Consider the following 72,089-nt stretch of genomic DNA (forward strand, 5'->3'; position numbering starts at 1 on the left):
CATCCTTTTCACTTGCGGGGACGAACAGTAATTTAGTCACATTTGTGGCAAAGGGAACGCAGTATGCTTTGCTCCAATCAAGCATCTTTCTTATGGTGTTTTCCAGCTGAAGCAAAGCTGGCGTCAGCTTGTAATGGAATCAAGCAAATAAAAAAAATAAATAAAAAAAACATCAAATTGGGTTTCGGCATGTAAAGGCAAGCCGGACCATCAGCACATAGCCACAAAAATCTACCAGTACCGCTGGGAGGACTGAAGGAAAAAGTCAAAATAAATAAAAGCTGCAATGATGGCTGGGGTTTGGAATATGAAGGAATGAGGACAAGATGACTAGAAAAAAAAACAACTTTGGAAATACAGTCCCAAATAAATGAATTGCATGGTAATTACTAGGCTACAAAGGCTGTTATAAACATACTGAAATGTAGAAGAACCTCTTTGGGGCGCCTAACCAAAATCAACAAATGTAATAAATAAATGTGAAGAACTTCTCAAAAGTTCAAAGAACCTCCACATTATTTAGAGGCTCAATACCAGCGGCCCTTCAGGCCCACAGCACTCTGAGTGGTCTTTCTTCCCCACCTTCATCCTTCTTTTAGTCATGAGAGAGGTGCAGCAGGAGATACCATCACATCATGTCTGAGTGCCACTTGTTGCACAAGTGAAAGAACCCTCATGATAAACTCATGCAATCCCATTGATGTGAGAAACAAGAATCTCCACCCTCAAATTCACACACACATATGGGCGAGAAAATAACCACGGATTCTGCAGCAGGTCACCCTGAAGATGACAATGGCCAATCACTGCCACTTGTGCAGATAGTCCTTATCAGCGCGCTTTCCAAAGATACAACTGAAGCCATACAAACACTACGCTCGCGTGGCATGCCTGTCCTACAAACATTAAATCTTTTTGCGACCTTGAGGGGAAAGCGTGCAAGCATCAGAAAGGCCTATCCGTTCCATCGGTTTTCATATCTGGATGTTTATTAGGAGTGATGTTCCATGATAAACCGGAGAAAGGGAGAGAAACACTTCACAGTATGTAATTAACTCTCCTACACTTGTTCCCTCCACTGTTTACCAGCATCAATATTCCGACACAAGAAGGGGCATGTCTACATGACAGAAGTGTCCAGAAATATATCAAGAGGAAGGGTGTGAATGATACAAGACTCCAGCTTCAACCAAACAAGCACCAGTGTTTTTTCTTTGATTGCAATGTAGTTTTATTGCTTGTTGCTTCTTGCCTTTAACTTAACAGCAGACAAAAGTGACATCACCTGTTCTTCTTTGAGAATTGGCTCAATTCATCCAGAATTCCTACAGTCCACATCCTACAATATTAACCACCAAACAGGCCTTTTTATGCTGCTGCAGCTCCAGTCAAACAGCAGTTGAAGAGTTGGGAAATTTTGCTACAGTCCATAGGGGAACTAAGACAGATTGTTTGGTCTGGTTTTAAAACTGTTGAGAGGTAGGACTGTTGTCATGGTCTGCCACGTTCATGTTCATGGTCATAAACATGTATTTCACAAGGTCCCAGTGCGTCGTTATTAGTAACGACTGTCAAATAATGCAAACCGACAGTGCTGGGATCAGAGCTGAAAGCATGGTAGGTACATGATCTCTAACAAGGTTCTTGGTTCATAGGTTTGACGCTCATCTCGTTCAAGAGCCTGAAACAGAATTGTAGGGGATAATATAAACGTCTTGAGGAGCAGAGCCCTTCGTTTTCTAGAGCTAAAATGTGCCAATTTGTAATTTGGTGGACTTGACTTCATATCAGCACTGATCCTTCAAAGCCATGAGGCCTTTAGAGGTAAGAGAAGGTTTACATCAAGTGGAAAAATTGCCATCTGATCCTGCCTTCAATGTTTGAGAACTTCTACTTGCAGAAGTTCTTATACACATGTAACAATACCACATCACAGGTTGGTCACATAGATGTACATGGTTTTTACTGCCAAAAAAAAAAAAAAAAAAAAAAAGGTTTGGTATTGCCTATGGCTTAAACTACCACTGCAACTACATTACCTACAAACTGTTGCTTGCTAAAGAGAAATAAGTGGCTAATTTATTTATATATAAAAGTCTATTTCAAATACAAAACCCAGACATGTGCTAAGGTCCTATCAATGCTGTAATGCTGTAACTTTTTTTTTTCCTTTTTAGCTTAATTTACTTACACAGGTCAGGAAGACAGACAAAATGTGTCCTTAAAAACAAATACTGAATAAAGATGAACTAAACCTACAAACAAATAACCAAATCTACTAAACCAAATAAAAGAAAAACAACAAGTCAAAAATAAAGGAGTATAGAGGGTGTGGTCAGGAGTGAGACGTTATTGTTGCTACTTTATTTCTAAAGGTTTGTTCAGTGTGCACGTTCTGGGTGCAGGGACTCTTCCCCCTCCTGGAGGACTGGAGCTGCAGTGCTGGTCTTTAGCCTTCACGCACTTTTGCAGCCAGAGCATCACAAGTCTTCTTGGCATCTCCTAAAAGCATGGCCGTGTTGGGTTTGTAGAAAATTGGGTTGTCCACTGCGGCATAGCCCACACCCAACGATCTCTTCATCACGATGACCTGGGGGGGGGGACCACACAATCATTATTCTGGTATCAAACCTGACAGAAGAAGAGTTCTGCATTAAAGGGTTTCTCTTTCATGATCCTTTTTTGAAGTTTTCACACTATTTAAAAAATAAATTAAATGAATTAAAAGTCACCAAAAGCACAAAAAACCCACGCAACCCTCTGTATTGCACCTGCACACAGTGTGGTAGATTATATTTGTACAATAGAGAGAGAGAAAGGGCTCATGCTTCCAGCTTCTAATGGTTATTTAAGTATCTGCCATTTACAAAATTAAGAGTCATTAGTGTCTCAAGCGCAAGACTCAGGCCGAGCACTTCCTGGGAAAACGAGTAAGAGCAGTGCCGTGATTGGGAGCATCTGTTTGGGAAGCAGGAACCCTTTAGTAATTGAATAAGTAAAACCAGAGAGGAGAGTCCTCGCCGCTGGTCTTGCTTTGGTGTTATTCAATACACTGAAAGATAGTTGGAACAAAATGACCCTCATCCAGAGACCCCAAATCAGCAGGCGGACCCTTTTAATATCATCGTCGATCCTGAAGAAGGCCTGCGGATGATCACTGGCAGCCAGGTGAACGAGGGAAAAGGGGGGTGGGGGGGTTCAGAGAGAGGGGAGAGAGGCACACCCAGCCCGCACCTCCTCACTGTCATGCACCCACTCGAGCATGGCCTGACATCCCTCAGGACGGGCCCGCAGCTTTGGCTTTGATACATTATTCATAGGGCAGCTGGTTCCGTTTGGGACTGAGGTTACATGTGAAGGCCCCTCTAACCTGGGAGCAATCAGAGCTCGGGGACGCAGCATCAGAGTCTTGGCCTGCAAGCCAACGGGATGGCTTGATATCCAGCAATGCTATCGTGTCATCAGGAGCGTCACTACAGAGTTAGTTTAACTGACTAATCAAGGCCTGGAAGGGGCCACAACACAAATACTCTTTGTGAGGCAAATGTGGAAGGGTTTGGCTTCATAGCTCATGTTTGCAAACACTCTTTAGCTCTTTTGTCTGCTTTGGTCATTACACTCTTCTCTGTTGAGGTAAACACACAACGAACAGAAGCTGTATGATGAATGCAGAAAAAAAGGCGGTGGTGAATGAGTTGGACGGGGGTGGGGGCATCCACATCGCCATACACCTCCGTGATTTTCCCCAGACCCAGGCTGTGCACTGCAGGCCACTCATGCATTGAGACACAGCAGCCCATATTTAGGGAAAGTTCCAGTCGGATGCGTCGAAATGTCATCATTCCTGAGAGATTGAGTCACAGCTAATAGAAGCAGCGTGGGATGCATTTGCAAGGCTACACCTGGACCAAAGGGGGTGGGGGGAGGGCTCCTCTCATGCTGGGTGGGAAGCTGAAAGATGGTCTGCATTACACCACACCAGATCCCTGTGAGCCAACCCGGCATGACTTATCCCAGCGGGAGTACAGAGGTACACCTCGTATCTGACTTTAATCCCAGTGAGTAAAAGAGTGTTCCAGCATAAAGCCCATGTTTAATATGCTATTTGTCATGTTATGTAATATTCTTTAGCACAGTACATCTCCAACTGAGCCTACAGTTTTTTGGTTTCTTTTTAGAATGCACAGTTTTATAGTTCTGCATTTATCCATTATTGTTCTCCAAGTACCGCATCCAGCATCCATTAAGCAAGCTAAATGTGCATTTCATAGTTTCCCCACACATTTTTGCAATAAACTACAGGAAAGGATGTTAAAACATCAGATAAAAATAGTGTGTGGTAATATTTGGTGTAATTTTTAAGGTTACAGAATGTTACGCTGATCTTCCATTCACTGAACTGCCTTTATTTAAGCAATTCTATTGTATGGTCATTCTCATTAAGCAACAACTCAAGCTGATGCTAAACTTTGAATTATCAATGCTACCTTAAATGGTGCAGAAGATCATGCTCCCTCTGATTGGCTGCTTAATTTCTGTGTCCACACAATCTTCCTATCTAGCAAAACATCTGATATTGCTCCGTTTTAAATCACAGCATCTGTGTTTAGTGTACCTAGGGTTTGGGACGCTAGGTCAAATATCCAGCATTCACCTTTCGCTTTGTTTTACTTTTCATTTGTAACACTGCAGTAACTACTTAAAATGGTGAAAATGGAATTAATGTTAAATATGCTGGATAATAAAATTAAATGTTGGCAGTCTTTTACCCTTATAATTAGAATGCTGCTGCTTGTGTATGGCTGGCATCGTTCCTAGATTGTGTGTATGTGGCGAAATCAAACAAGCTTTGATCAGAGTGATTTTATTGTGAGGTGGAAAGCAGATGGTAAAGAAAACTGCTATTGTCGCTTTATTTAACGCAAAGCAGATAGCATCTAATGTTATTTCACCAATAGATAAAAGCATCCATTTGCACTCCCAATGTATCTTTACCCTTTTAGCAAGTAGCTCATCTAAGGAGTCCAAGTTTAAAGACAAGATTTTCGCTTCCTAACAGTAGCTTATGTAGCTTCTTTCAGCATTAGTCCACTGGCATTGGTGGAAAAAAGGAAGAGGAGGGGGGAAGAAGGGGGGGAGCAGCCCACCCCAAACATTCACCCCAAAGTAGTCATAGCTGCTCAAAACTAACTACCATCAAGCGTCAGAGCCAGAGCTTGGGTTTTCCTAGAATTTCAAAACAGGAAATCTCTAGAAGCTACTGAATCACTGCTGTGTGAGGGGAGCAGTTATGTCTGATTCATCCGATGTAGATCACTAGTGTAGATTACTTTTTCTCCATTTTGTCTAGAGCGCCTCAGAGTCAGAACACCGTTCCACTCACCTGTTTGGACTTCCAGACCTCCAGCACTGGCATTCCAGCAATGATTGAGTTGGGGTCCTCCTGAGCGGCAGAGTTTACTGTATCGTTGGCTCCGATGACCAAAACCAGGTCAGTCTCTGAAAACAGCCAGAAACACAGGTTGAAACGAAAGAAAAACAAACTGAGGTTAAAGTGTTTAAACATGGTTACGGACTCAAGGGAAAGGGACTATGACAACAATTCAGCAGCGGGACCACGAGTTCCAAACCATACCGGGGAAATCATCGTTGATCTCCTCCATCTCCAAAACAACATCGTACGGCACGCCAGCCTCGGCCAACAGTACGTTCAGCTGCCCAGGCATGCGTCCAGCCACAGGGTGGATGCCAAACCTACACACACACACACACACACAAACAAGTCATATTTACATCTGTCAAAAATTTTGTACATACAGGGATTTCAAAGAGACCAAACCAGGCACCTCCATACAGTAGAGGTGGAGAAGGCTTTGAACGTGCCAGAGTAGAACAACTGATGAGGTGAGGGTCAGGCTGTTTGGCAAAGGTCAAGAGAGAAGAGGAAGTAAGCTGTGAGCTATCTTTTTAATGCTAGCGGTAGTAAAAGCCTGAGCAGAGGGGAAATGGCTATAGGAAGACGAACAGGCCCCTGAGGCTGCAAAGTGCCTTTATGACCTGACCTCACTGTAAAAAGGCCTAGATCACAGCCAACAGGCCCAGGGCACGTGCGCACGCACACGCACACAGGAAGTGGCAGCCCTAGATTTGTCTCCGCTCAGAACACTTACTGGAAGAGTGGCCTTGTTAGAAAAATGACCATCATTAAATCATTAGAGCCTGGATCACCTGTCCTCTCTGATCAGAGTCTTAAACCAAAAATGTAGGTCGTTTCCACTTTGGAAAACAGGTTCTTAAGTTCTTCCCGCTTGCAAAAACATTCAGGTCTTACCTGAAACACACAGGACAAACACAAAAAAACTACAAGCTATCCTTCATCGGTGTGTCATCAAATCACTATTTGTCAGTTCCTCTCAGTAAATTGAGCCATCACCTGAGGTAAGAGAGAGACAAGGCTGCCCAGTAATCACCTAAAAAGCAGACAGCCATTTAAACACACATCAAAAGTCTCAGACTTGGGATTTGTCAATCAGCATCCATGGTGTGGAAGGCTTACATAAGCTGCAGCTGCAGCAAGAGCATGCCGACAGACGGCACAGCGTCCAAGACCTGCTCTCCTGCCCGCCAAGCCAGCCTGACCTTCTGCTTTCCCCATTACCGCTGCTCCACACACACACACACACACACACACACACACACACACACACACACACACACACACACACACACACACACACACTTTAAAACATTCAGCTGCTTTTTACTATGACAGCTTACAGCCCATTGAAGACTTATGCTGCCTTTCTGGCTCAAGTTAAAACTGATCTCCAAACCAAGTTTCACACAACCCAGCAGCTAAAGCGCACCCACAGGTCACACTACGGACTCTGAATGTGGATCTGCAGGGCTGTTTACACCTGGAATCAGTGTGCATTTTTGGTGAGCGGATCACGTTCAGATTTCACTTGACTACGTGAAAAAACAGGTGTAAACTCGTCCGGGATACACTGCGATTACGGATGACGATCAGATCACTCAAAGCACATTCAGAGCTGGTCACAAATGCCTACTGACCGAATCTGAAATAAGTGTTAACGGGCAGCGTTTTTCTGTGTCCACAAAAGTGGAAATCTGCCTGCGGGAAAAAGTTAACACAAGTAATTATTTCTGTACAGAACTTCTAATGCCCTGAAACCACTGCACCCAATAGTCACGTCAAAAAGGCCATCCTGAATTGAACCAGACAGACAGACTCTGAGCAATACCCACAGACGCAGAACAAGCATTCACGCACTACCCACAGCCCTCTCATCAGAACAACACCCCCAGCCAATTAGCTACGAGAGAGTGAGAGGAGGAGGGAGGGGCCAGGGGACAAGAACGCTACCTAATCTGTCCACTCTCCGGCCACCCATCTCCCCCTCTAATCAACTGCAAATGCCCTAATTGGCAGCAGCTGTCGGGCTCCCAGATCAAACGAAGGAAAGAAAATTGCACAAGCTTCCGGCCTGCCTTGCTCGCCCTCTCTAGCTCTCCTCCTCTGTGGGCCCCGCAATGCCGACAGAGCCCGAGCCAGACGAACCGAGCGCTGCCGAGAGCCCGCGCCGCACCAGGTGGAATAACTAAGGAAGGAACGGATGGTTCAATTGAGTCGTTTAACCACGCTACAAATTGCATTTAGTGGAAAGAGAAACTTCACTCCAGTCACCGCAGCGACCCATGGGAGAATCAGCGAGAACGCTAATCTGGCATAGGAACGAAACAAGGCCCTCGAGGTGCACAGATGACCCCAATCAATACGCTCACAGCAAGACAACCGTGCACTTTCAAGCCTGAAGAAAGTTTCAAAAAGCAAAACATGGTCGCTGATCAATCCTGACCATAAAGGTGCATGCCAGCTGACCAGCACTTCACCCACCACATGCATAACAGGGGCTGGCAACAGACTCTGACATCCTGGAACTGATTAGAGAGAGAGAGAGAGAGAGAGAGTGCGTGTGCGTGTATACGTCTGTGTATGTGCACGCGCGCGCGAGTAAGCGAGTGTCTTTCCATGGTGCAGTGTGCTGTGGGGTCCTTTAAGAAAGGACACAGAGTAGACCATAATTAGTCTTTTCGCCATAATTAGTGTGGTGAGACCAGTGAGAACAACCAGTATCTGGTGGGATGACGAGAACAAAAGGGACAAGAGAGTGAGAGTGAAAGTGAGGGAGAAACACACACTCACTCTCTTTGGGCAGCACCATAACCATATGCAGCACATGACCATTATTGTAACGATAATGCAAAACTAACGAACTCAAACAGCCTCAACTAATTTACAGAAATGAGGACATCCACCAACATGTCGTCCACAAAACATTTAAACAGAACTAGTGAGGTGACCATGCTGGCATGAATTAGAGCTTGGGCCCAAAACCCTGGTTGAATGTAGTCTGACCCAAACAACAGCTTATTGTTTCATATTAAAATTTGATAAACTCAGAGTGATCCAATCTTCAGTTAAAGAGTTTTGTAAAATTGGCATACCATGAGCCTCAAAGGAACCAGTTTCTCTCTCCAACATCTGCTTCATCGAAAACAAACTAGCTTCAGTTTGGTAGTCAGCTGAGGGGAAGTACCAGTCTTTTTTATTTGACCGGTAAGACTTGAGAAAGCCAAACCCAGTTAAGAGTTTGAGGCCAAGGCTAAAACCTAACCTAGCTACAACCTTTTCTCACATTTGAAATTCTAAGGTGGTGGGCAGATAAACATGTCGCTTTAACAAACAAGTGCATTTAGCAGCTACAAGAACAACGGCTTTAAGAGGCTTCCCTACCAGTGGTTAAAAAAGGCTGGTTCACACCTACAGCAAATAGGAGGCCGAAGTGACGTAACTGCAGACAAAACAGCCGCGTGCTAGGGAGCGTTCTCCACTCGAAAACTGAAACATCATGGTCAGCCCGTGTGCTAATGCCCATGTGACTATTCAGGCGCTCATGTGCCGCGCAAGTGCTGCTGTAGTATGACATCTAAGCTCCAGTGTACAAACCACCTTTTTTCTACTAATTTCACATGATCTCATACTTTTTTGTTTTTGTAAAACTAGCTTTAAACAGAGCCGACTGGACTGGAGCCAAAACAGACTGAACTCAGAGCAGTTAAGCAGTGGTGATGAGGAAAAGCACTTGTTATTTAAACTGAAGTGTTTTGAAGACCTGAAATTAACATAATTTACATAAACTTAGCATTTCACAAATGTAGCATATGATGCATCCATATAAAATATTGATGTTCATGCATTTTCATTGACGACACCATTGACTATGATGGCTACTCGTGGCAGCCCTAATCAGAACCAGTTAGATAAATTAATGAGAATATAATAACAATAATAATAATAATAAAGAGAAATTAGCTCTACATCAGGCCAGACCAGGTATGGACAAATAGTTTAGAGTCGATGTGACAGAATTCCCGAGCCCAAGCCCCCAGGTCCTCTTCACCCCCTGCAACCAGGGGGGAGGCAGTGGGGCTGCAGGATTGTACAGTTTGCACCTGTTACACTGCTGCTCCACTGTTCCAGTACAGAGCATCCCCAAAACCACCAGAATACAAGACAAACCTGGACAGAATGTTGATATTCTAACAGTAAAACCGGGAAGTGCTACAGCCATGCTGTCGGGAAACAGGAAGATAAAGTGTAGGGCTGCTGATCACCTAGGTGACCTACTCATAGTGAGATGTTCAAGCTGTAATCTACAAACACAGACACACTCTAGACCCCCCTGTGAGAACCAGGAACAGAAGCAGTAACGGGAAAAAACAAAAAACCCACACATCAACAGCTCAAAGAGTTGTTTAGAGGACGTTACACTGTGTACATGTGTGTGTGTGTGTGTGTGTGTGTGTGGGGGGGGGGGGGTTGATGGTATACCTGATTTTCTTGCCCTGCTCAGTAAGTGATTTGACCAGGTCAGCAATGGGATACTGTGCCTTAGCAGCACACAGACCATAACCTGCAAAAGAGAACACATCATATAATGTGCCATGAGGGGGTAAATATTATATATATCAAATCATATCAATCATTAAATAATACACACGCGCACACACACACACACACACACACACACACACACACACACACACAGGACAAATTTCCATAATGAGTGCGTGTATATATATATATATATATATATATATATATATATTGGGCAAATTTCCATAATGAGTAGTGATCATGCATTTTCACAATTATTATTATTATTATTATTATTATTACTACTACTACTACTACTACTACTACTACTACAACAACTACTACTACTATTATTAGTAGCTTCTTTCTATTAGTAGTCCCTATTACTTATTTTATCACTATAATTATGAGCATTAGTAGTAGTAGTCGTCAGATTTTACCATCCTGTCTGTATTTACACACAACTTTACCCACATAGACTGGCAACTCCGTACCAAAATATCTGCTTTGTCCAAGAACTGTTTTCTTTTATTCCCCTTAACAGGATCAGTAGGAATTCACTGATCGCATACAATAGGATTCCTTCTCTAGAATAAAGTCACGTAAGAAAACTGAACGGATAATTGAAAGCTTCAACTACAGCTGACAGGATCTGATAAACCTTTCGCAACATCCGACAGAGCGTCTACTTTAAAACACACAGCACGCTGCAGTGGGCATGTCAAAAACTCACGCCTCAATACTCCTAATGATTTTCTACCTTTTCCCCCCCTCCATTTCTTTTTACATAAGCATTCGTCTTAAGAAAAACAATCTTGCCCAGAAAAGTCCAGTGTCAAACAAAAAAGGGCTTAAATGTTTTCGCAGCCGTCAATCACACAAAGTGACTGTGACGGCACCAATTATAAGAAACGTTAAAATCAAAACAATGTTGTGGAACCCACAGAAAACAAGAGTAGAGTGGTCAGGGAGAACCCATTTGCCAAGCTCTGGCTGGTGTGCGTATTTCGAGACCAGAGACACTTGCAGCTGTCCCGACTCTGAATGCACAACAGCAGGCTGAGCAGGCAGCATGGAGAGGGCTGGACGCCTTAGAGTTTGCTGGACAGGCATTTGTTTTTTTTTGTTTTTTTTTAAAGTGCCGTCTCTGTTGTGCTTGGCCTCGCAGGCTTGTTTATTCTGGACAGCAGCGTTTATCATCTCAACTCATTTCTTTTCATATTCCCGTGTTTAATTGCTCAGATTCTCCACCATTGCGGTGCCTCCAATGGCTTGATCTCCCCGACCTGCTGTCGGATCATAAAATGCGACTGTAAAACAGTCTGTTGCAGAGAACAAAGTGATCCAAGGGCCACGACCATCACTGGAGGCCATTCCGGAGGCCTCGGAGGTTTCCAGACATCATTTAGAGGAACTGGCCATTCAGGCAGAAAAACAGTGAGTCACCTGGAGAGCTTTTTGAGGACGAACAACTCCAAATAACTAGACATCCTAATCGTCCCAAACTATAATCAAAAGGTTAAACACAGCGAAAGTGTGTCAAAGCAGTCAAAGTGGTTGTTTGTCTGTGTCTGTGTGTGTGACGCACACACCAAGAGAGCCACAGACAGATAAACCGGACCTCTCAAAGGCTTGAGCTTGCACAACCACATGCCTCCGCCGCGCTTCTTCTAAGGGCCGAGGCAGAATGCAAGGACACATATTGCACAACTACACATCCAGAGCCTCCATAAATCCTATATAAAAACAAAACCCCAGCTTCTAAGACCACCTTGGAATAGGGCAGAGTAAAGGCCTTGCTTTGGGGGAGCTCATCCTGAGCAGGAAAGAGGTTTAAAATTGCAAGTGATGTAATGGGGGTCAGCCAAGGTTAGTTAAACAGACAGAACATGATGGAATGTTTGAAAACTGTTGACAGCACACTTCGGTCCTGGTTAGGTTTGAGCTGGAGACCCCCCCCCCTCTCTCCCTCCCACATAGTGGCCTGGAACAATGTCTGAAGTTACCTGGAACAATAATGATGTTCTGGGCCTCCTTGATCATCTCAATGCTCTGGTCCACGTTGACCTCAGTATGGGTGCCCGTGATCTCCATGGGTTTGCCTGTGCCGGTGGAGGAGGTGCCGTAGCCCCCGAGGATGACGTTGGCCAGGGAGCGGTTCATGGCCTACACGGGAGCACAGAGCCACACACACACACACACACACACACACACACACACACACACACACACACACACACACACACACACACACACACACACACAGTCAACTGCCAAGCGACAGAGTCCCCCCCCCCCCCCCCCCTCACAAAGAGCTTTTCAGAGCAGTTAGAGTGCCTCTTAGTGGAACTTGGTAGGAGCAACACACATTTAACGTAGCGGATGCTTTCCTGCAAACTACATAGCATACCCAACCATACTTCCAAAAGTATCCACACATGCATTCTAATTGTTTTACTGGTCTGTAACACAGTGAAATAACGTTCTCCGATCTCCATTGGGATGGGTTAGAACCAGAATTAATCTGGGAACATCAGAACCTGGGGTCGGTCTCACAAAACAGCTCTGTTTAACAGCTCTGCAGGCCTGACTTGACTTCATGATCCAGAACCCTAAACTTAACCTGTCCCAGAGGAGGTAAGGCATGCAGCATATGTGGTCATGTTAATATAGCCTGGCAAAGAGATCCACCATAAAGTTGTGGGACATAACATTTGAGATTAGTTGAGCTTATCCAGGATTTTAACAATGAAATATTGGTTAATGAGACCCATCTCTCTCGCTCTCTCTCTCTCGCTCTTAAGCCAGACACTTATTTATGGAATCATCAATAAAATATATACTAAAAATCTGTATAATTTTTTGTAATGTAAAATACATATGATACATAAATATGATTCCCAGAAGATATTGTTACAGAATTGGGGGGGGGGGGGTATGGGGGGGCTACACCTCAAAATAATAAAAAAAAAAAAAAGGATAGAACGAGCCGGTGTCTGGATACTTATGAACGCACTGTGTTAATAACATAACAGATTTAGAAAGCAGAAGTCCAATCACACACACACACAGACACAAAAGACCAGGGAGGGGAGATGGGGGGTGGGTGGAATACTCACTACTCCAAACTTTTAAGCAATGGTTACAATGTACCAAAAAAAAGGGATGAGGTAAGAGCCAGAGCCCTGAGGTCAGTGTCAGTGGGAGGGGTATAAAGAGCACCCAGTCGTTTCCCAGTCGCTCAGTTTAAGGTGTACGGTAACACTAGAGATGACTGAGTGTAACGCACACCTTCTCCTGGGGAGCGAGGCAGGGAAAGGATGAGGAGGCTGGGCCCTTACCACACACATGATGTAGGAGAGGATGGCTCCAGACGAGCCGATGAGGGCTCCCACGATGGTCAGTAGGTTGTTGTTGAGCAAGAAGCCCTCAGCGCACAGAGCCCATCCTGAGTAGCTGTTCAGCACGGTGATCACCACGGGCATGTCCGCACCACCAATAGCTGCGGTCAGGGTCACTCCCTACACAGGATGTTTGAGATACATTGAGAGGCAAGAAGACACTGTAACCCATAATGATGGCGGCTCATATTTATCTGCTAACTTTTAAATACAAATAAAAGGAACAGCGAGGAACAGGCGAAGTGAGATGGTAAATAAGAAACAGGATCTATTACAAGGCAGAGCAGCACATTTGACACAGATCTGGTTGCACTGGGCCTCACTTAAAGAATGAGATGTTTGTCAAAACACCAAGTATTCATTTCAGACTTTTCTATGATATCATGGCTGTATTAGCCTACAATACACCAACCCTGAGGGAATGGGCTTAAACAAAGCCAGCTACCACACTTTAGGTTCGAAAATATTCCTTAATAAGCAGAAGAGCTGTGAACTTAAACGCTATAAAATCACCATCTCAAGCCTTGATTCCAAGTCTCAGGTGTTTACCTTTACGCCGATGACTGTTCAAAAGATGGTGTATAAAGCTGTCATGGTTTCCTGATTATTGACAAATGGTCAGAGGTACGGAGAAGCCAACATTTACTGAAGCGTAAACAGAGGGGCCTCTCCCAGCTCGGACTCAAAATTTCATTATTATAGTTTACCCTAAAGCACTCATCATATGACAGTGAGACAGTGGATTCCACATGCAATGGAGAGAGGAGAGAAGGAGGAAAAAAAAAAAAAAAAAAAAAACAACCCCAGATGGAGGCCTTCCTGTGATCAGAATCACTTCTCTGTAACTCTACAGATGTCCTCAACACTTGACTGTAAGTGTAGAAGAGACTATTTAAATAGCCTTATCACACCTCAACCATTGAATACGAGTACTTAATTCAGTCTCACTGCCACCGGTGTATAAAATCAAGCACCCAGCCATGCAGTCGGCCAAGGGTCGCTCAAAAGAGGTCACTGAATTCGAGCGTGATATTGTAATTTGATGCCACTGTTGTAACAAGGGAGTTTAAGTGGCAGACCACATACAGTGGCAGAGTGCAGATATTTAGTGCTGACTAAATATCTGCAGTTCCAAAGCTGCAAAGGGGGACAGCCTCCATACGAATGGCTGTGGATTTAGAATAAGATATCATAAAAGCTCCTGTAGGTATAATGTGTAGGTGTCCCAATACTTTTGTCCATGTAATGTATATCTGTATCCTATGGCTTTTTAGCCAAGTTTAGTTACATCACACAGCAGTTTTACAGAGAACTGGGTTCAAACTGCCCTAGTGAGCAAGTCGGCAATGGCGTGGAAAAGGCTCCTTCACATCAAGAGGAACCAGTTCTCCTCTAGTTGAGACCGATAGCAAATAAAATATGAAGAAATACAGAAATAACTAATGGATATACAACAGTTAAGGATAGAATTGATCCTGACACTACACAGAAGAATAAGACTAATCAATTTATGAAAAAGGAATGCAAATGTGGCCCTCATGCATCTTAGATTGAATATTAAGGGCTTAACTGAACAATGTGATGTACTCAAATAGTCATGTGCATAGGTCACCACCAAGGAAATTTTCTTCAGTCAAACATTTAGTCTCTCACCATCACAGCAGACAGAGCGGACACGGAGCCGAGACAGGTGATGCCCGTGGTGTAGCTTGGGTCCAGCATGTAAGGGACAATTCCACCAACACTGGCAGCCATTAAGCTAGCGTTCAGAACATGGCGGCCAGGCAGCATGAGGGGGGCAGAGTTCAGGAGACCTGCGGGCAAGGAAGAGAGAGATGAAGCTTTACAGATAAAGCCAGCTTTAATGCAAGAATTTAAACTGAAACAGCTTCAAGGATATTCTTTAGCATGACTGGGAAAAGGGGTCAGGACAAGCAATTCGGAAACAGGAAAACGCTGCCCGAAGGTGCTCCTCCATTTACAATACATTCATATGTTTCCTGTCCTAGTCCTAATATTCTAGCGCTCTGCATGCTTATAAAGCAAATCATGTCTTATAACCAAGCAGTATCAGCTGAACATCTAAAACGCTCTACCTTTAACAGCAAGGCTGAAACTGATTGAGTTCAGCCTATCATCTTGCATAGCAAGTGCACAGATCCTTCTAAACCTGTGAAGTTTGTGATACAGTTGGATTGGAATACTGCGTACTCTACCGACTTCAAGCGTTCAAGCCCAGACTGAAAGGAGAAATGCATGCAGGCATAAAAATGGAAGTTGTAATCTTCTGCATCAGCACAGGCCTCCAGGTTCCAGAGCGCTGGTGGAGGAGTGGGAAAGCTCCTGGAGATAATGTGTTCCAGCTTTGGGGAACAAGTGGAAAATGACTGGGGGGGCGGAGGGGACTAATTAGTGCCAAATTCTGAGAGGTTCCGCCTGGCCAAGCTTTAAACACAGGGCATGTGTGGCACTGCTGGGCCAGCCTGTCAACAAACACAGACAGAACCACCAGCTACACGGTCCCAGACTACACCCGCACCACCGTGAGCTCGGGCCCAAAATATCTGTGGATGAGAGAGGGGGGAAAAACTAGCATAAATGGACTGGTAAATACTTCTGCTTTTACTGGCAGGAGAGAATTGAAGCTAAGGTGTGTTCTAGGGTTCTGAGTCTACCCATGCCAGAAGTGGATATGGAGTCCTTGGAGTTAAGGCTGGCAAATAAGGAACAGAAATAAGAAGTATTGGAGCGATACAATCATGATCAAATATTACACACAGTATGGTACTAGATAGAGTTAATGTATCACAATCATGTTTCCCAAAAAAAGTTGGACAGGTGAAGCCTGAAATAAAGGCTTTTGTAGGCACCTTGCAGTTTGCCATAAGCAACCAGAGATCCACTAAAGGTGACACCACCGATGTAAGTTCCCAGGTAGGCCACAATCTTCGTGAGGTTGGCTGCAGGGTCTGTGGCAAAGTGGGGGTACTCCACCATGTACTCAGCAACACAGGTGAGCACGGCAGCCAGACCGACCAAGCTGTGGAAAGCAGCCACCAGCTGTGGCAGGTCCGAAATCTGGATCTTCTTGGCAATGGCGAGACCTGAAAAAGAGACAGCACAGGAGAATTAGCCCTGCTGGGAAATGGGTCACATCAGAGGCAGCAGGGTGCATGTGTGCATGTTGATTTCTGTGTAGCTCAGAGGTGAGGGAGGACGCTGTGTGCGAGTGTGTGTGTGTGAGTGTTTGTAAGGGGGCTTGTTTGGGGCTGGCTGGAACCTGAGGGTTTAAATTAGCATCTGGAATCAAGCAGGCTTTGGTCTGGGCTGGGGCTGCTCAGGATGGTTTAAACTCTGTTCCAGCAGGTTTCCAGGAATAATTAGCAATTTAGATTAGACATGACTGCCTACAAAGAGCAGTCCCGTGCTGTGTGACTCACGACCTGATGACCATTACCTGGGCTTGCAGGCTGGTTACTGACTCACTTGCTTGTTCCCGCTTGCCCACAAACACACTTGTGGTGGGGGGTATAAAGGGGTGTTCAAAGACTTCAAAGAATGACACACTACTGTAGAAACGGACATGCACACTCACAAACACATACACAGTTTCACTCACCAGCGGTGCCACCCACTGCCATGGCAGCAGTCATCTGGCCCAGGAGCTCAGGACTGGGCTTCAGAACCCCGAAAGTGGCAGCAATGCCACCTGCCACACCAATCATACCAAGAGCGTTACCCAGGCGTGCAGTGGACTGGGTTGACAGGCCACCCAGAGCTCCGACACAGCACAGACCAGAGCCCAGGTACATCATCTGCACGCACAAAGAAGAAAGTCAAATATGGCAAGAACCTGGATTACAGAAATGTAGAACACTTACTACATCATGCATAAATTTGGGCACCGCTGGGCAAATGACACATTTTGCAGTTATTGTTAATTGAGATGATGTAAACACAGCCTCTATAGCTAACCAAAAATATTTTCTGCAAATCCTAATGCAACACTTACATGACATAAAAAAATGAGGAATATATTCAGATACATTTATTTAGGCTATAATGTGCGCACACACAGCTTGATAAACAAATATTATACAAATAATAAAATTTGTAAATAGGCTTTAAAGTCAGGTCATTCCAAAAGCTTCAGTTTCAGCTCTCTTCAGGTGGTCCATGGTGGTTTTGAGGTATGTTTTGCATCATTATCCTGTTGCAGAAGCAATCACCTTTTCAGCTCCAGCCTTTAACAGATCGATTTGTAGCCTTAAAACATCCAGAATTTCCTCCCTCCATCTGTGCGATACGGTCAATGCCACTGGCAACACCACAAGCCCAAAGTGTCACAGACCAATCCCAATGCTTCACCGTTAGTAGGATATTTTTTTCATAAAGGCAGTTCCTATTTTTATTTAAATGTACCTTTGGCTGATTTTAGCCAAAAGAGTTCTATAAGACTTCCAGTTTACTACACTCGACCAGACGTGTTTCTCTCTTATTAGCACACTGTAGAAACTGCAAGTTGAAAATGCTTGACCCAATGCAGATTTGTTTTAAGGAACTATATCTTTGTCCTTATTTGATAAATTGACATGGTTTGAGGTTAACTTGTGATATGATGCTAACTGCTGGCCATAAATCTCCAATGACTTGAGCTGCATACTTCCAGTGCAAAACTAAAGAAACAGTCATAAGAAAGCAAACAGGTCTTGGCTGATCCATGAAATCTGAGGTGATGGAAATGTGGGTTCAGTTTGTGCACTCGGTAACTGTTCCAACCTGCTCAATGTCATAGCCACTGTGCAGCGCAGCTCCATAGCCTCCCACAAACACTCCAGCTGGGAGGAGGTACAGGTAGTTATACTCTGGGGGATCCGTGGGCCGCTTGAACATGTCCAACATCCGCTGAGTGACGAGGAAACCACCTGAGTGGGGGTACGAACATACACAAACACCACAACACAAAATCAATTATAGATTACAAAAGCACAAAGCATTCAACACAAACCCCTTGTGCTGGTGTAAAAGCATCTACACGATAGCTGACTCGCAGTACGACTCACACCAATAAGTCATTCCTCTGCTGCTGTTCATTAGACACGTATTTCTTTCGACGTGTGAATTTCACATCAAAGGGGTTTTGAAGGTCAGGAGCTTTTAAGGGGGTTTTAGTCAGCCTCTGATTTGCCTTACGAGTACAAAAGAACCTCCGGTGACATTTTTAAATAAATAAATAAATAAAAACTGTAGGCCTCTAGCATTCAAAAGTATGTGCCACCAATTTTACATAAATAATAAGACCATGGAAAAAGTTCTGCAGTAGGGAGATTTTTATATTCATGCCCACCATTAAAGGAACAAGTACTCCATAAATTCCCAGCCTTTTATTAAAAGTGAGCTGGAGAGGGCATTGTTAGTTTTTCCCCTGTGTGCACTTGTAACAATAAAACATTCAAGGAGAGGAATCATGAAAAAAGGGAAGCAAAAAACTTCATATTTCTGGTTGTGCTGGTTTATGGCTTGTGGGTTTGACTGTGGAACGAAACATTGTGTGAGCTATGGAAAGAAAGAATGCCCTTAAACTGAAATTAAACACCTGCCTTTAGAGAAAATAAATATAGAAATTCAGACACTTTATGTGAGCTGGAACACAAACAGAACAGAGATCAGACAGAGTAATAAGTTGTTATGGCTGAGCATGACAAAATATGCAGGGAAATGTCCAGTAACATGCCTTTAAATTACCAGCAGGCACCGAGACCCCGGTCGCCTTCCTACCCCTTTGACTGGGCCACACAGTCCAACACAGACGGCAGCAGGACGGAAGGTATGCTGGCTTCAGGATGGCATTCTGGCCACCATCTCCCCGCCCCCCCCCCCAAACCCCATTTGAAAGCATTTTTCACCCCGTTCTGTTTTAATGAATGGCTGGTTTCGCACAGAGCGGGGCTCGGCTGATTTATGACATGGCTGGGGCTCTTTGAAGCACTGCTGCCGCCTTGACATTTCCTGCATCAGGTGTGAGGTTTGCCTAAACTCTTCCACCTGGAGGCACTGGAAGTGGCGGCTCTTCTCACGAATGCCCAGCTTGGGGCAGCCAAAGGCCAGGGTGCAGCCGCAGGCACATGGCACTCGCTGACTTGCTGCCCACTTGACCAGACTCAACCTGGGGACAAACCAGTCCTCGGGAAACCAGACTACGTGCAAGAATTAAAATGTCGAAGCTCTTTGGGACTTAAAACTCTTTGTGAAACGAATAATGAAATCTAAAATGAGCATTAACGATTAAAATACATAATAAATAAATGATAATAGTTCTGCATCTCAGTTAGTTCAACAATGCATATTAGGTTGAACCTCAAGACATTAGTTAAAGAGTTGCAGCTAAAATGGATTTAATATTTTAATGTTTAGTCTTCGGCTCCTCCCCCTCAATCTGTTTATTCCATCTGCAGGTTAAACCCCCTCAACCACATAGTGGAAGGCCTTGCTATTCTCTTGACCACGGAGGCTGCTGTGTCGACTGAATTTGAACACATTTCATATTTGATTTCTTGTCTCTCAACAGGTGGGCAGTTAGATGGTTGCACCACTCTACAGCTGTGAAGCCATATACCTGTGTGTCCAAGAAAGAACAGAAAGGTTTATTTACTCCAGTTTATTAAAACTGGGTCTATGTAGTGCAACTTTACAACTGTAGGGTGGCACAACAGTCTAACTGCCCGCTCAGAGTGCAAAGAAAGTTTAAATCCCAGCAAGGGTTCAAAGCTACATAGTCAAAAGCCTCCCAGTATAGTCTGGTGATGTCATGTTCTAACCTAAAGATGTGAATAAACAGTGAATAAACTGAGGTGGAGGGACGAAAAATCTTACTAAATATTATATACAAGATGTATACAAAAACTCAAAAAGCTAGATTATTTCAACAGGGTGAATCTCACCTGCAATGTTGACGGAGGAGATGAACGCAGCAAGTACAGCCAAAGTTTCTGCAGTGCTGGATGGAAGGTACCCTCCTCCCATCAGTGAGAGTCCACCAACAGCAGTCAAACCTGCATGAAGAGTCAAAATCAGAGACTGGAAGGACAAATAAAAGTTTTAGGATGAGCTAAATTTGTCAAAATTGCTACGTCCCATTTGAAGCATTTTCTTTACGAGTTCCATAATCACCTCACAGAACAGTGTGCTGATCTGCAGAACCTCTGAGAACCCAACTTATCACATGTCATCCAAGGACAATCCATTTTCTTCCAAACAAATTAACTCTGACTCCTTCTGAACAACGTAAGTGGGACACTATCGGGAGCCCTCTTGGGAACTCTGATAGCCATCACCTCTCTAATGGCTTTCAAATGTGGTGGTGACTGCTGGCTGACCAAACCTAAGGTGGCCTTGTTGGTTAGATGTCTCTTGAGTCAATGAAGTGTGCAGTAGTTGCTGAGCATTTCCTCTCACTTTGTAATTCCAATTGATCACAGACAGGCGCACGGAACCAAAGCGCACGCTACCTCTACACTGCAGGAAGCGGTGCAGACGATCTGCGAACCTACACAGACACGCATCCGCAGTCGCATACACACACTAGCCCCTGGATATCTGTAATAAAACCTCTGATGAAAGGGAAATGTTCAAGCACACACACACATAAAATACGCAAGAACAGATCTGAGGATGTCCTATCCTCACAAGAAGCACTGTAGATACAGACCTGCTGGATGAGGTTACCTTCACAAAACATCTAAGGAACTAATCACACATCACTAGAAAAAACCCACCTAGGCGATGCTGTGTGGCCAGTTCAAGATCATACAGATTACACACGCTCTGACATCGGCCTAAAACTCATCCCCCCTGGGTTCTTCGGATCAGACTGCGCTCAAAAAGGTCATTTCGAGGGCTGACGCTGGGTCGACAGCAAGACATTGGGTCATTCTGATTCACCAGTTTCAGGTAGATTAAAGAGCTTGAAAGCAACCAGGTGCCAAGAAGGAAAGAGAAACTACACTTTTCAGCCCCTGACACATTACTCTTATGCTTTCAAGAATGAGAAATTCCATATTAGTGTCCTAATGTCTCGGTCACTACTTTTTCAGCTTTATTACCTTTGGCACGGTAATAAGCAAATTCCACAACTTACACCATTTCCAGTTATGTGAAAGAGACACAGTTGACGAAGTGTCAGATGTGCAAGGAAAACACCTCAGAAAGGAGGGGGGGGAAATGGCAAGCGGCAAGCTCCAGAGAGCTAATAAGTGATTTCACAGGAGCTGTGCAGTAGGTCGAGCAAGCTAATTGCTTCAGTGGGTACCCGCACAGTCTCATTCAGCAGTTTACGGCTCTGACGACGTTAAGGACTCTTTATTGTGGACCACCAAGGACTTGTTAAATGAATGAAATGTTTCCGAGTCCTTCAGCTAGCCCGAGAAAAATGAGCAAAAAGCTTAACGAAGCATCCTGACTGTGGCTGGCTGGCTGTAGAAGACATCCTCCTCCATATAATCACCCTCTTTCTTCGTGTAATCACGTCTGCTGGAGCTTCTGCCCTTACCGCATACAAAGAACTAAGCACTTTGCCTAAGAGAAGGCCCAGCTGGGCAGGCAAGCCACAAGTCGGGTGGGGGGAAAAATGAAAATTAATGAGGCATTCCATGTTATATTATAAACTCAATTAAAAGGTGGCAATGTTTTTCCATGTCCATTAAACATGACTAATTCACACCCCGGCAAAAACCTTCCAGTCTAGTGAAAGGGAAGCGAATGGGATGAAATAAAACTGGGACGGGAAATAAATGGATCATTCCCACCATTTTATTAATTTGCCCCTTGAACGCTCCAACATTCAACACCATAGCCAACAAGCTGAGCAGGGAAACATGGTGTAAACAACCATCATTCAACCCACACTGGCCAAAACGCATATCGTTGCTTAGTGGATTTTCTGCAGGGACTTGAAAGGAACAAGAATGATACACTATTTGATATAAAGTCCAGTTTACAAACGACTGACTTTAACCACTCAAACGCTCTTCAGAAAGCTTTTAGCATCTTACATCCATTAAGGTGATGGATGCTGTCATACAAGAGATGCTTACCAGAGATGGCGTTTGTAACCGACATGAGAGGAGAGTGGAGGGCAGGAGTAACGCCCCATACTGTATGGTAGCCCACAATTCCTGCCAATCCAAAGGTTGTCACCATCTGAGTGAAAGCAGCGTTGGGTGCTACAAGCCCGAGCCCAAGCGCTGTGGTAAGACCTAGACAAAAAAAACAAAAAAAAAACAAAAACACACAAAAATATAAATTTAAATGTTCTTATGGAAAATAGTAAGATATACAAACATTAATGTATTTGTAAAGCAGCATTAGGCCAAGAACAAGCAATGTCTTGCTCCTGGGCTCCACCTTGTAAAGAACAGCTGTATGTTTCTGGACAAGCTGAGAGATACAGAACCGGTATCTGAAGTGAAAGAAGAATGTGGACTGAGGTGGTAGAGCAATAATACAGGATTGGCAACGATAGTGATTCTATTCTCCTTATTACACGTCAATGGAGCATCACAAATTTGATTAGAAGATTCTGAAGCTGCAATTTGATGCAAAACAAGCTCCATAAAGGTTGCTTTTTAAAACAGGAACACACTGTATATAGTGTGCCTAAATTAATTAATTAATTAATTGATTGAATAAAAAAGGAAAAAAAAGTGCTTATGCAGCCCAACCACCCACAGAGCCTGGTCCAGGTAAGAGCCGCTGCAGGCGGAAGCAGGACGTGTGAACAATCTCCCCCACAGCGGAGCTCCCACACCAAAACCTCCAAAGCCTTACCACCACCAGAGCCATCCACAGCAGGGGGCAGCCTTCACATACCCCCTCTCTCTCATTTTATTATCCTCAGTTTCCTGTCATTTAGGGGTGAACAGGGTGTTGGGAGGATTGAGTGCATGCATGTGTGTGTGTGTGTGTGTGTGTGTGTGAGAGAGAGAGAGATTGTGAGAGAGGCAGGGCAGGGAATTTAGTAACCGATTCCAATTCCAGACTGACTCAGGTTCATACTGATAGCAGACAGCAAAATAAAAGAAAAGGAACCAAAAAAAAAAAAAAAAAAAAAAAAAAAAAAAACACAAAAAAACATGAAGGAGCAGGAAGATGAATTTGCATGTTTGTTTATCGGTGGGTGTTTATTTCCGTGCGAGCTGTGGGTTGTCTGAGTGAGGAAGTGTGTCCTTTGATCTACAGCCAACACTGCCTCTCCTCACACAAGCGCCGCTCGCCTGTCTGCAACCAATAGAATTCATTTGCTTGTATTTTCGGGTTTTCTTCCCTCCTTAGTGCAGCTTTTAAATCTAATCACATTCCACGAAATGCAATGAACAGAAGAAAAACAAAACCTTTCAGAGATTAGCAAGAAACACAGTCTGGGCTAATGAGTCACTAAACAAAGAACGCAAACGCAATTATTTGTGACAGGACTTCCTCAAAAAGTAAACAAGTAAATAAATAAGCAAATAAGTAAATAAATACATAAGCAAGCAAGCTGGGTGTCCCCAGTACAGGTTGAAGGGCCCAACAGCCAGCTCCACAGCTCCATGAATAACCATTAAGAGACATGTGGGGGCAAGGAAGGTGTAGATTTGTCGAGTGCCTCACCTCCAGTGTAGGCCCCAGCAGTGGTGAAAGTGGCTCTGAAAGGGGAGACAGCAGCAGCCTTCTCCTTCTCCAGCTCCAGGACAGATTTGGGCTTGGGAGGTGCTGCCACAGGGATGTTATTGGGCTGTGGTGCTGGGAAGAGCACCTTTCCATCCTGACGACAGTGAGAAGGAGAGACAGCGCTTAATATATCACCACCCCTCAACTTGACTACACCAGTGCTAGACTGATAATGAATCCTAAGGACATTATACAAGTGCTGAGACCAAGCTGAAAGCAGTGCTACTCATCCTAACCCTCAAATACAGGGCCGGGTTTTCATCAACAACCCAGCACCTAGATCTAACATCAACCTCATTACAGTGCAGCACTGCTGCAATCTGGCAATAATAAAATAAAACACTGAAATACATCAGAAGACGTCTAAGTCTAGTGTGCAGTACCTGCATGACAACTGAACCACGGATTACGTGGTCCATGGTCCCATAATCAAAGGCTTCCTTCACATCATAGTGGAAGTTCTCCTTGTCTGGGCTGATGGCACGGAGGAGTTTGATAATGTTGTTGGAGTACAGGGTGCTGGACTGAGTGGGCAGACGACTGGGAAGATCTGTGTAACCAATATGGGTCACACCCTAAAGCAAAAACAGACAGACAGACAGACAATTTACAACCATTTCTAAAAAGATCCTTTGGGACTGCACTTCTGAATGTCTATATTAATGACTGAACAAGTGCATTGACAAACATTGGGAAGCTCCAAATTACTGTCAAATCACTGTAAACTGAACTAGCACAAGTGTTTTCCCCCCCTAGATATCCATGTAAATATATATAAAAAATAAAACAGCTAGTTCTTCAGTGAATATTTATCTAAACAGAAGAAGAAAAAAAAAGTGCTCTTCTGGTGCATGATCCACAGCGTTGGGCTTACTTTGTGAACAGTGAGCCTTCCAGGAACAGTGGTCTCAATGTTGCCCCCTGCCTCTGCCGCCAGATCCACCACCACTGAGCCATCCTTCATGCTCTCCACCATTTCCCTAGTAATGAGAATTGGAGCCCTGCGACCTGCCCAACACAGAGGAATAACACATCAGTATAAATCTTTTATGGCCATCTACCATTTCCTTTGAAACATTACTGTATTTAGGTAAGTAGGAATGGCATGTGCCCGTCATGTTAGATATGGCACAGCATGAAAAGTCAGAAGATGCAGAAGAAAAAAATGCAAACAATCCAGAAGTAAAGGAAACCTCATTCACTTTAAAATAGTGTATATGTAGAACACTATTAAAATATGTTGCATAATCTAAACTGAGACCAAATAAAAATAAATAAATACAACATAAATGAGCAAAATCTCTACTAGTAGGGTTTCTGTTATGTCATATGCTCATATTTGACTAATGCTCCAAGTTAAAACTGGACAAATAATTTTTGTATTAAAATGTGTGAAGCAAGGAACAGCTATTTAATGCTGCAACAAACATTTAAAGTACTTTTGGTTGTCTACACAATTTGTTTTTAGCAGTACTGAAGTTTTAGACACTGATGCACATTATTTAAAACCTTTTCTCCCTTCAAGCATAGTGTTTTTCTAGCTTGTTAATGAGAAAATATTGCAGCTGATGCCAGTAATCATAAATACAATAAAAAGTAACAAGAATTTCTTAATTTGGAAGAAAGCAGTTGAGATCATGTGAGCTAGTTTAAACCCTGGGTGTAAGCCCACAGTCCTTCACTTTCGTAACTACATTTCTGTCAAAACTAACGGCAGTGTTAGTGGCCCCAAAATGGAACCCGATGGGATTCCACAAGATATAACTGTTACCAAATAGCCCAACACATGTTTTTTGCATTAGGATTAATATGTGAATAATAACCTGGTTTCCTCTAGGTAGTGCATGGATTTGTTCAATTCCCTCTCCAGCTCACCTGATTTGACATCATTAAGAGTTTTAGAGGTGTTTTAATGAACACAGTGATGGAAAACCACTACTTTTTGTATGAATATTATTTGTATTTACTGTAATTGTAATTTTGCTATAAAGAAGTTCATTTTAGCTCAACTCAAACTGCTACACTTTAGAAGTGTCAGATGTTACCAGCAAATTACAAGACACATTTTGTGTGACTAAGCTGTCTTCAGAGAACAACATGTCAGACAAACCCCCCAACCCCCCCCCCCCCCCCCCCCAAACAGACCACGTTGCAAAACCTTTCAATGCACTTTTCTTTAAACAACGTAATCAAAAGCATCAAGTCTTCTTAAATGTCAATATTGGGAGACGTTTACAGGCCATTCAAGATTGCTGGGAACTAATTTGTTCACCAGATGAATTTTTCTTACTGAAGCCAGCTGTTCTGGGGAACCTTACAGAAAGCTGAACTGGCCATCATAACTCCGACCCACGTAATCAGAAAGATTAAATACAGAGTGAGCAAGACAGCATGCCTACCAGGGATGAGGGCAGTACTAATGAGGATGTCAACATCCAAACACTGCTTGGCAAAAAGCTTCATCTCAGCCTCAATGAACTCCTTCGACATCTCCTTAGCATAGCCACCCTGGCCTTCTCCAGACTCCTTCACGTCCACCTCCAGTGGCTCGGCTCCCAGGGACTTAAACTGCTCCAGGGCTGCGGCTCTGAGGACGCAAGAGGTCAAATGTCATGAGGAGAACTTGGACATTGCTTCAGATGATCAGTTAGGATGTAGAGTACACATTATTCATCTGTTACATGAAGATTAGTGCAGACATGTTACAGTTCATACATCAATCTCACATCAGTGGAACACAAGAGTTTCCTTTCTGAGCTCATTCATAACCTGGGCAACACTGCCCTCCAGTGGCAGCTTATGAGAAACTGCTGCAGACTAATTTAACAGATTTCGGGCACATTAGAAGACAAGCGTGCCAGGGGGACTACTTAAGACTGTAGCTCATTAGGTCTTGGCTGCTATCCCAGATCCCTCAGCCTAATCACCTTTGACTGCACATGTCACTAAGTAGGCAAGTATGATCAAATTACTGTGCTAAATTGAGATTGACTGTATAAATCATCTTATCCCATCCATGCTATCACTGCTGGTGTGATGAAGAATATGGCCATATAAGCTAAGGTATGACCACTTTACAGGCTTCTGGACAAAACCAGATATGTTAAAGCACTGATGCTGAACTCCACACAAACATCAGACATTTCCTTAGATTATCACATTATTATTATTATTGATATTAATAATAATAATAATAATAATAATAATATCATCATCATCATCATCACTATAGTGCAAGCCAAATTGAACTTAACTTGAATTTATAACAGAAATATGGTTTAGGACCCACTACTGGAAAGAAACTGGGCCATTTTAATCCAGATCCAAACTGTCTGCCTAATCAAAGCCCTCTTTTTCCAATCAAGTGATCTGACAGATTTTGTCCCAGTTTTTCAGAACAATGTTGATCCAGATATCACAGACTAAGATTTCTAGATCTGGATTTTCTGCACTTTTAATGACCTTGTGGTCATCTGTAGAACAAATGATGTTTTAGCATTTTCTGTTAATGAAACAGATAGATCATTAATGAACCACTTTAAGAGGGGAACTACTTTTATCTTCTTAATGAACACTCAAGTCTGACATTCTCAAATCTAAAAACAATGTCACAAGACTATGATTTTGCAAAGACTGAGGACTAAGACTTTCAGGGTGATTATTTGTAGGACTTCAACTAGACCCAGATTCCCTTTGAGATTGTTTCCCAGTCATGCTCCCAGCGGAAATTTGCTCCTGGAAGAGAAACTGTTGAACCATGGCGCAGCAATAGAAGCAGCTTTTGATGGGAGCACACTGCAACTCCAGAAAGAGTCCTGTGATTTTATTCAGACATGAAATTTTGTCTGTGGCAGTGTTTGGTGTAAGGCCAACTTTTTTCTAGAGTAAGATAATCTTTTTTTATTAAAGTCCGTGTTTTACATCACTTTACTGAACACATTTATTTTTCATTTCTGTATAAAGCGTCCCCTCAACACTTCAATCCAAGAAAGGCATGATTATGCATGCATTATGAAATGCAGAGCCAAATATTTAGGATCAAAAATGTATTCTGTTTAGGCGGGTTTAATCCAACTAGACTCCTTTAAAAAGCTGCCCCCCTGGTTACCAGGATAGGCTAGGCCAGGATGCAGGGGTTGCTGGTTAATATATTGTGATATTGCGATATATTGTAACTTAAAAAATATATTTAATTTTAGGGAAACTGTCATAGTATAAACACCATATGCTCAAAATCTGAGAAAAAAGATCTCTTTTATGCAATCAGAACAGTGGGATCTGAAGACACCACTACAACACCGCTGTCTAGCGGTCAGAGTTTAAACAAGAAAATGAAGCACAAATGAATATAAATCAATGGGAAAATCGCTGAATTACTAAACTACTCATGTTAAAAAGTTCAATGGTTTATTTGATCCTAGTAAAAGCACAATGTAGCTTAAACTAATCAAGTCTGTCTTTAACCATATAAAATGATCCGGGTGTGTCCGTTTCTCTCCTTGCCAGGTCCGAGCCCCCATGCAGAACCTGGCTTTGGGTGCCCATGAGACTGATTTGATGAAGGATGGAGCCACCTTGGTGAGCTCCTTATACCCAAAAAGACAACAGGGAGATCTTGGGCGCTTACAGAATAGCTCATGCCAGCTGCGCTGGCCCACTTACCTTGTGTCAAAGCCCCTGACAATGGCACCCATTGCCCTGGCAGTGCCTGCAGCAGCCAGCCCAGCAACGCCACCTCCAATGATCAGCACCTTGGAGCCAAAACAAAGGCAGATTAATCTCAAAGTAGAGTGAAAGCATTAACATATTCATACATTCTCAACTGCCAGGGTTGTTCAGCCAGTGGAGTGGCATGACATTTTTTTTGAGGGTCGTCCAACAGGACATATCAGCTTTGCAGGAATTCACGCTAAGGTCACAGTCCATACCTTGGCAGGGGGGACCTTTCCTGCAGCAGTGATCTGTCCAGTGAAGAAGCGGCCAAAGTTGTTCGCTGCCAGGACCACAGCTTTATAGCTGCCAAAACAAAACAGGAGACCATTATTCATGCTTACAAACTGACTACAAAAACCATGACTGCTCAGGCTACCACTGAGGTATGACAGCATGTCCACAGGTACCCCAGAGTTATTTTTGTATTTATGAATTGAATTTATCAACAAATGATATCAAATGAATAAAAGAAAAACTAATGAGAAAAAATAATAATGAGTAGCACCAATAAACATACTATATGTTTGCATACTTCATTTTAAATTGAATTATTTGCTAACCGATGCATTTAGCATGTTTATTGTGTAGAGCTTCTCCCAAACACTTCCACGGATCCCATTTTATCTTTTCCACCATGCAAACAGCAGGGAACATGTAATGTTTTACATTATGGAACCGACAATCACAAGACTATCCTTCATATGGCTTTAGTACCCTTAAAGCTCTGCCTGCAAGGCACATCTGATTTAACTGCAATAATAATGAGGTTTCACCATTAACAATTGCACTTAGTCTCTGCATGGGCTTAATCTAAGCGCAGGAATCCCACCCTAAAGGTTAACAGGCCAGCATGCAGTGAGCTTCAGTTGCTTGTACATTCTGCCAGATTTGTCTAACAATTGACTAAATGCTACATAATGAGAAAAGGGGATTGGAAATATGACAATATCCTGCGGCCATAAGCTTTTTCTTACCAATTCCAAACTGTTAACTGTGGAGCACATAATACAAATCATTTTAGCACTAGCATCATTACATGTGTATTAGGTGTATTCAATAACCTATTTGAAAAACATCTGCTCCTCATTTCTCCACCTATTCTTGGTCTATTCAGCTTTGGGGAAAGCTTTGAAAGCAATGTAATGCTGGTAAACTGCAGCTAACAATGCTAACTTTCGAACACGGGCAGTGAGAGAAAAAAATAAACTAATTAGGGATTAAGTTATTTTGACTCCCAATCAAATCAGAGTCTTTTAACACAGAGTATCTTCAGATACCGACCCGATCTTTGTGTTTCGAAAGTCATATATAGACAAAAATTCTAATAAGATGTGCTGATAATTATTACTAGTTTAATAACAGTTCACACAAGACATTCTGTACTGATTTAATTTATTTATTATTTAGCTCACAGTTCCTTTACTGGATTAGCATTAAAACAGCCAATACCCAACCCATTACATTATGCCTGAATTGGCAACGATCCACTGGATCGGATCGGTAAAATCCCCAAAACTCATTTTGGAGAGCGCATACACTTGACTATTCACTACAAGCCAATTCTAAGTGTTTGTAAGTTCACCATCAAAAAGACTGGACAAATGCCACTGCTGTACCAAGCAGACTGTGCAAAGTACATGGGGAAGCATGATTAGACAATAATTAATCAGGGTTGTAGAAATCGAATAAATGAACTTACCCAGCAATGTTTGCCATGGAGCTGAGGGCATCGTATCCCTGGGCGATGGTGACACGGGGCACTTGGTCCATGGCCAGCACAGTGGCCCTGCGATTGGCCAGCCGTTCCATCAGCTCAGGATTCTGAGCAGGATAGATGAAGCTCACCAAGGTGGCTCCATCCTTCATCAAATCAGTCTCATGGGCACCCAAAGCCAGGTTCTGCATGGGGGCTCGGACCTGGCAAGGAGAAAAAAATAAATAAAGATTTGTCCAACAAATGACTGAACGCCCCAGTATGAGAAAAAGGGGTTGGCAACATGACAATGGGCCTTGCTCACCAACCATTCTTAGAAAGAAATACTTAAACAACCTTTTTAACCCACTTCTGGGCTCTGACATTCACCATGAAGTTTCTTATTTGGGATTTACTCGATTTATATTGACAATGGGATCAATAATTATAAGAGCAGATCTGTAAACAATTGTGGACTTGTAAATTCTATAAATTGTTGTTGTAGGCCTAATTTGACATTAAAACCTTTCCCCGCTGTACATGAGACATAAATTGGGGAGTTATGATGATTTATGATGATTTTGTGGGGTTGCATGAATTGTTAAAATAAAATAATAAATACAAAAATAAATAAAAATAAATTCCAATTTAGGAAAATTTTATAAGTGGCACTGAAATGTGAGACATATCAGATACACCACAACGTGAACTCTGTCTGATCAGCCACAACAGAATTCTCAACATGTTACACTTTCATCCTTCATTTAGGAGGAAGAGTGACAATCTCCATTTCAGGAAGGTGGGAGGGGGCAGTGAAACCAGCACAAATTCAATGACCTCAACTCACTAATCCAGTAAATGTTTGCCAAATGGCAAAAAAGTGTGTTACTAGGTCATGACTCTGTTGGGTATTCATGCCTGCCACATTGATTTTACCCAGCAAATCTAATTTTTGAATTTGTGCTTGTGATGTTCCATGCGTTTCTACAGGAAGCACCCAAGTCCTCCTTCCAAACCAAAATAGATGCAAAGCACAACCCCAGACAGCGCTCCAGCAGACGTGTATTGTGGATCTCAGTACAACATCTCAACCAGTGTCTCAACCAAATTTAAAACGATCAGATTCAAATGTGTTTTTGCTTTTAAAGTTTTGGCATCGTGTCTCCTACAGCTCACTAAATCTCAGCGATATGAAATGTTGATCTGCATGTCAGGATCCCATTTCTGCCACAGAAAAACTGCCCACCTTGAGCACGATGTCAGACGCTAGGACATCTCTGACGTCCTTTACCGTGGCTCCGACCCTAGAGTACATCTCGTCTGGAAACTTGGCGGCCTCTCCAGCCCCGGACTCCACCACAACGTTAAAACCCTGTTTGATGAGTGCGTCCACTCCCGCCGGCGAGAGCGCCACACGAAGCTCATTTTCATAGATCTCCTTGGGAACACCAACCGTTAGTTGCTTGTAAGGAATACCTGCAGGGAATGCATAGCAAAAGAAATGACCCAAGATGTCAGCAGTCTTTTGAGAGTCCACTTTTGAGAATTTCACTTAGGAATATTGCACTCAGTCTGAATCACAATGCACTGCATTTCCACAGATCAAGACAAATTACCAATACCAATACCAATACCAAAACAAAAAGACTTTTGCCTTTAATCCCAAACTTCTCCTTTAATAACAATTTCCTAATGCTGCTGTTGCATTTATTTTGAAACATGTACGTATGAAACATGAGCCAACAGATGAAAATCCATATGTTATGATTTATATTTGTTATTTTAGGTAATCTGAATTCAGTTTCCAACATGTGCACCTGCTAGCTGAGACACTTTCCGCGCACCAAACAATAAAGGCAGCACGTTTCTTTTAAGTAGTGAAACAGAAGGTTCCAGTTCCACAAGCTGATGCATTATCTCCAAAATGGCAACTTTACAGATGAAAGGTAAAGCTGTCTTAACATTAAATGAAAGTCAATGTAAAACATTTTTTGGAGAGACAATTATGGAGCATTTCTATTGGTCTCATATTTATCATGACATTGTGATATAATGTAAAGGATAATGCACTCAAACATAATGTAACATGTAAGCGTGTCAACTAATATTCTGAACAAATACTGAATGATTGTGTTTGGGGTTTTTGCCCCCTTAAAAAAGATGTTAAATACAATATTCAGTAGACCAGGGTGTTCAGTAGTCATAAAAAATAAATAAATAAAAAATATTTAAAAAATAAATAAATAAATAAAAATAAACCAACCCAACAACAACCACCCTGACTTGACTGACCAAATTTTAATTGACAAATTACAGAATTTTGTATAATGGCACTGGACTTTCATCCATCCATCTGTCTTTAAAGGGCATTTCAGTTCCACATGGCGATGCATTTCCCCACGTCTGGACATGCAGGCATTACAGCTATACATGCAGCTGATGTTTACAGGTTAAAGGGTCCAGAAGTGTTTGAGATGGACCTTTTAACTCTGGGTGCTCCTGCTGAACTAATAACAAATCCAATGTCTAGCTATAGATGCATTCAATAATTGATAAATCCCAACATCTCTGAATGCATTTCTAGCTAGGTATTAGATTTTCACTAGTTAAAGTGTTTATCTCTAAGAGCTCTCAATGAATCTTCAGTAAGACATTAAAGGGTTAAACAAGGACTTAAACCAAAATAAAAAGTTAAATACCTTAAACTATAGTTTAAAGAATTTCTCACACTCTCATAGGCAACAAACTGATAATTACTGACTCCCATGCTCAAACTTTCTGACTCAGGCTGAAATCTGAACTCACAGAAAGGTCACAGGGAGGCGGACTACAATTAAGCCATAAAAAGATTAACAGCTTGGCATAAGGGAAAGTCTAAATGAAACCTTTGGAGCAGTTTACAAGAAGCGCCAATGAAAGGCTTCCAAGGAAAGAGACATTAAAAAAAGCATTTAAGTTGGGAGTGCCATCAAATCAAATCTGCAAGTAACATGTAGTGACTTCTCTGCTTAGCTGCATTTTCAGATTTCAATACCACCAGAGAATCTTATTCCAAAAGCGTGTCTAACATATAGAAGTAAATCAATGCAAAAGCCCCCCACCCCCAAACCTTCTGATACATTGCAACCACCACATTACCCATATTTCCAGGCTGCAACACATCTGTATGCACAGGCACACTTGAAGGGTGTGAAAAGGTCGGTTCACTACGAAGCTGTGCTAGATCTAGTCATTATTATGGAAAATGTATGTTATGACCGCCAGAACCAAGTCTTTTACACTGGATCAAGTGCACAGAGTGGCTGTGGAAAGAGTAGCTCCACCACGTGCATCTCATCACATCAGAAGCAGCTGAGGGTGAATCACAGTCCAAGTGTAGGTGAAACAGAACCAACAACAGTGCTGCAGACAGTGAGCTACTGTAACAGCCTTCACCTTGATTACATACCATATTTATCATCATTATAAAAATTATTTAAAAAGCTAAATTTTACATTTAGGATGTACAATGTGGATGCATATAAATACAAATAATGATATCACTGTGTACAACAGCATGTTAATCACAATCATTTAAATCCTGATATTATGCAAGTTATTCTTTTTACTACTATCAATTGCCACTTTCATTTACATGGGAAGTCTCTTAGTGCATTTACCTTCTGTAAAACAAGCCATAAAAATAAACTCAGGTTAAGTTAATCCTCTGCAAATTGACATGTGGGTAAATAGTTTTTCCAGCATTCCTCAAGTGTACAGGGCGCTCAAGGCGGCACATCTTGCATTGATCGAGCATTGCGTGGGCACCTCGGGTCATTCGGAGTCTGTGGCAAAGCTCCGATGTTGAAAATACATGAAATACAACATTCAAATCCAGAAGACAAGCCAAAGGTCTCCTCAGAGGTGCGACACTTCTGACAAGTTTAGGTAACGTTTCCCCCTAAAGTCATTGTTTAGTGTAGCCTATGTACACACACGCGTGTTTAGCCACTCCCAAAGCAGCCATTCCTGCCAAGATTTCTTATCCAGGGTAAATTGGTCAGAAATGTTCTTTATAAAGTCAAGAGCAAGAAGCATACAATTGAAAAAGGTTGGCTTTACACACAAAAGATCAACTAATTAATCACACACACACCTTCAACGCCATTTGGAAAGAGATCATAACATTGCCGTCACTCAAAAACGTTGCATCTCCAGAACGGCAGCTTTACAGACAGAGGAAAAAAACCTTTAATGAATGTCAATGTAAATATATTTTATTCCAAGTCATTTTGGAGCATTTCTATTTGTCCTTTCGTCATGAAATTTGGAAACAATGTAAACAGATTTACAAAGTGAACAACAACAAAAATGAAGATACACAAGTTTTTGCTTTCCAGGGACAATTTTACTTTGTGTAGCTGACAATTATATGATCATCAGTTAAATTGTGAGCTATAGGGTAAAGCTCTGCAACACTCACATGAGGCAAGTCATAACTTTGGACCACAATAATGTGGTTTACCACAACATTCATCTGTCCAAATGTACATTCTGAAATTACTCATGTGCAAACTCTCTCAACACTTTTACTTTTTTAAGTGCTGATGTCTGTTTTAGCAACATGAAGCAGCTGTGCTCGCGTAGTTTCTGGCCAATCAGGGCAAGCTTTGGTTTGTTTGTTTTGGAAACTGGGAGACGTCAAGCAGCCTTGACCTTAACAATGACCTGAAACATGAACTTCAAACAAATACACCATTAAGCCTAATTTTCATGTAATTTCTAACCAATCACACATGCTTCACTTCCCCTTCATAAGAGAGTCACAATCTTGGCACTTATGTTAACTGGTAGACTTCCAGAAATAGCTGGCCAACCTCAGCTGTCATTGCCATTCTCGGCCAGCTCGAAGAGGAGGAGGTGGGGGTGTCAGCTATTAATGGCTAGTGTCCAGTACACACCCTTTAACCAGACAGTGTATTCACATTCACTACACTGGGCACTTCATTCATTTGCTGCCAGAAAGGGTGTTAGTGCAGGTAATAGTGTCAGAACGGGCACAGAGGAGGGGGCAGGGAGTAGTCACGAGACTCCATGACCTTGGAAAGGAATTATGGCTGGTTACAACAAAAACTGGGAGGGGTACTTCTGAGTTTATAGAGCTTTTATGTCTTAAACACCTAGTCTGCTTGTGCAAGGAAAAGACAATGTCAATGCCAAAGCTAAAGCACAGGGCTTTAGACTACCAAGAGAGTTGTCTTTAAATAGAGCAGACTACCTGCTGCACTCAGAACTAAAGGATTTATCAAGGACACCAACTTTAGCAAAAAGAATCTGAGAAAGTGATCATTTAGTCACACTTAATCAAAGCTAAATCACAGTTTGCATGTTTTGCAACATCTGAGCAACAGACTTCCAATAACAACCTCCATTTTCTCCACATAACGCATGTAAATGACATTACCATTATAACTCAAGGGCTATATATTTATATACACTTTTTTTTTACCTGGGCTAGCAGCACGGGTTAGAGCTTGATGGGTCCTAAAGAATCGCACACATGGCGCTTTCACAGCCCGAACACTCTGCAGCTTAGGGACCCCAGTGAAGAGGGGAACGGAGCAGCTGCTGGCAACCGCACGCAGAAGACTCGCCATGGGATACACGAGGAGGAGCTGCGCAGCCGGACGAGCCTCCTCCTACACAGAGAGGGAGACAGAGAGAGAGAGACAGACAGCGAGAGAGAGAGAGAGAGAGTGCAGTCAGCACACTGACTGACTTTTCCCAGTATGCTCCACTCAGCCACACCACGCCAGCCCAGCTGATCCTCCCTGAGGTCACACAGGTGTCAGTGTGTCCACATGTCCTTGCCTGTATGCACAGTTCATCATCATGAAAATACCATGCTACTTTTTGAGTCTACAGGCACTTGGCCTTGTTATGCCATTAGACAGCTACTAACAGAAAGTAAAAGCACACTCTTCCGAGCGACTCAAGCTAACAGCCTAAAGCTGAACGCCCTAAATAAAGTCTATTAGAAGCATAAAATTACACATGCATAGAAGAGAAGGGAAGGCAAATGCACAATAAATATAAATACAAGGATATGCATATATTTATGATAAATGGTAAAATGTCACTATATAGATATATAGACAAATGTACCAATTTACATATTTACATATGCAAATTTGCATCAAAACGTATAGAAAGAAAGAAATATATAAAACATATATAAAGTATTACTATTATTCTACAAACATAACATAAGGCATCAACATAAAGACTAACATGAACAGGCACATGCTGAAAAGGGCCTGTACGAAGACGTCAGTGCATCAGGGTTGTTTACATTGCACTTGATCAGCAAATAAGACGGATACATAACCTTATCTTAATAAAGTCTTCATAAAAACTTACACAAAATAAATATTTGAAAAAAGTTAGACAGGTTGTAAAATCAATCTCCACTACGAAAGCGGGACCACGTCAGCAGCCCTGCAGCACAACTCTGCAGACTTGCACATTTCTGCACAACAGCAGCGCAGGCCAACTATAGCCAGCTAATGTCATTCATACCCACAATAACAGCATCTAATGGCGTTAGTTTAGGACATAGCTCATTCTAACAGAAACACAATCCGCAGGGCTCGGTCGTCCCTGAAGTTTCCATTCCAACTTCTGCAGTTAACAGAGAAACCTTGAACTTGGAGTTCTCCTTTAGCCAGCCTCCTTTAGCCAGCCCTGCTAGCCCTCACTCATTCATCCGCTCAGTGAGAGCAGAGCGCCGGCAGCACACCGACTAGACACAACACAACACAACACGGTTTCAGGGCAGATTTACTAGGTTTACATGGATTATTATGGCACATCTGGGCTTATTAGTAAATGCCTGTTCTTTAACGTGCCCACTTTTGTACTTTAGCCGGCGCAGAAGCGAAACCATCTGTCTTTCAGAGATGCTGAGTGCAGGGCGGCCGCTTCAGCTGCCTGCTGCTCCCTGCCTCGCTACACAGCCAGCACGAAAACAAGCAGTCGGACAGAAAAGCGCACAAAGCGACTACGATCAATAGTGTAAGAAGATCGCGCTTGAAATGCAGAGAGCGTCAGTGAAGCAGAAAGAGCCGTATTTTAGGCACTGACCTTTAGCTAAAGCGCTATAACACCGAGCGGACAAGTCAGACCTGCTGCCACCCGGAAGAAATAGCGAGGCACACAGTGGTGCTGGGTCTTATAGCAGCCCGCCTGCCGTTAGCGAGGACAAACGTACCGTTACAGGGCGAAAAGGGGCACAGCGAGAAAAACCATAAACCACATAAAATTAATAAAGATAATAGCTAGCTTATTCTGCGAGGAGGGGGATCGATCACTGCAGTGTTTTGCAGCTCTTGCCCTGTATCTAACACTGCGCTGATTTACTTTTGTCCAAAAACAACTAGATATAGAAAGAGCCCAGCAGACTACAGAGCTACATTTCCTTAGCGCAGTATAATACTGTATACAGCTGTATAATAGTGTGTAATAGTGTTTATAATGTATCATTTGAAATATAATTATAAAGAAGAAAATAAAAGCAGATATAATTGCAGTGGTGTTTTTGTAAAAAAAACAGTAAAATACAGTGTATGTATGCTTGCTGTGTATTGTAATCTGTGGTGCAATTGGGCACACATGCCTGTATTTATTATTTTATGTATTTACAGATTTATCATTTTCCTACTGTGATTAAAAATAACTATAGTATTATACTGTAAGATACTATATCTCTGTAGTGCTGTTCTATAGAATAAGGTATCTGTAATCTGAAGTCTAATTGCAAGAAAAAACACAAAGGCCGAACAGATTACTATTATTATTTATTTATTTATTTATTACCTTTTTAATGCAAAAAAATGTATTTTCCACATGTTTATTACAGTACTGCCAACCTTTACTATTTTCTTGGACTGAGATTTAGGTTATCCAGTTATCCAGAGGTTGTTTTGGAGGGAACAAGCAGTCACTAACACTGTGTTTAGAGTAAGAGCTGTGTCACACCCAGTGCTGGAGAGTTGGCAGCCAATTTATACTGATTAGAATGACCATCTTTTTACACATTTTACACAAAACAAAGTTTGTGTATTTTGTAGATATAATAACAAAAACAGCAATACAGTTTTTATCAATTACTATAGAAAATTGATAAAAAAAAAAACATTTCAAACACTCATTTCAAACATTTATTTATGGCAAAAGCTAACACCCAAGTCAAAAGAATGTTAAAACTCACAAAAACCTTCCAAATCTATTAGCGCTACAGATCGTCAACTAGGCGCTATAGTACAATCAACTGAAAGCACTGTTATCAGTGATGCAAATAAATGAATGGCTACTTCAGAAAGGAGAAGCAAGTCTTAATGTGCATATAAGTCATTTCTTTTGTAAAGCCTGAGTGCTGAAAAAAAGAAACAAAAGACATCAAAATTGTTTCTAAATACATTTGGGAGACACATACCAATGTTCCACATCAGCTCCTTTAGATATTTGGTTAGACAAAAGCTAATAGTACCACAGTCTTCTGTCTGTGGACTGGAGCAGGCTAAACAACTTAATCTGCATCACATACAGTAAAAACTAAATACGCAATAGCAAAAGACAGAAGTAGCCTAATGAGCATTAGCCTGCCCTTCCATTCTAGATTTAGATGCCACGTTCTGTCAGATTAGTCAAAGCTCTCCTAATTATTTTACTGTATTTTACCATTATTTTACTATACCACTAGTTCAACTTGCTTTTTCTGGTGTTTTTTCTTCTGCCTTCTGGTGTGGAGGTTGTGTTTCCCTTTCTGAGGTTTGGTTCATCACCACATTTCTTCCTGTTGTCTCTGGCTTGCTGAAAACTTTTGAATGAATCTCCTCTGTAAATCGTGTAGTACTGCTGGGTCACAGCACTGGAGATTCAAGACTGGTTTAGAGAAAGGATGCCCATGGTTTTTACACTAAAAATGCATGATCGGCTTCAGTTCCTACACTAAGATTAAAGACCACCAAAGGGCCCAAAGCATGTACCAAGGACCAAGTCATTTATGTTTTCTATCTTCTCTTTATTTCTTAGAAGGGTAAGCAGGCTTTGTGGACACCCCTTCTAACGAATGCATTTAGCCTTGTTTAAGATGCACCCATTGCTGGGTACCTGTAGAGAAGTACTGCCAATAGAATAGGACCCTCTGGAGCAGATAAACATGAACCAGTTGCCCCCATGCCTAATACCAGGCATGGGCTAGGTGGGATTGTGCTCTCTGGAATGATGATGCTCCATCCAATACTTTTTGCATGGGTCTGGGATGAGGTGGGGTGGTGATCATCCAACATCCTGGCCTTACTAATGCTCTTGTTAGGAAGCTAGTCCAGTAGAGACAGTTACTCCAACAAAAGCAAGATAAACTCTTTGATTTTGGAAGAAACAATGAATGAGCAGGTGTCCCAATACTATTGTCCATATAGCCTATGTAAATGGCCTGTTCTGCTTGGCTGCTTTGTTTTATGCCTCATTGAAAAAACAATCTTGGCTGAAACACTCATTATAACTCCAGTGTGGGTGGACAGAGCTAAACTGCTATATACTTTATGCTGTAGCTGCGTCTGGGACGCATGTGTGTAAACACATCCCTCTCTCTGAGACGCATTCAACACTCAAAACCCCTCCCAGTACAATCAAAAACACCAGTGTTGTGCAATGAGCAAATCTGCACATTCCTACTAACACAGCAAACAGATTTCAGTCTGATTAACTAGAGACCCATTTGACAACCAAGTGTAAATGTATGTGGCTAAAATCTTATCAGGATACAATGCAGATACTGTCACATGAAGTGAGCAGGTGTAAACAGAGCCTATGTGACTATGGTGCAGGGAAACACAGATGGGAAGCTGCTTTAATTTGGATCATGTTGTAATTATGCTGCTGTTCCCTGGTCTTAACCTTGTGTGTGTCAGAGCATGACTGAATTAACACACTGAATTAAGTATAGAAGATGTTATGTAAATAATTCATGTTCAAAACTGTAAATATTCCAGGATGTGAGGAATGGCCTAGACTCAGTGGAAAGTCTTGTTGAGTTTGACACAGTCGAGACAACATCTGGATCATCTGGACTTTCAATGAAAGTCAATTGAAAAACATTTTGTTCCAAGAAATTTAAAGCATAGTCCATTCATCCAGAATTATTTACACAGCGCACACTGTGTTTCACTGGACAGCCACAATTTGTTTCCTCTTATTTTCAATGAGACAATTATCCAGCAGGGGGAGCTTCTAGATCAGGGGAGTCACTGATCTTGGAGCCTGGCGGATCCAGAAGTCAGTCAGTGTGGTATAAATCATAGTATACCCTGCAGTGCTGTTGTTTACATCCCTGTACACTAAACAAAACCCAGGCGTTACTGAATTACATGCAGTGGAAATGTTTGTAAACAGGCTCTCAGCTCAACTGTTAGCACTCCTAAACAACTGTTTAGAAATCTCAGGCTTGATATGATGTTTTATTAGTGGATTATTATTACTTGTTAAAAAAAAGTATATCTGCTGCAGTATGCACACAGCAAAAACACCAGTGTTGAATTTCCCACTCTAGAGGTGCGTAGTGTTGATTTCAGGGTTGCTCTTGTTGACAGTGGTAAAAGGGTCCTCCTACACACCTCACACCTTTCCCATCTCCTATTTGCATGTGGGGCATGACTTACCATCATTGTGTTGTCATTCCCGCTAGACTACCTTCTCATGGGTGTTCTTATGCTCATATTGCACATTATATATATATATATATATATATATATATATATATATATATATGTTTTAAATATATATATATATATATCTTTTCATATTGCTAGGCCTTAGTGGTGACAGTTTTCAGTGCAAGTTACCACTTTTCTTGCAGGCTGCATGTAAGGGCCACTCATGCACTACTGAAGATTAAACCATTGCCTATTGTTAAGATGAATGTTAGTATGCCAGTGAGTAAAACTATATGGAATTAACAAGCAAGAGTTGATTTAGTGATTTAGTCATTAAATGTGTTGTCCGGGAGCAACTACTCTTACATTTATAAAATTAATATGATATAAAATTGTATAAATTACACTATTACAGTGTAATAATTAACACAGACAGAGTATATATATATATATATATATATATATATATATATATATATATATATATATATATATATATATAGAATCAACAGTGGATGAGTGTTAAAATACCACTCTGATTAGACTTTCTCCTCTAACAGTGCCAGAGGAACCAGATCAATACTAAAGCAGAGTTGCATTTCTAACACTGACAGGAGTGTTAAGTTAACTCTAGCCAATAAGAATTATATCAACACTTTACAAGTGTTAAAATGCCACAATGACACTGGTGATCCTGCTGTGTATCAAGGGAGCCCTTTTTTCTACTGGGTGGTTCCTACTGCTTTCAGGAAAGATTTAATTGGAGATCAAGCTCTCTTCATTCCCACAGTAGTTGAAGAGAATCAGTACTAAAGTGAAACAGAGCACAGGTTTTTGCTTTGTTTTGTACATTTTTGTCGATTTTTATGATCTCGGATAGGCTGTCGAGTGCTGTTTTAGCAGCCCCTCAAACATATGGATCTGTTTAAGTGTTTCCATTTGTGGAATGTCTAGCCACCAGGACTGTTAACCATTAGCTTTCAGTGAAGATGCGCATGTCTAATTGCCCGAGGTGTTCTGTTCACCCCTACCTGGAATGCGTTCTCTCCACTGAAAAGAAGTGAGAGGACTGCGAAACCCTTATTTCCTCCTGTTTATTCCGAGGTCAGTGGGCCATGCAGTTGTGTTGACTGCTCACTGGACATATCATGTGAACGAAACAAGATGAAAGAGGAAATCACAGAGTTTCATGGGTAGCATGAGAGAGGAGATTTGGAGGATTTACCCAAAGGACATTCAGACGGAAACTTCATATATATGTAAATGGGCTTGATTTAGGGTGTCCAGTCTTATCCACAAGGGCTCGGTGTGCCTGCAGGTTATCTTTCCAAACAAGCTTCAGCACACCTGACTCTACTTTAATCAGCTGATCTCAGCCAACAAACAACTGCTCATGTGTGTTCTTTCTTTGATGCATAATAAAAAAGGGTTGGTCCTGCTTTTGTTTGAAATCTTCTACTAGATTTTGGAGCATTGCTGCAAGGATTTGATTCAGCGACAAGAGCGTTAGTAAGGTCAGGATGATGGGTGATCACCACGCCCCATCTCATCCCAAAAGTACTGAATGGAGCATTATCATTCTAGAGAATACAGTTCCACTTCTCCACAGCTCAATACTGGGGGGCTTGATACCCCTCTAGGCCATGCCTGGCATTAGGCATGGTGCCAATATGTTCATGTTTATCTGCTCCAGGGACTAGACAAGTTTTGTGTGTGCATTTGCACATCTGTGTCAAAAACTAGTGCAACTTAAAAGTAGCTGAGTGCATTCATTAGAAGAGGCTGTGGAGGTTGTATATAACTTTTTGGGCAATAAGGGGAAAAGTGTTTTGCTGGTAAATAATAAAAAAAACAACAACAACCATATAAATCATTAGAACAGATGTAAAAAATAGTTTTTATTATTTTGAAAGATGGTCTTATGAGTTAGCTCAAAGAGTGAAGTGTGGTTCCAGTTTTCTCCTGGACACCACCGCACATTGCACTAGTTTTGGATATATATCCATGATGCCAAAATTGCCAAAGAATGCTGATGTTTCAAGTTAGTATCATTAAAAAAATGTCATCATACTTACATTAGTAACTTTCTGGAACTGCAGTGTCTTCAGATGGCAATCTATTAAAGTTAGTAGCAACTTCTTAACATTACCAGTCATTAATTAATTAATACTAGTCATTAATATTGACATTAATATAACAATTATATCAGTAATAGGAAGCATGTATACAATTTGAAGTCTGTGATTCTGTGAATTCTGTGAATCCATCCAACCCCTCGATTTTCATGCAATGGAAAAGCTCAAGGAACAGACAAGATTTGAAAACTGGCTTTATTGCAGGTAACAGAGGTGAGAGGAATGCTCTGTTAGATAATAGAGTTCATGTCTATAGCTGCAGAGGGTCAGGTTTCATTCCTTTACACTACTCCTTTTCCCTCTCCCATTTTTGCCCAGCCTTCCCCACATACTATGTGGTGCAATGCATGGAGAAGAGTTGTGCTGCACATGCTGCACCACTTTGAAGCTCAGAAATTCCAGCAGTTTTTTGAACATTAATGGAAACCAGAAGCTGCTCTTTCTCTGGTTAGTGGCAGGAGGTAAGCCCTGTTTTGAGGAACGCTAGAGCCTAAGAGATGCATCGTCTGTGGATCATGTTGGCTGGGCTAGTCCTGTGGAGTAGTGGTACAGTGCTGTCAGCTAAAGCAGGCAAGAACAGACAACGGTCGCAAGCCAGGGAAGAACATGTAGCTGCCCGGGAACATGCTGGAGCAGACGAAGCAGGCGAGAGAGAGCATGACGGGGGTTCAGAGATGGATTTCTTGGCAGACTTTGATGGGAAAAAACGATTATGGGTGATCTCTGCCCCGTCCTACAATGATAACTACTTGCGCATGATGCAGCAACAGATTCAGGAGTCCGAGGGGCTGAACTGTCGACTGGCAGAGAGGGACACCCTCATCGTGACCATCATTCAGAATGCCATGATGGAGGGCAAAATCCGACACACCACCATACAGGGACAGGCCACTGAGCAAGTTATGGACTCAGATATGGTCACCAAACTGCTTCATTACTTGGAACTAGAACACCAGGCCTTCTCCATGTTGATCCTGAAAAAGAACCTGAAGGTCAGTGAGAGATTTCCTTATCCAGTGCGTGTTGCGGCAGTTCTGGAAGTTATTGATCAGCTCCCCATGCGCAAGTTGGAAAAGGTCACCAGGAAAGGGGCACTTCAAAGATGCAAGATCACTAAGAAGCGGTTAGTGGTGAAGACTTCAACTCCCAACAAGAGAAGGACCTTGAGTTCCCAAAAGCAAGGGAATATTACATCCTTCGTTCCTTCACAGCGGCAAGTTCCGGACAAAAAGGCAGCCATCAAAAACAAAGTTTTGGACATCCTCAGTGGACGCTCCAGATTTGTCATCCGTAAGATCCCTGAGAGTTCCAGCAGAGGCAGGACATCCACTGCAGCAAAATCAACTGCAAGTGAAGAGGTCAAGATAAACCCTGACAATCAAAAAGAAAGGGCAGAAGGTGGAGAAGATAAGGCAGCAGATAAAGCAGGGAAGAAACATGTCTCTGCACCTAAAGCGGATAAAGGAGGTTCAGCAGATGAGGAAAGCAAAGGAGAGCAAAGAGTTGAGCAATTAAAATCCAAAAAGAAAGGCAAGGGAAAGAAGGATGGAAAAAAGAAGAAGAAGGGGAAAAGAGGAGGAAAGAAGTCACAACGAGACAGTAAAGACAAAGCAGCTCTCAAAGAATTCATAGAAAAACTAAAGGGCAAAAGAAGACTTCTTGTAAGTACTTTAACTCTGCTGTATGCAGCTGGGTTAGGTTACATTGTTATGAGAGTGTGGAAATCAATTATTTTTAAATCACACATATGAATAGAGAGATCATCTGTAACCTCAATACTGTTTATGATGCAGGTCATTTCTTCCCCCAGCGATGTCTCAAGTCAGTATCTTCAACAAAGGGATGATAATGAGCTGCATAGCTGTGACTTTGCTTTACGGAAGGTCACAGTATTGTCTATCCTGGGCTCTGAGCACAACCCCACATTGCGTCTGCAGCACTATCAGCAAGGTAGCAGAGCAGTTTAATCACTCTCAATCTAACTGCTCCAGCTCATGAATTACACTGTGTAACTGCCGGTAACTGATAAACTTTATCTGCTTGGACAGATGGAGATCCACAACTTGCCTCACTGCCCGACAACTTCAAAAATCCTGACTTGATCAGTCAAATCCGCAGAGAGTATGGCCTTGTGTCGAGGGACTTCTCCATGGTGGTGACTGATTACGACATGAGACCTAACGTAAGGAGAACCTTCCACTGATATTCATCAGAACTCAGCCTTAACTCAGATATAACATGCAGTAAGCCTTCAACCTAATCTACTCTTGTGATTACAGCTTCAGAAGGTGTTTGATTTACCCACAGCCCCATCAGCTATCATGAATTACATTGATAGCCTTCAGTCCCGTCAGCTGGAGAAGGAGCAGGAGAAGAAAGCTCCCTCACCCTGTGCACCATCTGAGAAAAACAGTGAGGAAGAGAACTCATTATTCAGGTAGACAAAGAGGAACTGACTGATTGTTTTAAGCAATGTATCTGATCAGCCATAACATTAGTACCAGTGATAGGTGACGTGAAAAACACTGATTATCTGCATCGACAGTGGCATCTGTCAAGGGATACAAGGGAATACAATAGGCAGCACAGTGATAATTTGTTATAAGCAGGACAAATAGCCAAGCATTAATATCTGAGACACTTTGACAAGAGCCAAACTGTGATCAGGCAGTTATGTACCTACCAGGCAGTCAGTACCTACCAAAAGCAGTCCAAAAAGGACAGCCGGTAAACCAGGCACAGGGCCACGGGCACCTAAGGCTCACTGATGTGATTCTGCTAACATCTTGGTGCCAGATACACAGGAGACCTTCAGAGGTATTGTGGATTTCAAGCCTTGAATGGTCAGATCTGTTGTAGCGGAACATGCACAATATTCGGCAGGTGGTGCTAATGGTACGGCTGATTGGCATATAGCTGCTGTCATATTAAAATATCTTTTTAATCTTATTAAGATATCTCCATTTGAAATGGCCCAACAGAACTGATCCTCATCCTTTGGAATAAAACCTTGTTTTTGCTTTCTCTGGTAAAGTTATCATTTTGGACATACATGGTCTTGTATGTCTGGACAGTGACAATATGTAAGAAGTTTTCTACTGAATGAAAATGACTCTACAGCATGAGATATTATGTATATTTCAGGTTCACATCCAAAAGAAGGCTTGTCATCATCTCTGCCCCCACTGAGGATGACTATTCTCTCCATCAACAGCTCCAAGCTCTTAATGGACAGGAATGTGCAATGGGTAAGAATGACTCTCACGGGGGTTCCTATATATCTCAGCCCTACGAAAACAAATAATTAAAAAATTATCCATCTTATAATAACCTCGCCCTACAGGCATCCGCCATTTTGCTTTGCTGAAACTGGTGGGCAAAGGATCAGGAGCTTCAGGGACTGTTGAGCTGTTTCCACTGAACGGTAAGCATCGATTAAGTGCTCATGAATTCCCTCATTTGTTTATGCATTCTTTGAAGATACAACCAAAGGTGTTGGGATATCATCAGCCTGTCCTCCATCTTACAGGCAAAAGTCAGACGGAAAAGGAGACACTTTCTCAGGATGTTGTAAAGAATCTAAGAGATCAGCTGAAGATCAACACGGACTACTTCAGTATGGTAGTCGTGGGTAAGGACGGTGACGTTAAAGCTTGGTACCCCTCCCCAATGTGGTCTCTGGCCAACATCTATGACCTAGTGGACTCCATGGAGTTACGTCAACAAGAAGAGAAGCTGCAGCAGGCCCTCGGCATTCACTGTCCAGAGGACAGCGGTGGTGGTGGTCGGGATAGTTACCACGGATATGCAGAAGAGACTGATGACCGCTACCTGTACCATCCATCAGAGGATTAAACATTTGTAGAAACAGCTGTGAGAAACATTTTCAGAATCCTTTGGAATTGCCTGGATTTCTGCATAAATGTCTTCTAAAATGTAAGAAGATCTTCATCAAGTCACATTAATAAACAAATACAGTCCTATTTAACAAAGCGTACACAGACCTTATGTGAACCAATGTTTTAAATAAGTAAAAGTATTTGGTATTTAGTATATACCGATTAGACTGTACTGAGGTTTTCTGACATTTCTGACATAACGTATTTCGTGACCCAGAGTTTCAGACCACAGACATACTGACGCTCTGTACTGCTGTATGATTTCCTGATCTAATGTGGAATGCCTAAATGTAAGCTAACCAAGCCAACAACAGTAAACCCCTATTCACCATGCTTCACAGCTGTGATGAGGTTTGACAGGTTTAGCATAAGTACATACTACATATTTTAACTTGATAAGGTGAACCCCTTTATCTACAAGCTTTTATACGTTGTACATTGTAAACTGCAAATGCTGCAAATGTCCATTGAAAATCAGGACACTATTTTCCTCCCACTGTAAAGTTTCATTTTGAGGATCCTTGGGTTTTGCATGACAGCGCTGCATTGCTCGCCAGCTCAGTATTAGGTTACATTTACAGAGAAATGAATGCTAAAAAGCAAATAAAGGGATCACCAACTGTTTTCTCACCTCTGAACCACTGACATCATCAGATAATACCACAGAGGAAGTAGAGTGTTTGGAAAGTGCATTTGTACTCATGTGTACATTTTCATCACACCATGCAAATACATGTTTGCTTCCTTATGATTGTAGACTGTTTCTTTTAAAACTTAAAAACACGCCATGGTTCATTTCTTCCCTGTATTTAAAGCAGCCTAACGTGCCACAGACAAACACACAAAAGCCCTACAGTGTGGGTGTAGAGTGACAGTTGGGGGGTATTAGGCCTAAAAGAAAGAGATTTTCATCACACTGCCACAGGATACAAATACTGCAACTATGGGCTATGCAGGTCATTTATTTTTATATAATTTATTTATTTTTCATATAATTTGTTATTTTTGCAGTCAAGTACTTTCTTGTCTGGACTATTGTGACTAATCCTAGCACTGTAAAAAGTTGAAATTTCAGATTTTTAAGATTTCATTTCTTTAATGCACATTTAGTCCTAAGGGCAGTTGACACTGACACTGTCAAAAACATGTCATGGCTATCTATACTTGCATAAAAAGCATTTTCCATGTGCACAGATCATTAAATGGACACATTAAATGAGCATCTTTTACAGTCCTACCAGGGGTCAGGGTTTGATTACTGACTTTGTATATGTGTTTATATATTGAGTAGCAGTATTCCCTCCTGCATAAAAGCTCTTTTACATATATCATATTTGCATGTAGGGTATCTTGCCATTGTCCCTCAACATGAGGACCAATAAAGTGTCAATGCCAATGACTCAGCCCATCATAAAGAAAAACAACATGTTTGTGAACAACAACAACATGCAGAAATGTTAGATCTATAACCCAGTGGCCATTACTATGAGAAGGACACTGACCTCACCTAAAATTCTTCAGTGAGAGAATGTGGAATGTTCTTTACTGCCCAAATCAGGTGAAGGGTTCAGGTGTCTTCTGACCTGAACCCTTCACCTACTGAACACAAGACTGAAGGTAAAAAATAACCGTCAAACAAGTAGGAACTGAAAACGAATTTCAGCTTTCTGAAGTGTCTGGTGATTTCTGTGCTCCAGACGTAAGGCATCTATTAAAGGACTAGAAACAAAGTAGGCCTACTGATTTTGTTAAAGTAACTGTTTGTTGGTGTAGTTTTATATATGTCTATATCTATATATCTTACATTATATGTAGATATTATATATATTACAATATTATTTGATTATATATTCATATATTCTATCCTAATTTCCTCTGAAATTCCTCTACAGAAAGTCAGGTTTTATATACTACATGTAAGAGATTTTTGCTAAGATGTTCAATCCGACATGATCATATTTAGCATTAAATGTGGGTTAATCAGCTGGGTGTGTGCATGTGAATCAAGCCTAGCCCGTGTGGCATTTTTATAAACATCATAGAAAATATAATAAAATCCATTTCAGATTCTTACTGGAAATGTAACCATTTGGGTTTAACTCTTTATTTTTCTACCTTCTCTGAAACCCTCTTAACCTGGGAGGCTTCGTTCTCAATGCTCAATGCTTCGTTCTCAATGCTATAGCCTTACTAGCTATAGCCATCCAAAGTAGCATTATTATCCATAACATGGGGAGTTGTATTTCCCCATTTGTCTCCAAATTTCTAATTAAAAAAGCTATTTTTCTGTTAAATCAGTAAAGCCAGATATAACAGCTATGAATGCTGAAAACAGTCTAAAACATGACATCCCACATTCACATCATTAAATGTGCCACAGAAAGAAGTTATTGAGTATTTAAGTTTTTTTTTTATTCTTTATAAATAGTGTGTGTGATTCTGTTTGGGACAAAACTTGGACAGATGTGATATTACAAGCAAGCATATACAACCCTGTTCATTTGCCTGTGAATGAAACATGCCTATGATAGAAAATGACAAGCTCTGCTCTTATTGACTGGTTTATGGCACAATGGCGGCTCACATAACCTCCATATTATAACACAGCTTTAATACTGCAGAAAAAACACCCTAACAACCACTGTACTAATTTTTAGGTCTTACCGGACAGTGTTGATGTCCTCTCATTGTGTCCTCTCAGCGCAATGTGCTGTTAGCAAGCTAAAGAGATTGTAGCTGGGTTAGCTTTTAGCCTTGTCCTCACTTACTCTGAGTTTGGCTTTCTCAAGAATTACCCTTCTGCCATGTGTTTAGCTCTGGGTTGGTAGTTAGCCGAGGTAGTACAGTTTGTTAGTTTGTAAGGGTGCAGATGATGGAGAGAAGAGATAGTGAAAGCTAGTGTCAGGAGGTAGCGCCCTGTATTCCTATAACTGGCAGAGTCTGGAGGTGATGTGATGCTCTCCAGGATCAATACCACCATATTCTCATGTCGCTGTCATGTTTATGTCATGTTTCTTTGACACAAACTTTGACTAGGGTTAGTGGGGATGGTGTGTCCACATTCCACTATGGCAGGGAAAATACAGCTTGACATTCCAGCTTGGCAAAAGTTTATTAGTGTTGTTTTCTTAACGTTATTTAAAACATTAATATTCATAGAGACAACAATATTTTCACAACACTGAAAAAAACATCTTGTCCTTTTAGTTATATAAATCTTTCCTAACATTTTGTTTATACATGTTTACACAAATAAAAACACAGCATTGAGTATTAAGATCCAAAGTACTAGCAGGCGGTGTGGTAAAGTGTGGCAGGCCTGAACTGGATTTTGTTTTGAAAGAAAGCTGGGCAAGTTCAGATAAAATGTGAGGAACATATGTGTAGGATCAAGCAGGTTCTGAACACATGGCAATATTAAACTAAAACAAAGGGGCAAATGCGTTATGGAAAACTCAGGCTGATTCTAATCCAAGAGGGCTTGGGGGTCTCGCTGCCGAAACCACTGAAGGAGAGCCAGTGCTTAGTGAAGAATGTGGTCTAGTCCCTGTCATTAATTGTACTTCAGCAGGTTGTTGCAGTTGCAGTTTAACCCCTTAACACTCCCAGGCTTGTTACACACTAAGGTGTATAATTCAGTAACTACAGGGACTTCTGTACAAACTCTTGATAAAGTTTGTATTGTAACAGGTTGTTTAAGGGGTTAAAGTTGAAAGATTCTGGAGTACATTTGACCTGAAATTTGCTCTGCATTTCATTTCTACTTTACATTTGCTCTGGTCTGTGAGGTTTGTGCTCAACCTGCCATGTTAATCCACAAAATGTGGTTGAACTAATTACTTTTACCAGTGTGTCACACCGGAAAGCACCTCTCTGGCTTGCTGACTTTTATGTGTGTCTATGGAAAGAGCAGAAGTGCAGCATGGAATAGGCAAATAGAAGAGATGGAGCAAGTGATAAAGCTTCCTGTGATGTCTGTGGTGCAGTCCATCAGCAGAGAGGGGAAGTAGCGAGCAGCACACAGACACAGTGGCCACACAACGCAGTCTCTCACATACAGACACACACACACACACACACACACACACACACACATTGGCAACTAGTGAAATCATCTCATGAACAGACGTGGCAGGAGTCCGCTCCCACAATGGTGAGTTCCACTCTTCTTTTTTTTCTTTTTCCCAGAGTTATTAGGGGGAAATGTCCAGGCATGCAGGCTCGAGGGCAGCATGTAATGAAACAGGAGTACTTTACATTGTCTGAGTGGCAATTCAGGCTTACTAAACACAGGTAATGTTGAAACACTGAAAGGACTGGATTTTTGGTATGTAATAAGTGCCTAAAATACACAGAATCAAGTTTCTGTATGGATATTGCTGAACGGTATATCAAATTATTGTTTTAAACATACATAAAAAGCAATTCAAATTGATGTTTTTGACCACTGGCCTTGCTAATTTTACAAAATTACGCAAAAGTGCCATGTTGAAACTATTCTGGAACTTCTAGAGGGTTTTTTGTGTATTGCAGTGTCATTCAGCATTGTGTAAGCCTTAAGGCTGCTATTTTCGCTTGCTTCATCAGCAAAGGTTCCTCTTTGTTTTTGGTAAAGTCTTCGCTCAGTTCTCAGGCACAATGGACAAGCTTCCCAGGCCTGGACTTGCTTAAACTAGTTTGTTATTCCAACCAATAGCAACCGACTGTCCAATCTGTCAAGTAGGCCCTAACCTTGCTTACCAACATTGTTGGCATTATTTGAGGTCCTGTCACCTGAAACATCACAATCCCTCTTACCTTAGTTCTTTAAAAGAAGGGTAAGAGCTAATGTTGTTCTTAAAGTTGGTGTAACTTCTTGGGTAACAGCATTACGTTCCTTATGGAGGACATTCCCATGTTCCCAGAGACCGAGGTTCGGCTCCTCCAGCCAGGCAAGCACAGCATGCTACACCAACATGAGTCCTTGGGCAAGACTGCTTACACTACATTAGCTTACTTATGTAACATGATTCAAATGTAAGTTGCCCTGGATAAGAGCATCAGCCAAATGCTGTAAATGTAAAAGTCACCCTTTTTTTGATTGGAAGAACAAAATGCTATCACCAAATATTTTGGTCCTTATTATGCTAAGAGGTACTTAAATATAATAGTACTGAAAAGGATTCTTTAACAAAAGTAACAAAAGGTTTTTTTTTTTGTAGATCAACAACAAAGACAATATGTGGGTTTTTGGACCAAGCAATTGAATCAAGCAAAGAAGGATTTACTTATTCAAATATTTACTATTGTCTTTAGTACTGAATCCTTGAGGAACCTCTTTTTGTAAGAGTATATCTAGCAAGAATGAATGCTTCCTAACAGAAAGTGATACTTCCTAAGCATGGAACTCTTTTTGCGAGGTCGCTTTGCATGTCATAAAGTCGCTTCAGTGAGGCAACAGTGACAGATCATACGCCCTGAGATATATTTTGTCAGGGAGGATCCTGAGTTCCTGTGTAGGATTTTTTTTCCTATGTATTGAAATAACCTGCGCCATGAGCTGCTGTAATGACAGAAAATAGCAAGTGAGCATTCACTCTGTTGTCAGCGCTAACCACAGACACCAGCATGGTTAAGAAAACACTACATTGCATTTAGACGTGCACTTGCACAAAGGGTCTTCCACTTGAGTGAATCAAGCTTGCTTTGCTCACTCATACCAATTTATACATAGCTAAAAACCTCGAGTCAGTAACTTCTGCTGGTATTCTGATTCCTTTCTAGGCCACAGGACATGTATTAACCGCTCCTGCTATAACAGTGATAGTGTAATTGATATTGACTAATGCTGGTTCCTCTGCTTTCTCCACCAGCTGCTGCTGTGTGAGTCAACAGCACAGTTTGTTCTTCTCCTTGACAGTCAGTATGTACCTCTCAGCAGTATAAGAATGCCTGCACTGTGCTTATCTGTACTTCCTGGTGATAGATTATGTCCCGATTCAAACAATGCTCATTAGCAGGGTGTGTCTGCCTCCCTCACACACACCTGTCCAGCTCGCAGCCTCACTGGCTCCAGAAACCAAGAGGATGACCGACCTCTCTATTACAGAAGAAAATTTGAATCTTAGGGCGTTTTCACACCTGCACTTCTTACTCTGGTTAGATTGGACCCTGGGCCGTTTTTACCCTTGGTGTGTTAATTTGGGCAGGTGTGAATATAGTAATCTCACTCGGATGCGGACCAAAACAACCACACAGAGACCACTGAGAGGACGCTCGGAGCCTCTGTCTGATCCCAAACGAACTCAATGAAGAGGTTAGTTTGTGGTGATCTACATCCAACCCAACTATCAGATGTTCTCTGCAAGTTTGAACTAAACGGCTCTGCCATGCAACACCATCTCTGCTGTTGCTCCAAAAACGTGGTGGGAAATCTCGACTCAGGATCGGGCTCGCGCAGATAATCTAAACTCTAGTCTACACTGAAGCTACACTATGTGTGCAAATGTTTGTGGACTCTTCTTCTAATGAATAACCTCAGCTGCTTTAAGTAGCACCCATTTCTGTATTGGTGTGATGTTGTGCATGAACCTATTGGCACCATGACTAATGCCAGGAGTGAGCTATAGGGGTATAAAGCCCCCCAGCACTGAGCTGTGGAGAAGTGGATCTGTGCTCTCTGGAATTCTGGTTGGTGCTCTATCCAATACCTTTGGGATGATTTGGGGAGTTGAGGATTATGTGGGGTGGTGAACAGAAGCAAGATCAGCTCTTTTTAATACCCTTGATTTCAGAAGAAGCAATAAATAAGCAGGTGTCCCCATTCTTTTGTCCATATAATGTATGTGACCTTGGTCAATGTGGGTGGTTTTACATCCTCATTTATAACCCTATGGTTTGGCCTTAAAAACACTGTGATTTTCTGTTCATGGTGGGCTTGTGAATAATTTGATAAGATCTGATCTGAGGCACTACACATAAGCCAAATCAGTCAGAAGCCACACAGTATAGCATAGCAGAGCCAGATGCATCTCACTAGATGGTCTAACAGATGAACCCTGCTCAGTCCTGCCTCCACACAACCCCCTGCCAATGTGGTCAATCGACGGAATGGGGCCATTGCAGGACCACTGCCAACCAGGCATTACTTATGTAGTGACACCAGCACTTTTGTAGTGAATTGGTGTATGTTGAGCTTGCATGATTCTATCAGGCACGATAGCACTTAGTAGAGGTGTGACCAGGGAAATCCCTGGTGATAAAAATAAGAAAGTGAGAACAGATTCAGTTTCATCAGAAATACTTCATTAAAGTCCAGGAGGAAGCCAAGAAGAGGTCCATAAAGAGCTCTTAATAAATAAATATTTGGTTGCGTAATAATTTAAAGACTACCATGAGGCTGAACAACAACAGCAATGCAGCTACACTATATTTTTTCAACCATCCAATATAAGCCCTTCTGTGCCAAAGGTAAACCACATGGTAAGTGGTTTGGCCCAATTTAAGGCCCTGTCCCATTACTTGCTCTTGTAAGCCTGTTTTCCTCTTTAACCAGCATCACACACTATGGAAAAAGGCATTTGGACTGAATTACCAGACAACTACAAGAATTAAAACAGAAATAGCATTATGTCACCCATACATAATTCAGTTCCTGCTGACCGTCAGAGGCAGTGCAAGGTGCTGTGAATACTCCTCATGCATGTGCAAACAAGTTGAGCTGCTATACCAACAAAGTCTTGCACTGACATGAGGTGATGCAGCTAGTAATACAAATACCCTCCTCATGTAGAATGCCCTCCTTCCTCTTCTCACAATGACTTGACATTAGCATCAGATCCTTTAACTCCCGCCATGGATCTGATGTTGATCTTGCACATCCCACAGGTAATTGGCGTACACATACCTGGCCATTCAAGTGCTGTAAAAGAAAACAGGACTCATCAGACCTTTGGGCTTCAATCTAAATGTTCTGAGGCAGGCCTAAGCATGGATTGTAGTATGGTATCACTGTTCAGGAAAAGGAGCACTTTGCTAGCGTGAGCCTAACCTTTCAAACAAGCCCTAGACCAAAACGTACATGATGCACAGCAGCACAACATTTACCAAGTACTACAAGTACCAAGTACAGCTGCTATACGGCAGTATGTAGACCAAATAAAGATAACTGGTGTCACAGCCGGGCTCTAATCTCTAGAACAATCACACTGACCAATGGGTTCTCTTAGTTACTGCCTCAGCAAACCTAATTCCTCCTATAGTATATATCAATGACATCTTTAGCTACAAATGTCTTGTCGCTACAGTACTTACAGTGTCTGCTGAACAAGTTTCCAGCTATATTTAAATTTTTTTGCTTAGTAAACATGCATGGCTGAGTTATGCCTAGATCCAATTTGCACAGTGATATTTTGTTTCTGTGCATTTTCCCCTATTTTTCCCACTGACTCGCTTAGCTTGCTGAAGAAGACTGCTCATCCCCTAAATGTATAAACCATCACTGAACTGGTTTCCTATACTAATAGGTTAGGCTGGGCTTTAGGTTTTTAATTGGCTACTCACGTTCATCAAAAAGACCTGTGTGTTTGCTTTAGCAACGGGAATAAAAGGGCTCTGTCACTGAAATGAAGGCAATTTACAGCATGTGGTGGGGGTAAGCTTAGAGAAAGGGAAAAGTGGATTGGATACAAAATGGGTTCCTTAGTAAAGGCAATAGTTCTTATAGAACCATAACCTCAACAAACCTTTTGTGTATGGTTTTTTGTATAGCACAAAAATGGGTTCCACTATTGTCAAAGAAGCATTTAATTAATAATTTATTTTCAGCATTTAATAGAACCTTTTTTAAAACTGTGTTTTTGTGCAATCTAGATGAAAGCTAGACATGTCCCTCACAGTCTGTGGGAAAATGAGGACGTCTTCTGGATGAGAAGCATATTTGTGGTGCTCACTGCATACTCACTCATCATGTCTTGACCTGTGCACAGACGCACAAGGAGCATCCACTGTGCTGCAAGTCAGAACCACTGTAGTCGTTTTCATTACTAGTGTAAAGTCTAGTGTACTTTTTACTTTTTATGACTTCTGCTTTGTTCTCTTACACATGGTTGCACGCTTTGTGGCGGGACTGCTTGCTGTGCCTTTGGCACGTTTTATTTCAGTTCTCAGGATTTAATTTTGTTGTATTGTATGTGTTAAAGCACACAGCTGGATGTAAAAGCCAACACATCCCACAAGTGATCTTTCTCCATTGTTCCAAGGTCCAGTCTACAGTGTGATGCACTGTGTTTTGTAGTCTAGCCAAGAATAGCCTAGTCTAGCACTAGCACTAGCTATACCCTTATCTCCATCTTACTCTCTCACAGAGCCACAGATAGTCTTTTCTAGCTTTTACACCCTAGGTCAGAAGCTTACTAGTGTTATAGCATTAGCTAGCTATGTCTGGTGGAGCTATGTCTCATGCCATATTGTTCTCAATGTGATCAAAGCTCAGTGACAACCACAACCTCTGCACTTCAGCCTAGAAATCTGATGCAGGCCCATGCATGGATTGTAGCTTGATATCAGTGATGATGAAACAGCAGCACCATGCTGGTCTCGACCTAAGCTCAGGTGCTAACCTTTCAAATGGGCCCTGGACACAGACGTACATAGTGCCCAGCAGAACATAACAAAAGACTTTCAAGGGTTACAAAATCTGCTATAGCCTGCGTTTTGTGAGGTATTACTCACACTGTTACATTGGCCTAGACTAACACTAGCACTCATCTCATAGAGCTGCAGCTAGTCTCTTTAAGCTTTCACACTCAAGCAACTTCTTGGTCCTAGCAAAAGCAATAGCTAGCTACAGTATGTTTGGTGGAGCAATGTGTTATGCCTTCTTGTGCCTAGTGTCTTTGAAGCTCACTGTCAACCACAACCCCTGCACTTCAGCCGAGAATATCTGAGGCAGACCCATGCATTGATTATAGAGTGGTAGTACTGCTGGTCTCAACCTAGGCTTGGGCACTAATCTTTTAAAAGTGTTTAGCATAGTATTTAGCAGCACACAAATACTTCCAAGAACTACAAATTCTGTTATAGCCTACCGCTATTTTTTCTTTTGTAAGGCTAGACTGACCAAAAGGTCCTCTAAGTTACTGGAAGTAAGACAGTGCAACATTAGCCTTTCAGTTTTCAGGTTATATATACACTTAATTTTGTTAAGGCACCCAAATGGGTGTAAAAGCCAGAGCGTATGTAAAATAAGCAATCTGAGGCTTAGTTGTACTTCCTCTGTTGGCCGGTTTATTAAAAGACCTAAACTCTCATTTACACAAAAGTTACATTATCATGAAGAATATACTATAAAAAAACGTATTATTATATTTGTTCCTTATTACTAAAAGCTATGTTTCTTGAAAGTGTTCAAATTGAAATGTCACCTTTCACAAATACAAAAATAGGAAGACGAATTTGAATAAAAAGAGATCAAGCAGCTATATCAGTCAGCAGTTATTATGTTCATAGCTAGCTTAATGGTGAGTCATTACTAACATTAAGGTTCTGTGCAACAAAACTGGTCAGCGGAAATACAGGACCAGAGACACTATACACTGTTTATTTTTTTTTTAGTTTTTATGACACTCTTCAGTTACAGAAGAATAGCCCCACCAGTTTGCACAGAAGTCCAGTAGTTACTGAAGGACAAATAATGTATAATAGTGTTACTATAATTAATTAATAGTGTAATAATTGTAAGTGTTAAGGGATTAACACCTTTTTTCTTTTTAGTTTATGTAGAATTTGTACCACCTCCCACAATAGGGAAGGGTAGATAAGATTTATTTTTTTCATTGTTTGACAAAATCTACTTCTGCATAGATAGGAACTTCCTGCTACTATAGTTTATGGTGATAGATTTACTCAGTTCCTGTGTGATCACAGCCAGGGTTAGACCTTGAGTTTAGTGAAACCAACGGACAGCAGTTCTCACACAGAGTCAGGCACAGAGAAGCAGGTAAAATCAGTCTTACAATCAGTTGTTGTATCAAGTGTGTAAGTTTAGCTTTTCTTTTTTCCATTTGGTTCACTCTCTTTGACATTTGACAATGTCTTCAAAAGGCAGCAACATACTTTAGCAATTATACTATTCGGACTATTCACAGTATTATTAAGTGTTAAATACTTGAATTAGTGACATTTCCATGAGAAGACATTCTTTTTACTTCTTAAATTTGCATTTGGGCATTCAAAGAACTTAAAAGTCCTAGGGGCTTTTCAGATTCTCTAGTGGCAGTCAGTAGAGCTGCATTTTCATGTACTGTTTATTCAAATGTTTCTTAAATTCATGTCTTGGTGAGGCCCACAGCTATGTTAATTTTGTTATTGTGTGAGGATTAGCGTGTAAAATGTAAAAGTATTCCCATGTAAGATTGTGAACTGCTGTTTACAAATGTAAGCATGTACATACACAGGACAAATTGGCAAATAGAGTAACGAATTGGGTAACAGTTTGATCAGCACAGAAGCTATGCACTGCTTACAGAAGGCTATTCCTAAACGTAATGTTGATTCATTAAAATTGTCCTTTTTTCAGCTGAAAAATAAGCCTTTGTTTATTGGTTTATATTTAACTGTTGAGTATGGAAGGAATTACTTCATTATGCAGATATCCACATGCATCCTGTTGCATTTCTGAGTTCCCTTTCTGTTCCTCTCACTCTTTTTGGCTTTTCATTTGCAGGACAGCAAGTCAGATGTGAAAGCCATTATGGCTCGATTCCAGACGGGAGGTGCATCCATGGAAACAGGTGCCGGTGGTCGCCCGAAAGCCGCTGTCCATCCCACCTTGTCAGGCCCTACAGTGCTGTCCAAAAAGCCTGTCCTGGAGACCAGCCTCTCAGGCAGTGCTGCTGCTAACTCCACCACACCTAAACCCAGCTACCTAAAGAATACAGTCTCCACCAAGAGTGCTCCAGAGTCCCGGGAGACCCCCAGACCGAAAGCTCTAGTAAGCAGATTTGAGAACACAAACACAAACGAAGACAGCAAACCTCCTTTTGCTAAACCTGTCAAACCGAAACCACCAGATTCATCTCAGGACGCCGAACAAAAGCCCCTGTTCCCTAAGGCGGTGCTGCAGAAACCACCAGGAAGCAGCGCTGCACTAGAGTCCAAGAACACATTCCCAAAGCCACCACCTGTGACAACTAAGCCCCCCTGGGCCTCCAAAGGTGAGAACAACGGAAGTAGCCAGGCCGCCACCCCTCCTAAAATACCAGCAGCTCCCAAACCGATAAGTTCCATCTCCAGACTTCGGCAGCAACCAGATGAGAGTAATGATGGGGAAGCTGTTGTAAAACCATTCACTGGATCTGGTGTGAAGCCATCGAGCTTCCGTGCCGCTCAAAATGTCTTCAACAAGGTGGAAGAAGTGGCTAAAGAAGACACCAAATCACTAAGTTCCAAAGAATCAACAGCATCAACTCCTGCAATTGCACCAAAACCTAGCTACCGGAGAAAACCTTCTGGATCCAGCATACATTCAGTGAATGACGATCCTTCAGCTCCCAAAAAGAAGTCTTTACCTAATATCCTTGCCCTTGGTAGTGCCCCCAGCAAACCAAACAGACCACCCAGAGTGAATCTGGACAAGTTCAAGAAATCTGCAGAATCTCCAAGTGAGGGTGAGTCCTGGATCCTTATGCTCTTAAGCTTTCTATCTTTTTTGTTGTTGTTATTTGCTCGCTTCATTAGATCTTTATTAGTTCAGTAGTTAGTCTACGGAGTCCTGCTGTGTCCTCAAAGACCTCCAGCAGTTTCACATTTTTATTCCTAATGGAGAATTTGGAGCAACCATAACAAGAATCATTCATTCACAATGAAATGGTGTTTGATTGTTGTTAACAGAAACTAACCAGTTTCATTTGCAAAGCAGTCAGCAGCCAATGAAAACAGTACACTTGTGGCCAGGGTGGTTTCTGTGGCCTAGTTCTTTTCTGCCTTAACCCCCCTGAGACGTGGACGACATGCTGAAGTAGCAGTCATTCATTTCAATGACATTTGTCCCAAAACAAGTGATCAATTGGCCCACGAGTAATGAAGCAGTCAGGTTCTGGTACTTGCTGCAAAAAGCATCCACTTCCTTCTTTGGATAGTAACTACGTCTTTTCACTTGTTAGCCGTGCAAGAACAGGGAAGCTCAAAGTAGGAACAACAGAGAAAGGTTTCGTTTTTTCTTGCGTGTTAGATCCTGCTTTGAGCAAACGGTACTTCAGTTCAGCTCAGTAAGATACTAAGCATATGTTGTAATGAAAAAACAGCTAACACAATAAAAAAAACATTCAAATGAAGCATTGCACAGAGCCACAATCTCTCGTGCATGTGAAGCTCACTCCCCGAAACATTATTTTCTGTTTTTAATGCTTTTTGGAACCAGTCATACATTTAATTCATGTAACATTTACATCACATTGAAGGTTACTTTCAGCCTACACACATTATGAACTGACACGGTGATCAGCATGGTTCCAGGTACATTAAATATCCAAAGTTTGTAGACATCTCATCCAACGTTTGTTTTGAAATCAAGGGTTTCAGAAGGTAGCTTATCTTCTCTTTGCTCCACTAACAAACCCCACTCTTCTGGGAAGGCTTTATACTAGATTTTGAAACTTTGCTGTGGGGATGTGATTGCATTCAAGAGCCACATGTGTGAGGTCAGATGCTGATGTTGGATGATTAGTTCTGGATCACAATTGTCACTTCAACTCATCACAAAGGCTTTAGATGGAGCTCCACTGCTCCACAGCCCAGTGCTGGAGCACTTTATAGCCACTAGCCAGCACACTGAACTGGGCACGGTGACCGCAGGCTTATGTGTTATGTTCAATTCTACTGGCAAAGCTTGTACTAGGATTGTTAAGAACCTTTACTAATTAATAAGACATGTCTAAATGCTTATAAGAATGAACTAAACTAATAAGAATATTGGCGAGATTACTGGTCTTTGCCCAGAACAGTAAACCTGGTGTGTATGGTGATTAAAGTGTGATGTGATTACATTGCAGTTCTTAAGTTAAGTTCCTTTTAAACTGCAATTACACTATATAATAATATATGAAGAACTTTTTTTTTGCAGCAGCAGCACCTGAAGTAAAGAAAGGAGGGCCTCCTCCACCTCCAGCATCTCACCCCAGCCATGCAGGCCCAACTCTGCCCCCAAGTTTGCCTCCTCGACCCCCAGGAGCCATGTCAGTACCCTGCAGCCTCCTTCAATGCCAAGTTTGAGACTGAATTGATTGTAATCTGTAGATCTGAGTGAATCTGTAAATAAACAAATAAGAAGAAGTTTGTACGCCATGTAGGTGTAAGAATGAGATTAGGAGTGCATTGCCGCTGTCACGTAAAAACCTTGTATCTCCATTTTCTCCGTTTTTCACTTTTTGACGTCTTTTGTATCTGACAGTTGTTTTTTTTATTGCTTTAAAATGTCGTAAAGGAAGAACCAATAGAAATGCTACAAAATGAGCTGGAATTAAATCTTTGTACAAGGTTTTCTGCCTCTCCTGTAAAGTTCCCATTCTGGAGATACAAGGTGTTTGAGTGACAGTGACAGTGCAGCTCTAGACCTTATTATTATTGGGACTGTTATTGACAATTTGATGTTTCTGATGACAGCATTCAGCCAGATCAAGATGAGAATTATGATGATGTTGGAGACCTGAAGGACTCATTTGGAGGTGAGTGGAGATCTGACATCATCAAACTTCAAATGGCATTTGTGCCACAGAAAGAGACAGGTAGAGTAGCTTCAAGCTTCAATACCGACTCAAGTAAAAGTACAAAACTTATATCAGCAAAGGAACTGAAGTTTGTAAGTAGCTTTTGTTCTTCTTCTTCTTTTTGGATCGTATAATACAATAAAAAAAATGGTTCATGCAAATTACACAGCAGTACAGACAGTACTTAATGCCTAAAACTAGTAACTAGTAAATCCAAAGGCTACTTTAATGAGGTAAAATAGGTAAAATAAATGCCTTTCCTCACAAATATATCATGTATTACTTTACTTACTGTACATCTGAGTACATATCACTAACTAAATATCACATCTCTACACCGTAGTTTGAAAGAGGACTTCCATCACATAAAGCAGTCTATTATAATACTTCCATAATATAATATATATATATATATATATATATATATATATATATATATATATATAATATTATTATTATATATATAATATATATATAATATCTGACCCATACTTTTTGTCATTGTAGGCAATTTCGGCAAACAAGCTGAGGTGAGAAATGTAACCGGCGGTTTAACCGAAGTACTATTTGTGAAATTTTCACTGTATGATAATTTGTCTTCTCTCTCTTTCATTTCAACAGGGAAGTGGAAGTGATGAGGAGATGTATGAGGATCTAGATGAGAGATGGTAGGCAGTTTTCTGACCACATGTAGTTCTGTTTCTGCAGGTGATGAATAAATCAGCCAAAAAAAAAACAACAAAAAACAGCTGCAGAGTGTCCTAGTGCAATTGTTAAATGTGTGTTTACCATTTCCAATACTACCACTGAGCAGGTCGGCAGTGGAGGCAAAGGAACAAGATAAAAAACGAGAGAAGGAAGAGAAAAAACGAGCAGAGCAAGAGAAGAAAGACCAGAAGGAACGTGAGAGAAAAGAACAAGAGGCCAGGAAAAAATTCAAAGTAGGTTCAGTATGTGTGCATCTACCATATTCATGACTGGAATACATTAAGCAAGGTTCTGTTCTGGACTGTGAATCACTCTGTGAAACCTCTTTGTTTCATTTCTCAGCTCTACGGACCCCTTCAGGTCATCCATAAAGTGAAAGCGAGAGTTGACTGTAGGGGAGGCAAGAATGACCTCAGCATTAAACAGGGCGAGCCTATAGAGATTCTCCGGATAACAGACAACCCTGAAGGCCGGTGGCTGGCCAGGACACAGGATGGGTCCTGTGAGTGGCAACATCCCATTGACAGAAACTGTAATATCAACTGTGAATATGGTCATCAGGGTAACGCTGTTTGAGACCAGTGTGATCCACACTGAGAGTCTTCAGATGCTGAAAGCCTCTATTATATTCCAGACGGCTACGTAAAGACTGAATCGGTCGAGATCGACTTTGATAAGCTGAAGAATCAAGGCCTCTCTCTCCCCTCTCATATGAACCAAGACGATGGAGAGGTGTATGATGATGTAGCCCCTCAAGAAGACCTCAATAGGTACAGTATCTGCATTCTGTCCAAATGAAAAGAATGGTGTCACATGGCCTTGGACAAAATATACTGAACTGCCAGGTTATTAGACACACTTACATTGTAGCTACCATATGGGCTTCATTTTTAGGCCAATGACTACTGAATGTGGCTGTATAATGTATCACCCCCACTCCACACCTTCCAATAATGGAAAGTGGTGGCTTTAGGACCAACATTACATATATTTATTATTTCACTATTATTTTTTATCATTTTATATACAATAATATTCATATTGTTGCATATAAAATGAAATGGTTCCAACTTACTGAGCAGTAGTGTAGATAAAAGGCAGGTAGACTAAATAAACTGCCAACTCAGTGTAGTTTGTAAATGATGCTATGTTTAACTATTATTTTTTGATTGGATTTAATAGCTAATAACTCTGTAATTTATTTTTGACTATTTCAGAAGTCACGGTCCAGGAGGTAAGTCACACTTCAGTACAAACAACTGTGGCTTTCTTGTTAACAAAAAAAGTGTTTCAACAGCAAGTAAGATCACAACCCAGGGCCTCATTATGGGTGTGAATGCTACCGAGCAAGGAGGAAATTAATTAACACTGCCCTCTGCTGTTCATAGTGGTTCTACCTCCACCACCAGAGGACGAAGGAGATGTGTATGATGATCTGGATGACCCCAACCTTCTGGTCAGGTGAGAATAGCTTTACTTGGAACCTGTGTTATATCACTGCACTGTGCTGAAATTGAAGCATTAAGTAGACACTGTTTGTGTGGATGTTAACTGTACATATCAGGTGTGTGTCTCATCATACCACATCCCTGTACTAGCAGCCCGGAGTCAAGTTTTCTTCGCAAACCTCGCAGCTTCCTTCGGATGCTAAAAGTTCCCATTGAGCGGAGAAAAAGCCCAGTCTTCAATAATGAGTAATTTTTACATTAGTAAGATGGAACCAGACGATTCTCTTAAATCTTAACCCCATAACCACCTGAATCAAACATCTCCAGCAGTTTCACTGTAAATGTATACTGATTCACACTTGACTGTGTGTAATACGCCTTACGTTTACAAAAGCAGCTGCTTCTAATCTGCCAACAAATCCCTCCTCAAACAAAATGCTTTAACAGTTCACTCTTCTATGCTTTATTAATAGGTGTGATTTACTGTATAACTGAGAAGTGTACATTGACTTTCCAGTTTATTAGGTATACCTAACCTGAATCATCATTTGATGGCCAGTTTGTCATGCACAGCTACCGTATATAGTGGATGCATTTGGAAGGCTTACAACACTGACTCTAGCCTAATTATGGCTGCACTCCAACCCAGTTTATCAACCCACTCTACCCCATTCATCAATGAAAAGAAATCACCATACCTGACCAGATGTTATCTGAGCAGTAGGCCATTCTCAACAGGTAGTGTCAAAGTTTATCAGGTGCTGTTGGGTTGAGACTTGTCTGCCACTTAATGTTCCAAGCTAATAGTGGTTCTGATGTCAGAAGTTGACCAGTTATGAAGGGCCAGAAGCTGATTTAACACAACTCATGCATTAAAAAAAGTTTTTAGAGCTATAGCCGCTGTAACTGTAACCGAACTGTAACCTACAAAGTGTGACCAACAATGCAGCTGTGTCAAAGTCTGCACATTGTTCAGCCATTTAACAGACACTGTAACCGCATGGTAGATTTTTTTTCTTGCTCAAAATGCTATAATACCTCGGCAAGGCCCATCATTTTACTTTCAGATGCATATGAGGCTGAAACTAAAGGGATGTACATATTATATTCTGTTGTATTACAGTGACTGTTTTGTTATACTTATTAGATCAGGACTAGAATAACCCTAACAGGGCAAGTCAACCGGCTGGTTGACTTGTGTATCCGCTTATTGTATGGGTCATCTTTATTAAAAAAAAAAAAAAGTTGATGAAACAAATCCTGACAGGTTGCTTAATGCGGATGTAGAAACAATTTTCTTACCAAAAACTATTATTTGCAAGTGGTTTTCTTAGTGTGACTGTCACACCCAACATCACTGCTGAACCTGTGTAGAATGATAACCATGTTGGTACCACTGGCAGTTCTTAAATGGAGTAGTGGGTAACGGTTGAATTGTGCATTAAAAAAAAGCTGGGCTACAGTCAGTAATCGTAAGCATACGAAGTGCATCCACAGTATATGGTAGGTGTACTTGATAAAAAGGCCAGTAAGTGCAGGTACATAGTAAGTACACCCAATAAACTGGCAACTCTGTGCTATTCCTGCTTTTTTCCTTTATAATCAAAATCTCACTTTTGCATTTAATTAAACATGATCTGATACAGTCATGCTGATATCATGGTAAAGTGAATCTGTCTTTATTTATAGGGTACCTCCACCCGCACAGTTTAATCAAGATGGAAACCCAGGTAAGGACTACGCACTGACCTCTGGGCCTTCGTTATTTAACAGGAGGTTTGGGCTGTTTAAAAGACTGGGACATACAAACGTAAATACAATTCAGTTCACAGTGAAATCCATAAAGTTTTTAATTGTGTCATTAGCAGAGTCCCCTGACGAAATTTATGATGATGTAGACCTTTTCCCACCGCCTCCTCCTCTCAGCAGGTATACTCTCATACCACTTTACTCTACTGTACTCTACCCTGTCTTTTTAAACTGTAAGACAATGAAGCAGCAGGGAATCAAACACTTATCTTTTTCCTAGCTATTTCAACTGCTTTCTTGCTAATAATTAACATCAATACTGGTTAATGTGCTGTTATGTGTGCTAAAACTGACTATATGGATAAAAGTTTTGGGACACCTGCTCATTCATTGTTTCTTCTGAAATTAAAAAGAAGAGTTCCTGATTTTGTTGGAATAACTGTCTCTACTGTCCAGGGAAGGCTTTCTACTAGATTTTGAGGAGTTGCTATGAGGACTTGATTGCATTCAGGGATAAGAAAGTTAGTCATGACATCCTTTCACAGAACACAGTTCCAAAGAACACAGGGGGGAGGAGGGCTTTATGCCCCTCTACCTATGCCTGGCATTACGCATGGTGCCAAGAGGCTCATGTTGATCTGCTCCAGAGAGTTCGATTCTATCGGCAATACTTCTCTACAGCGACTAGATAAGCTGTGTGTGTACATTTGCACATCTGTGTCAGCAATAGGTGCAACTTAAAGTAGCTGAATGCATTGATTAGAAGGGATGTCCACAAACATTTGGACATATAGATGTCATGTCATATGTCTTCTGTATGTACTCCACTAGATGTGCATATTTGTTACTTTTTCTAGGTTTAATGTAAACTATATATAGGATACATAGGATGTCTGTTAATATTTGGCCTGGGTAAACTCTGGCACATTTGTAGAGCCAATTTTACTGATGATTAATGAACACTGTTTATAAGATACACATAAAATAAACAAACCAGAAATCTTCTTAACTTTCATTGTAAACCAATTACTATTTCCAATTTCATTGTAACTTTAAGTTATTTCATTTGGGAGAATTTCTATCAATACTATGCCAGATATTTCTATGCCAGATTAACATTATGTCAACAAGTGAAAAAGTGCAAACTGGAGGTATAAGGTGACATGATATAATGTTAAATCACTATACTTGTAAAATACCTTTTTCCACAGCCTGCCTAAACTAAAGCCAAAAGCTGAAATTAAGACAGATGACCCGAAGAAGCAGAAGAAATTTGAAAAAGAGGAGAAAGACTTCAGAAAGAAGTTTAAGGTACTGCACGCACTTTCTAATAATTTTTTTTTTTCGAGAATTCCACCCTGGCAGCCTCTACAATGTTTTTAGTACCAGCTTTGCTTCATCAGGAGGTAAAAATATTTGATGTTAGTTTTTTTCTACAAACTGAATAAGACATGAATTATTCAGAGCTGCATTGTGTTTCAGTTTGATGGGGAGATTCAGGTGCTGTACCAGGTGACAGCTGCATGCAGTAAGAAGGCCAGTGGGAAGGACTTGGCCGTGCAGGCCGGAGAGATCCTGGACGTCATTAGCAAACCAGAGCCCGACAAACTCATCTGCAGAAACAAGGAGGGCAAGTGTAAGTGAAGTTTATCTCCTACCCTCTCCAAATGAAACCAATCAAACACAAATGAATGTGTTGACGAAACTGATCCTTAATTTTCCTGTTTTCAGTTGGATACGTCTCAACCAGCAACATCCATTCAGAGTGAGTTTAGTAGGAGCTGATTTTGAATACAGTACTGATCATTTCAATGCATGGAAAATTACAAAGCATGTGTCTTCTGTTTCCACAGAGATAATGACATCTATGATGACATCGGTGATGGTAGGTTGTCTAGATACTTGTCTTTTTCTTTTGACACAGTAAATTCAACATTTGAGAGAAACGCATGATTGAATGAGGAGTGTCAGGCGAGCTGGTTGATTCCAAATCTTAGTCTTTGATTTTGGAGTCAATTCTGTCAACAATTTGGAATCAATGGGTTGAGTTTTGTCTTTAGCTAGGCTGTCTGGAGTGAGTATATATGAGTCGATTCTTGATTCTTATCTTAATGGAATCAATGAATCAGTGAATCTTTTTTCTATCAGCTTTCAGCTTTAATACACATATTTACAGGTGTGATGTAATTTTAGCTTCAGAATTCAAGATTTGATTCATGTATTATATGTTGAAATAATAAATATCACTTATTAATTATATATTTCTTTTATTTTGGCTTAACATGAAAGATCTCATACATAATGTTTTTATGCCTGCTGCACCAGCCCTTTATATATATATATATATATATATATATATATATATATATATATATATATATATATATATATATATATTAGTATGTGTATTGAGAAAAGACATCATTGAACTGTCCAGTTTTGGTGAGCCTGTGCTCACTGCAGCCTCAGCTTTCTGTTCTTGGCTGACTGAAGTGGAACTTGACGTGGTCTTCTGCTGTTGTAGCCCATCTGCCTCAAGGTTGGGCGTGTCATGCATTCTAATATGCTTTTCTGATTACAGTTACTGTAGCGTCTGGCCATTCTCCACTGAGCATCCTCTCTTATCAGGGCGTTGTGTTTAAATCCTGGCAGATAAGCAGTTCTAGAAGTACTCAAACCATCCCCCATTGTTCCTTATTTTGATGGATGACACTAGTGCTGCTGCTGGTATCTGCATGATTTTATGCTTTGGCTGATTTGATAGCTGCATGAGAAAGTCAGTATACAGGCCTTCCTAGGAAATTGCTCAGTGAGAGTATATTAAACACTGTTGTGACATGACTAATTAATGTGCTGTCTCTGTCTTTACAGATTGCATCTATGACAATGACTGAGAATCAACTTCTTCATGCAGGTCCTGGTCTAGGGCTTGTTTTCTTGTATGGTATGACAGTTCATGTTGGGCTTATTTATTGCATGTACCTATGAGCAAGTGGCAGGATGCTGTAATTATGTGATCCAGCAGTGGCAGAGTTCATGTTTAACATTTTAAAACGCTGATTAAGTTTTACACGGGAAACTTTTCCACCCTGTTACTGTTAAAGTATTTATAGATGCACAAAAAAACCCTAAGCAGTCAGGCTAGCCCCTCCCCAAACTCCTTGTTTGACCAAACAAATCAAGACTTACTTTACATATAATTTGTATAACACCCATACCACCACATATGTCTGAGAGGCAGTATTTTGTATGCCATTTGTACTTTGGCCTTTGATGTTTTGTAGCCTGCAATGTTGCACTGTACTGTTACTTTTTAATAAAGAATATCCCACAACATAGAGGTCATCTGTGTTCACTGATGCAGTATGCATGAAGCAGCTTTTGCAATATGCATGGCCAGATCCAGTTCACAGCTCCATGAATAGGCCCACTTCAACACTTCCAGCATCCAGCAGATGGCCCTGTCCACATGGACCAGTGTGCTCTCAGTGTAAGGGTGTGTTCACAACACACTGTTTCCATATGTAACAACGTTGCAATAGACACAACATTTAAAGGGGAAAAATAAATAAACTTACCCTTTCACTCCACGTACACTGGATGTATTTGATCAACCATCTAGCTGATCTAGACCAAATTTAGTCTCCAGATTAAAACACGGTCTTCAAACAATGTTAAACTGCTCAGAAATGAAAAATGGGCCAAGGAATCCACAACACTCAAAGATGGTCTCTCTTTTTAAGCTATGCTGTGCTATTTTGCATATTTCCTTAGACAAGAGTGTGCCAGAAACCATGTAAGCAAGTCTACCGCATGGGCCGAGGCAAGTATAAAGCATAATGCTAACAAATACAACATAGACTTCTGTTGCTTGTTAGCTAGCCACATTAGAGCTGGGTCTGAAATGTAAGAAATGCTGCGTGTCCAGGAAGACAGGAAGGCACCCAGTCATGTCTGAATTGATTTAAATCTAGCCTTCTACTGTATTGGGTGAAAATGCTAATGGCTAATGTTATCACAGCTAACCGCTCATATCTAACAATGAGCTGTAGATTGTTGCTTTTGTGATTTAGTTACAGAGACCTTCATCACAATACTGCCTTCTAGTTTCAGGCACAGGCTACATTTGTCGCTCCAGTGTAAAACTAAAAAGCTAATTCAGTTAATCCACCCTATTGTTTTATTGTTACTAAGAAGACCGACCGGGATTTCGCAATAATTGTATGAGCCAGAGCAGATTTGTTTATAGCCATTAATGCGTCTGTATAAGCCTTCTCTCCGTCGCTATTGGTCTACATGTACCTGCATCTACATCAACCATTGGTAAAGCTGCTTAAGTCCCGCCTTCTCGCCGTCACTATTGGTTTACGTGTCCTCGCGTCTATTCGGACCATTGGTTAAACTGCTTCCCACCACAGCTGATTGACCACAGCCTAAAAATGCCTGAACGCAAGTCTAAATAAACACATCGGTTTGACTTCTTTGACTTGTTCTGTTTTATTGACATATGTGTTAAATTAGCTTTACTTACTAAAAACTTTAAAAAGCCTATATTTATTTATTTGCTTGTTTGTTTGTTCAGCAATATTTTCGGCAATATAGGCTATTGTTATTTATTAGTTTTTGTAAGTGAGTAAATGTTTATTTACTAATATTCATTAACAAAGCTGCATTATTTCAGATATACTTAACTTCATCCTACCCTCACACATACAAACTTGCAGCCCCCCAGCCACAACATCCTAACCACAAGGGAGAGGAGTGTGTCCCCAGTGTTCTGTTTTGAAAACCAAAATGGGATTCCCCTACCTTATCCACCCACTGAAAGATCGAAGGTAGAGAAGAAAGGCAAACACCACAGCAACACGTTTGGAAACCAACATCTGTATTTGGTGCTTCTCATGATCAGGTAATGAGACTGATTAACTGTTTATAACTTAGAAAGTACGTTCTGAATCAACATTGAGCACAGTAGCCATGCACAATGTGCAGTAAATAATGCGAATAGGAGTTTGGTGACAACGTATCAGCTTACAAAAATAAAAATATTATTATGTACAAAAATGTATCAACTGTTTTCAAAATCACTATACATATTACAGTATTTGTCCTTTCCAAGAAGAACAATGACATGATACACATTATCTTTCCTCACTCCTTATAAACACCTTTACTTCTCTCCCTCGGCCAAATTTACAATTTGCTTATTTACTTGGTCTGTTACAACATATACAACATGTTCTGGACAGTTTCTTAAGACAGCAAGTAGTGCTAAAGTACATATGTATAACCCAATCAATGGTTTAGACAGGCTTCCACCTGTAGATGATCCCACAGCCCCAAAAATCCTTGGCTTCTTTAGACTCATATGTTCGTTACCATTTTTGTAAAACTAGCAATTTTTTACTGGAACTTACGCTCATGCTTTTCCAAGGGATGGAGAAATGGCTTACGGTACATGAGAGCAGGTAGGTGTCTTCAGTACATATGGAAGAAGTGATGCAGGGACAGCACTGTGTTTGCCCATTGTTTAAAACTGATTAGCAGTGGTTGGTAATGATTACAAAAGACCAGCGTGGGATGTTCTTAAGTACACACACCTTACACATGATAACTCGGAGCCTGAAGCACGTCCTTATCGAGCTAATATTGGTGTTCTACATCAGGGCTGTTTCGCAACCCCCCTCCCCAATCCTCCCATCACCCCAAGCATTTCCACCAAGTCCTGCACATTCGTTGCTGTATTCAGTTTACCACCTGGTTTCATGAGAAAATGTCACCAGAGAGCACTTCTCAAAAGTGTCCTACAAACAGGCTGACGAGATTATAAAAGTACCCTGAGCCTGTTCGACCGGCTCCAATTTTCCTCCTAATGCTCCTGGTTGTTTTCCAATGTTTACTGTCATGCTGTGGCTTTAATGAGTGCACACTCATTAAAAGGTACACTGTGTGATTTTACAACAGCAGAGCTCGAGAGTCAAGCTGACTGAGCAGGAGTTATGTTGCCTTTCTTGAAATCACAGGCAGCCTTTTGGAAGGACGGCCTTTAGTCATTACGGTAAAACAGGATAACCGCAGTGGCATCTAAAACGAAAAAGGTCAGTAAGTTATGCATTAAGAACTGACTGTGCAGGACCTTCAAAAACCACACATGTCTAGCATCAAACATGTTGAAACCTGAAGGATTACAAGCTTCAAGTACAGCTTTATTGACTTGTTCACCTGCACTTAGGGCTG

The 72,089-nt window shown here is 41.4% G+C and overlaps 4 protein-coding genes across 12 annotated transcripts in view; 2 read left to right on the plus strand and 2 right to left on the minus strand.

Annotated features, from left to right (window-relative positions):
• Positions 1–963: 963 nt before the first annotated feature.
• nnt (nicotinamide nucleotide transhydrogenase) lies at positions 964–37,682 on the minus strand. 2 transcript variants are annotated; one of them, XM_072662674.1, is made up of 22 exons: positions 37,598–37,682; positions 35,964–36,153; positions 31,722–31,951; positions 30,482–30,699; positions 28,998–29,085; positions 28,732–28,820; positions 26,469–26,656; positions 24,944–25,077; positions 24,453–24,644; positions 24,010–24,163; positions 22,455–22,616; positions 20,304–20,414; positions 18,142–18,287; positions 16,982–17,177; positions 16,233–16,466; positions 15,016–15,176; positions 13,303–13,482; positions 11,968–12,127; positions 9,917–9,998; positions 5,636–5,754; positions 5,384–5,499; positions 964–2,590 (listed from the first exon to the last, which is right to left on the minus strand). In XM_072662674.1, the coding sequence occupies exons 2-22, from the start codon at positions 36,109–36,111 to the stop codon at positions 2,450–2,452; spliced, it is 3,249 nt and encodes a 1,082-aa protein (XP_072518775.1). In that variant the 5' UTR covers positions 36,112–36,153; positions 37,598–37,682; the 3' UTR covers positions 964–2,449. The 2 variants fall into 2 exon arrangements, with proteins under 2 accessions (XP_072518775.1, XP_072518776.1); XM_072662675.1 differs by lacking the exon at positions 37,598–37,682 and adding an exon at positions 37,367–37,591.
• A 6,119-nt stretch (positions 37,683–43,801) lies between these two features.
• Positions 43,802–47,159, plus strand: ccdc80l2 (coiled-coil domain containing 80 like 2). Its single transcript, XM_072662572.1, has 7 exons — positions 43,802–44,965; positions 45,098–45,254; positions 45,353–45,486; positions 45,584–45,741; positions 46,449–46,552; positions 46,648–46,728; positions 46,834–47,159. Exons 1-7 carry the CDS (start codon positions 43,802–43,804, stop codon positions 47,157–47,159), a joined length of 2,124 nt encoding a protein of 707 aa, XP_072518673.1.
• A 4,053-nt stretch (positions 47,160–51,212) lies between these two features.
• fyb1b (FYN binding protein 1 b) lies at positions 51,213–69,186 on the plus strand. 8 transcript variants are annotated; one of them, XM_072662683.1, is made up of 19 exons: positions 51,213–51,356; positions 58,908–59,850; positions 61,308–61,416; positions 61,844–61,905; positions 62,455–62,477; positions 62,569–62,615; positions 62,762–62,888; positions 62,998–63,157; positions 63,290–63,425; positions 63,873–63,889; positions 64,044–64,116; positions 64,254–64,349; positions 65,793–65,833; positions 65,969–66,032; positions 67,064–67,163; positions 67,335–67,488; positions 67,584–67,617; positions 67,706–67,737; positions 68,724–69,186. In XM_072662683.1, the coding sequence occupies exons 1-19, from the start codon at positions 51,354–51,356 to the stop codon at positions 68,744–68,746; spliced, it is 2,244 nt and encodes a 747-aa protein (XP_072518784.1). In that variant the 5' UTR covers positions 51,213–51,353; the 3' UTR covers positions 68,747–69,186. The 8 variants fall into 8 exon arrangements, with proteins under 8 accessions (XP_072518784.1, XP_072518780.1, XP_072518783.1 ...); XM_072662679.1 differs by having other exon boundaries at positions 58,908–59,849; positions 61,301–61,416; XM_072662682.1 differs by having other exon boundaries at positions 58,908–59,849; positions 61,301–61,416; positions 65,972–66,032.
• Positions 69,187–70,720: 1,534 nt separating this feature from the next.
• Positions 70,721–72,089, minus strand: part of mfhas1 (multifunctional ROCO family signaling regulator 1) — a 33,845-nt gene continuing 32,476 nt past the window's right edge. The window contains exon 3 of the mRNA XM_072662676.1: positions 70,721–72,089. This exon is cut by the window's right edge and continues 1,176 nt beyond it. The gene's annotated coding sequence lies outside the window, so the exon portion shown is untranslated.

This window comes from Salminus brasiliensis, chromosome 18 (assembly GCF_030463535.1).
Source record: "Salminus brasiliensis chromosome 18, fSalBra1.hap2, whole genome shotgun sequence".
NCBI classification, from domain to species: Eukaryota; Metazoa; Chordata; class Actinopteri; order Characiformes; family Bryconidae; genus Salminus; species Salminus brasiliensis.

Bases quoted from the DNA above. Each gene is read 5' to 3' on its own strand.
- nnt (XM_072662674.1), bottom strand. From the start codon at position 36,111: ATGGCGAGTCTTCTGCGTGCGGTTGCCAGCAGCTGCTCCGTTCCCCTC. The intron at 26,657-28,731 runs GTAAGTGGGCCA...TTGCGTCCTCAG, and splicing joins GTCAGGGGCTTTGACACAAG to AGCCGCAGCCCTGGAGCAGT. The intron at 22,617-24,009 runs GTGAGGCACTCG...TTTTTTGTCTAG, and splicing joins TGCTGGGGCCTACACTGGAG to GTCTTACCACAGCGCTTGGG.
- ccdc80l2 (XM_072662572.1), top strand. From the start codon at position 43,802: ATGCATCGTCTGTGGATCATGTTGGCTGGGCTAGTCCTGTGGAGTAGT. The intron at 45,255-45,352 runs GTAGCAGAGCAG...CTGCTTGGACAG, and splicing joins TCTGCAGCACTATCAGCAAG to ATGGAGATCCACAACTTGCC. The intron at 46,729-46,833 runs GTAAGCATCGAT...TCCATCTTACAG, and splicing joins TGAGCTGTTTCCACTGAACG to GCAAAAGTCAGACGGAAAAG.
- fyb1b (XM_072662679.1), top strand. The intron at 64,350-65,792 runs GTAATTTTTACA...CTTTATTTATAG, and splicing joins AGCCCAGTCTTCAATAATGA to GGTACCTCCACCCGCACAGT. The intron at 67,489-67,583 runs GTAAGTGAAGTT...TCCTGTTTTCAG, and splicing joins CAGAAACAAGGAGGGCAAGT to TTGGATACGTCTCAACCAGC.